Source organism: Periplaneta americana, chromosome 3 (assembly GCF_040183065.1).
Source record: "Periplaneta americana isolate PAMFEO1 chromosome 3, P.americana_PAMFEO1_priV1, whole genome shotgun sequence".
In the NCBI taxonomy this organism is placed as follows: Eukaryota; Metazoa; Arthropoda; class Insecta; order Blattodea; family Blattidae; genus Periplaneta; species Periplaneta americana.
The window spans coordinates 142,051,417-142,123,505 of NC_091119.1; the positions used below are offsets into that span (position 1 = coordinate 142,051,417).

At 35.9% G+C, this 72,089-nt stretch overlaps 3 protein-coding genes and 1 long non-coding RNA gene across 4 annotated transcripts in view; 1 reads left to right on the forward strand and 3 right to left on the reverse strand.

Moving 5' to 3' along the window:
* Positions 1-9,890: 9,890 nt before the first annotated feature.
* Positions 9,891-17,973, reverse strand: LOC138697150 (uncharacterized). The gene is made up of 5 exons (XR_011331542.1): positions 17,636-17,973; positions 14,406-14,542; positions 13,446-13,572; positions 12,590-12,729; positions 9,891-10,157 (listed from the first exon to the last, which is right to left on the reverse strand). It is a non-coding gene; the product is annotated as an uncharacterized lncRNA (long non-coding RNA).
* Positions 17,974-22,966: 4,993 nt separating this feature from the next.
* Positions 22,967-31,732, reverse strand: LOC138697151 (unextended protein-like). The gene is made up of 4 exons (XM_069822725.1): positions 31,461-31,732; positions 29,717-30,005; positions 24,305-24,678; positions 22,967-23,261 (listed from the first exon to the last, which is right to left on the reverse strand). Exons 1-4 carry the CDS (start codon positions 31,626-31,628, stop codon positions 23,028-23,030), a joined length of 1,065 nt encoding a protein of 354 aa, XP_069678826.1. The 5' UTR covers positions 31,629-31,732; the 3' UTR covers positions 22,967-23,027.
* Positions 31,733-34,904: 3,172 nt separating this feature from the next.
* On the reverse strand, positions 34,905-47,317 carry LOC138696575 (probable methyltransferase-like protein 25). Its single transcript, XM_069821706.1, has 5 exons — positions 46,345-47,317; positions 41,800-42,357; positions 38,844-39,002; positions 35,771-35,917; positions 34,905-35,163 (listed from the first exon to the last, which is right to left on the reverse strand). The coding sequence occupies exons 1-5, from the start codon at positions 46,948-46,950 to the stop codon at positions 35,035-35,037; spliced, it is 1,599 nt and encodes a 532-aa protein (XP_069677807.1). The 5' UTR covers positions 46,951-47,317; the 3' UTR covers positions 34,905-35,034.
* A 13,086-nt stretch (positions 47,318-60,403) lies between these two features.
* Positions 60,404-72,089, forward strand: part of Oat (Ornithine aminotransferase precursor) — a 23,624-nt gene continuing 11,938 nt past the window's right edge. Inside the window, exons 1-2 of the mRNA XM_069821707.1 lie at positions 60,404-60,568; positions 70,215-70,339. Coding sequence (XP_069677808.1) covers positions 70,240-70,339 — 100 coding nt within the window. The 5' untranslated portion in view covers positions 60,404-60,568; positions 70,215-70,239. The remainder of the gene's footprint in view (positions 60,569-70,214; positions 70,340-72,089) is intronic.

Genomic DNA, 72,089 nt, shown 5'->3' on the forward strand with positions numbered 1-72,089 from the left:
TTTCTCTTGGCCATAGACTTCCAAACTGCGGGCGAAAAGCTTGGAGCTAGCCCTCTTCAGTCTCTTGCTAGACGGTCTCTTGCATATGTTTTGCCAATGTATGCAACAAGATCTTGGACATCATCTTCACAACTGTCTGCTATTTGGTCTAAATTATCTTCTACATCTTTCAATGAAACAAGAGGAAGGATCAGAAGGCGACAAAAGCCAATGCGAATTATATTATTTATGAAATATTTTTGAAGTCTAAGATTTACTGCGTGACGCCAAATGTTTTAACGAAAAAGACATCCCTTTACCATACTATGTGGGAACGATCCTTGAGCGGCTTTTATTGCACTAATTTTGAATTCCACGAAGATTAATTGTAGCTTTAAATCCGAGTTTATTCCTTGTGCTGTAATTTTCAAATGCTGGAATAGACCTATACTTCTTTATATACTTTCGTCTTTTCTAAGGAAAGTGCATATAGGTCTACTGTATAACCGCAAAGATTTTCTTAAGCACAATTCCATTGACTATGTTTAACTGTAAAAATTGAGGAGATATTTTATTACTTACAGACATTAGACAGCTAATAAAATGGACGAAAGTCCTAATGTAGAGTGGACGTTGTATTTGTGAACAAAAAGTTGTGGTTAATTTGTTACTTATGGTAGTAACTATTTCTCCTCATCGTTGTCATCTTTTATTCTTATTGTCCTCCACATCAATATCACCCCAGCTCTGTCTTCTATTCCTTTACAAACGCTCAGTAAAGATACATTTTTTATGCAATAGTAATGTTGCTTTTTAACCTAGAATTGCATATTTTAAATTGCTTGAAAAGGAAATACAGAACATTAACATTAATTATAATTAATACAACTTGAAACTGAATTTTTATGTAGACACTTTTTTATTAGTGAATACAGTATTTCGTTCTAATAATAATTTAGCATACGTAATGTAAGTACCTTTCGCTCACTTTAAGTTACTGCGAAGGAAACTGTTTATGCGTTACTATCCGTACTACTGAATTTATACCAGAATTTACTGCTCTATATCGATAAGCTATACCTTTTAAATAAATGCAATGTGCTTTACTTTGCCCGCGGAGTAGGAGCTAAGGACGATACAAGCCTGCATGATATGTTGACATTAAACTCTGATGGCGTTGAATGATATGGAACGCAGAAGTACAAAAAAGTGGGTGCCAGAGATTTTGGCAGGTGAATTTTGTTAATCTGAACTCCAGAGCGAGTTACTCACCGCTGTTATTTCTGTCGCAAGTAACCTGCAGCTGGAATGGGTGGGATCAAAGAGTTTGTAATACTTACTAGAGACACGTACCCGTGAGTGGCAGGCAAGAAAAATGTCACAAATTGAATCGACTAGCTTCCGCCATTAAAGGAAGTGTTTGCGGCGCGAAATTCGAAAACAGTACCACAATACATTGATGTAGCCTGGTGATAGACAATGTTTTAAACATCTTCTACAAAGGATGAGTCGTGATGAAATAAACATGAATGGCAGAGGAGCGCTATATTTATTAAAGTATTATAATGATTCATCTTTGGCGATATTCTAAAAAATAAATTAAATCACCATATACTGTACGCTCGGGATAAGTATGTGAAATATTGAATAATGGCAATGTCAACATTAATTTTCAATATTACTATAATTGTTTTAAGGACATAATAATGGATATTTACTGTAATATTTAAAATGATCTATATTTCAGTCCTTTCATGCAAAGGAAGAGGAAGGTATATGGTGCTTAGAAAATATTTAGTGGTGAAATATGAGATCATAAAAATTCTGGAAACTGATTTAAAATATAATGAGAATAAATGTTATCATAAAACAGTCTATTCATTGTGTAGTTGATGACCACCAAGTTAGAGGTCAGTACAGACTTTTTAATACAATTAGTAGCAGTAATAGTAGGCCTAGGAGTAGTGGTAATAGTAGGCCTAGCAGTAGTGGCAATAGTACTCCTAGTAGTAGTGGTAATAATAGGCCTAGTAGTAGTGGTAATGATAGACCTAGTAGTAATGGTAATAATAGGTCTTGTAGTAGTGGTAATAGGCCTTGCAGTAATGGTAATAGGAAGGCTAGTTTTGGTAGTATTAGTAGGCCTAGTAGTAGTGGTAATAGGCCTAGTAGTAATGGTAATAGGAGAGCTAATTTTGGTAGTATTAGTAGGCCTAGTAGTAGTGTTAATAGTAGGCCTAGTAGTAGTGGTAATAATAGACCTAGTAGTAGTGGTAATAATAGGTCTAGCAGTAGCAGTAATAATAGACCTAGTAGTGGTCGTAATAATAGGCCTAGTAGTAGTGATAATAGTAGGCGTAGTAGTAATGGTAATAGTAGGCGTAGTAGTAATGGTAATAGTAGGCCTATTAGTAGTGGTAATAGTAGGCCTAGTAGTAGTGGTAATAGTAGGTGTACCGGTAGTAGTAGTGGTGGTAGTAATAGTAGTAGGCCTAGTAGTAGTGGCACTAGTAGGCCTAGTAGTAGTGGTAATAGTAGGCCTAGTATTAGTGGTAGTAGTAGGCTTATTTTTTGTGGTAATAGTAGGCCTAGTAGTAGTGGTAATAATAGGCCTAGTAGTAGTGGTAATAGTAGGCCTAGTATTAGTGGTAGTGGGCCTAGTTTTGTGGTAATAGTAGGCCTAGTAGTAGTGGTAATAATAGACCTAGTAGTAGTGGTAATAATAGGCCTAGTAGTAGTGGTAATAGTAGGCCTAGTATTAGTGATAGTAGTAGGCTTAATTTTTGTGGTAATAGTAGGCCTAGTAGTAGTGGTAATAGTAGGCCTAGTTTTGGTGGTATTAGTAGGCCTAGTAGTAGTGAGACCTAGTCAGTGTAGTGGTAATAACAGAACTAGTAGTAGTGGTAATAGTAGGCCTAGTAGTAGTGGTCATAGTAGACCGAGTAGCAGTGGTAATAATAGGCCTAGCTATGCCATCAGCTATATTTTCACTAATTTCTTTGCATTTAATACAACCAGAAACTAGAAGTACATGCTGTACAAAACGGAAATTATATGATTAATTAATTTATTGTGAAACAAAACAGTTTTAGACAGATATAGTCTGCGGATTTTCTTATGCACTCTGCTATTATAATCCACTGTAATGTGATGGCACCTAACCCTTACATACATTGTTGAAATCAACCTTATAAACCTGATTAATGTGTTTCTGGAAAAACTTTATCCAAGAAATATTCCGACATTCTGTAAACAGAAGCAAAGGAAGAACTGCATTTGGAACATTCTTCCAAATATTAAGATATGCATGCTTTCCTGGGCATCCTACAATAGTAGCTATGTTTGAACAAATATTTGCGGCGCAGTATTTCACCATTTTCTTATTATTTCCCTTCAAGTGTACTTATATTTATTCGTACTCCTCAATAAGCATGAAATGCTTGCACTCCCGCCGAAGCATCAACTCCCTTTAATGGCGGCCGAACAGCGGTTCAATTTTGTACGCGAAACTAGCGCCGTTGGTGTCTCTAGTTATATATTACAAACTCTTTGGGTGGGATATAAAAATAAGTATACAGGCCCGAGCACCAAAGACGTTTTATAGTTTAACCTAGACTCACTAGGAGCACTGTTCCTCGACCCAAAATTGAACACTTTTGCGCATCGCCATCTTGAGGTCAAGAGATATGTGACTGCTCACGGTCGACTTTAGTTTTACCCAAATTACAAGCTTGGGGGTAAAGGGTGTTTGCTACAGTTAGAGTTAGGGCCTACTTTCATTCTATATCTTATGATATAATAAATAGTTTTGCAATGTGTAGAGACTGGGAAAACAATTTAATAATATCAACCGAATCATACTCGTTCATTTTATAGGCAATCTTGCGGGTCGCATTTAAAAGAACCAAGGAATCAGTAGCGGTTCCTCCATGGAACAGAGGGAACAGGCTGTTCCCTTCCTCCCTGCCTCCTTAACTGAGATTGTGAGATGTACTTCATTCTAAAGGATAAGCCTACTTGCAGTTTTCGAAAAGCGAAAACAGCTATCGTTAGCAGATTTATTGCAGTGAAGTGAAAACGACTCGGGCCCTTCCCGTCTGCTGTGCGTGATGATGTGAGTGGGAGTCTCAAGCAATGTTTTCTCCGAAGCAGGCTCGAGCGGACACGAACTTACCCGAGTATCGCTGGAAGCTGTAGAAGTTACCTCTTCCCTCGCGGAGTATTGAGGAGTCTGAAATATACTGTTTCATCAAGCTAGTTTATTTATATAGTGATAATTCGGAAAACAATTAAGTTCGAAGAGTTTTCCATGTGACATAATATTGTGTGTGAAATTATACAATAATAGTTCTTAAAAATCCTTACGATTTACGCATTGGCGGCCTGAGTTAAATCTGACGAAACAATGGCAATGGAACAGGCGACTCCTGCCTCTTCCAACTTCAACGAGGCCGAGCGCGAGCGCCCTGATGCAAACCAAGACAGCGAGTGTTGTGTTATCGATCAGCTGAAGTGGAGAGCATTTAGTTCGATAAATTTTGCTGAGAAAAGCGCGGTTATTTTGAATGGCAAACCTACTCCTCTCCTTACATAACTTAAAACTAAAACAAAATCTTATACAAGACATTTTCAAAGTAGTTACTATAATTCTGTGAAATGATTAACTGGATGCTCGTCAAGCGGTAAATTGTAGGTTTAATTGAGGTTTATTTATTTTTAGTTAACGGTATTATATATTTAGGCCTAATAATAATAATAATAATAATAATAATAATAATAATAATAATAACAATAATACTATATCATTAATTTGTTTTATATTAACATATTATTTTTGTGATTAAGTTGTAAATGAAGTAAAAAGAATAGGAATTGGTAATATTGCTAAATCAAAATACAGATTATTATTATTATTATTATTATGTGTTATTTCTGACCTGTTCCCCATCGAGAAATAGCACCGCACGCCACTGCAAGGAATATTAATATTTTCTTCAGTATATTTGCTAGGCTTCTTGTCATACGTACATGACAATTTTGCTTAGGTTATTCCTTCTAGGAATAGCTCAAGTGTTTTGAATTTAGCGTACATAAGGTCTTTATTTTAGATTAAGTTTGACATATTTGACGAAATACTAGGTTTTTCCACTTCAGTTTAACTGATTTATGTAAACGAAATTTTGACAGCTGGCGATTGCAATTTAAGTTATCGCCACGCCCACTTTGTTTTGGTTAATGGCGGACGGTCGTTCAATTTTCTTCAAACATGGAGGCGCAATGGCCACTCTATATCTCTCTCTCTCTCTCTTTCTAACTCGTTGTTTCCTACACAACTCTTTTATTTTATCTGTGCCTCTGTGCAACGTCACAATTTGCGGTGTGTTCCCTTCCATCCCTTCAGAATAATAATAATAATAATAATAATAATAATAATAATAATAATAATAATAATAATAATAATAATAATAATAATAATAATCATTATTATTATTATTATTATTATTATTATTATTATTATTATTATTATTATTATTATTGTTGTTGTTGTTTACAAACGTCTATATCGAACAAAAGCCTATGCTGATTTTGTACTCCCAACTAAATTGTTTAGTACAGTAGTCTGGGCTAAGTTCGAGGTACATCGTGTGTACTTGTACAAGAGCGCGACTGTTCGGCTACCCAATCATTCACAGAAATCAGAATAGGAGTGGTAAGCACAATAAGCCTCAGGCTGCAGTGCAGCCTTTGGGTCCCTCCCTTCCCCGTACAAGAGGAAAAAAATAGTCTTTGATATAATTAATAGCCATTTCTCTTTATTCCCCATTTTGTTGGCCAATGAATTAGGCCTACTATTTTGTTACGGTAACTAAGGTATAAGACTGTGGTATAAGCCATACTACACATCCACCTTGTATTCGGGAGTCCCGGGGTTTGATTCCAGAGGTGGTCTCTGGACTTCAGTTTTTCCTGGTTTCCAAGTCTCTCTTTTCACCAGACCATAGGCTAGCGAATAGGGATTATAAAGAATGGACACTGAGCGAATTTTCCTGTGTTTTGTTTCTCTGTGCGCCAGCGTATAGTTCCACTTTCAAGCGCTAGAGGTTAGTGTAATCGAGCATACGCTAAGATAATAATTGAGAATAGAGTTGAGACACAGGATCCAAACATCGCCTACCTTATTGCATAATCCAGTAACGCTTTGCTTCAAATAAATTCAAGTTAACAGCTCTTCCTTATTTCTCAGTGACAAACTAGTTGTAATAATAATATTTTATATTTCAGGTATCATAAATTATATTATAAAATAATATAATACATTATATTATAAAATAATATAATACATTATATTATAAAATAATATAATACATTATAAAATTAAGTATCGAATTCGTTTAATATTTGTATATAATATAGGTATATGGTTTTACTTCTCGTAAGAGTTTTGTTTTTCCATTTTCAGCGCTATCAAATCATTACATATTTTAATTGTTGTTGGGGTCAACGTCTCAAATCTCATTATAAAGGAACTCTAGAGTCTAGACATTGCAGTTAATGACAGCTTTATTATTTTATGGATCCAATTTATTTTATTTGAGTACATAATGTACCTAGATGTATTAATTATATGTGTTATATTTCCGCTATGTCGACTGCTAGCTGGTGTGATGTCAGCGCCAACTCTAGGGAGAAAGCAGAATCTCACGCCTTATATGGCTTGAAGGTCATTGAAATCAGTCCGGCTACATCAAAGGTACCAACGCAAAGTGTCCATTCTTTATAATACCTATTCGCTGCATAGGCTAGGCATCTGTTCGAGAAGTGTCAAAGTACTGCAACTGTGCACTACTCTTAGGCAAGGATCCAAAGAGACCTGGGTACTTACAATACCAGTACATCTAAAAAATATATATAAAATAGAATGAATAAATAAAAACGCTCTTCTCTATCGAAAGTGCAGAGGAGAAAAAAATATTCGAGCCATATCAGGGATACACTGGCATGTAGAATATATCATGCACTGTTCTGGGGATGAAACAGCTACCTACATTTGTGTTGGTTTGAATGTTTTAATTTTTTTCGGTTTACGAATGGAGAGCATGGTCTATGGTAAGAGATGCAATTTTATTAATGAAGGGGATGCAATATATTTTCTCTTGATATGAAGCGATATTCTGAAGTAATTAGCCTCAGCTCACATTATAGTTCACTCAAAGTGTATCATGCGTGTCTATTATTAGTTTAATATTACAGAACTCGCGATTAAAATTCAAACTAGTAGCCGCACAGACCTGTAGCTACTTTCGGTGCCAAGATATTACTGAGAAAGGCCATGTGGCATTACTAATTTTATATGCAACTTTTATATGGTTGAAAATGAGAGTGTGCTACAATATGGGAAATTTACTTTCAAAAAGTCGTTAAAATTTGGTTGATCTACTCACTAGTGGAGCAGTATGAAGTTCATGCTGCAGAATCTGTAACTCAGTGTTCCCAACATATAAATTGTATTCCTGTCAATCTAACACCTGGAAATCCGTCAGAATCCGTTAAAATTAAAAAGAAATAAAACCCACTTAATATATCTATATAAAAATGAAAACAAATATTAACGCCACTTTCTTACCAATCTTAATTAAAATAATAATAATTCATCCACATCATCTGCCTCTAGTTCTGCAGTTGATGTGCTAGGTTGGTCGACATTCCCTCAAAAATTAAACAATTAAAAATGACAGCAGCTAAAAAAGTCAAAAGGCGATGTAAATCGTAATTTATGCCAGAAAATCCGTCACCCGTCAAAGCCATTCTTTCCCCATCCGCTACATTGAAATTCCAGACCAGCCTCATGGTCTAGTGGTCAGAGCTTCTGGCTATAGTTCATGAGATCCCAGGTTCGATTCCTAGTTAGAGCACAGGAATTTTTCCTTAAAGGGGATTATTCCTGTGTTCGTCCATGGTCTGGAATTTAGGTTAAGTTTAGATTTAAGACCACATTATCATAATCATCCTATCACATCATCGGGGTAATGTAACTCCGCCTTCCAGGCGCCCCAACCTCAGAAGTGGGTTACAATTAAGCCACAGCCAGGAGAGAAGACCAGAAATGTCGAAAAGACAACCTGGTGGCATTGGATTAAAAAAAAATATGCAACTTCAGTGTCCTCATGCCCCTAGCGAGGGGAAGGGGAAATGGTGTCATTGGGCATGGTCACACAAGTTACGTTAGTTCATGGCTTAACTACTAATAGCATTAGCATTCTGCTGTGGCTCATAGTGTTGTCACAGTAAGCATTTGAAATTCTGCCATATGTTGTTCCACTATGGATCTCAGAACAGATGCCCATAATCGGTGTGGGAAAAGACGTAGTATTCCCTTTTTCCAATCAATGCTGGATGTCCTTTATATCAAGGTGGCCAACATTGTCTTGCATCTTATGTGGCCTTCCTTGTAGAGCAGGCTGCTGTCGTGGCTCTCTACATCCTTGAACCAGCAAATCCCTCACCAACTGTAGACATCTCTGTGTGACAACTTGGTGCCACATAATGACTGCAGAATCCAGCTGTTTAGGATAGTTAGGTCCAAGAAGTGGTAGAAGAATTTTTTTGTCCATTTCCATGAACGTTGACTGACAGAATAACTATCTGCCATCCTGTCACTCTTACTGATGTACCCCATGTGTTTGTGAAGTCCTCAATAATGGTAGGCTTTATAGCATTACCACAGTCTAGTATATACAGTCACGAAGCTCAATACGTAGTAAATATGCATCCATAGATAGTTGCTAACCACTAGGATCGCTAATATCGTCTCATTACAGACAATGCAAAATAGTACCGGCACAGTATATTGTTCCTAGCACCCTCACAACTCAAGCTTCGTGACAGTATATACTAGACTGTGGCATTATCATGTTCATCACAAAAGTTACCTTCTGCTGGTGAATTGTGCATGTTGGTCAGCATGTGTACGTTTCGTTTGTCTCCTCAGATCATTGTTGTCATGCCATTCTTAGTCCTCGTTCGTATGTCACCTCGTTTCAGTTTCAAGTCTTTCTTTGGACATTCATTTCTGGTTTGGTTTAACAGTACCACAGCAACTGATTTTAGAAGTCATCAAGTCGTCATATAATTCAGGAGAAGAAAAAAGTTGTCCATAAACAATTTATGACCAATCCCTTTCATTTTCCTGGATGAACATTGATATACTGTTTCCCTCTTTCCTGCCTGCCATTATTTCACCAGTTACATGGCTTTCATCATAAACTCTGCATGAAAGCATTTTATCATGATCCAAATGAAAAGTGTGTGTGCAAACTGTGTAACGTGAAAGATATCATTTCTTTGTATGCACAAAGAGGACAAAGACTCTAAATGAATACAGCAAGGAACGATAGACCAAAACTTTATGCACGTTCATGTGCATTTATACTATTATTATTTCACCAATTTTGGATTGAAATTGCATATCACCATCCAGTAAAGAAACTACGTATACTTGTGTTGAATACAGATTAGCAAAGAAATATAAAATAGATGTTGTTGTTTTCTAATGCCAGGCGTTTGACAATAAAGTCATTTGACCTCTTGCACTCCAATATTTTTCAAAGATATTATCATGGTCAGCCACTGAAGCACAGATTTTGAGATGTACCGGTACCTATAATGTATACCTTAAAAAGATTTAAAGACTCTTTTATGTTATTCATTTATAAATGACTGATTAAACTATTAAGTTATTTCAATTAAATAAATAACAACTCCACTGTGTTAATATTTAAATTGTGATGTTCTTTTACCTGATTGACTAGATTCAGTCAATTTCCATCATCCTCTGAGTTCTAATCATTTATAAAGATAACATGTTTGTAAAATATGTACTATACTGTGCATGACATTAAATGAATTGTACAGTGTATAAAATATATTATCTGTTTTTATTAATTTAATTACAACTTTTAAATTTGGAATGAAATTTTTCCATTGTTAAGCATTAGTAAACAATATTGAAATATTTCCTTCTCTGTCTCACAGTTGAATCTCCTCATCTTTTAATGTTACTGTTTATTCTGCGCTGATTATGGAGAAGAAATGTACTATTAAATGATGATTAATTTGCTGAAATTGGTGTAAGGCTGTTTTTAAGATATGCTCAATCGTAATTTGCTGATATCCAGTCACTGAAAAATAAAGCAAAACTGCAGAATCATATGGTTTTCACGGTCCACATGAGGCGACAATTTTTAGTTTTTTGCGCAGATGTACAAACATAGAGAATAACTGTTGATAACGGATCCAACAGATAAATTTTCCCTTCTTTTTCTTTCTTAATGGTGAAGCTCATATGTAGCTACAAAGTACTGTTTATACATCTATATGACATAGTGCAAAATTCCAAGAATTTCATACCAGAAATACAGAAGAACTCTTCTCTCTCTCGCTCTCGCTCATATATATAATGTGTTAATGAACTAGGTTTTAAGTTACTGGTACCTTAGTTGACTAGTTTCGGCCTGGGGGCCATCTTCAGAACTGGCCTGGTCTTCGGGTTTTCTGTTGTTTTTATCTCATGTGGAGGCACGTTTTTGTGGTGTAGTGTGGAGTCGAATAATGTGTCTGTTCTGAAATTGAGTTGTGTGTTGAAAATTTGTTGTGGGTGTGTTTTTGTAAATCTGTATATTTCGTCTTGTTCTAGTGTGTTCAGTTTCTGGTTTTTCGGTTGGATATGTAGAATTTCCATGTCTGTGTCTATGTTGCTGTAGGTGTGGTTGGCGTTTGTGATGTGTTCTGAGTATGTGGAAGTGTTGTGTGATTTGGTTATGGCTGTGATATGTTCTTTGTAACGTGTTTTAAATGATTTGTCTGTCTGTCCGATGTAGAAGTTGTTGCAATTATTGCATGTGAGTTTATATACACCCGTGAGGTTGTATTTGTTTGTTTGTGTGCTGAGATGCTTTTGTAGAGTGTTTTGTGTTCTATATGCTATGTTGTAATTTAATTTTTTTAAAGAAGATGCGATCTTGTGTGTTTTTTTTGTTTTCGTATGTTAATGTGATGTATTTTTTGTGTTCTTATGTTTGTTTTGTGTTCCTATGTTTCTTGTAACTATGTTTTGTCTTTTTTATTATGTTGTCTATTATGTTGGGGTTGTATCCATTTTTTTGTGTTACCCGGTATGTATTTGATTGTGTTTAGCTCTTCTTTGTAGTCTTGCTGCTCATTGGTATGTTGAGTAGTTTTGTATCGTGGCTCGAAATCCAGCATGTTTGTGTTGTGTTAGGTGTTTGAATGTGTTATGTATGTATGTGGTTGTTGTGGGTTTTCTGTAGATTTTGAATGTGTGTTTGTTATCAACTTTTGTTATTATGATGTCTAGGAAGTTTATGGATTTGTTGTTTTCGATTTCTAATGTGTAATGTAGCTTTGGGTGTATTCTGCTTATGTGTTGATGTAGGTTTTGTATCTGTCTTTGTTTCCTTTGTATAGTATTAGTATGTCGTCTATGTCTCTGTGCCAACACATACCTGCTACAAAAAGTTTTTTTCCTTCTTTTCGCATTTTAAGAAATCATTTTAAGAGCTTTTAGTAGGAATTATCAATGAAATTCGAAGAAAAGACACCATGGCACAATAGGCTGTATAGCCGGTACTGTTGTGGCGGTGTCAGGAATTGGTGACCCGACAGTTGTCCATTAGCAGTGCCACAAACGCGCCATTAAAACAGTGGCGTGGCTGTGGCCCTGTCTGAAATCTACAATTTATCCATTTTGAATCTTGCCGATACGCTCATCATATAACCAATGCTAACCATACATACAATAACATAAATGCGGACATGGAAATCCTACACATACAACCCAAGAACCAAAAACTTAACACACTAGAACAATACGAAATATACAAACACACTAAAACACACCCTGATCAAATTCTCAACACACAGATCAATTTCAGTACACACACACTATTTGACTCCACTATTCAACACCTTTCAACAATCAAATGCACCCACATAACAGGCAGAGAAGTTCGAGATGACGCCGAGATCTAGTAGACTCTGAAGATGGTATGACGATGCACCGAAACAGCTGTAAGCCGCACAGACTTACATAATTAACACGAGTAAGTCCACTAGTTAATCAATTACTTATCTACAATTAATTCTATGTATTGCGAAGTGAAGCATCACTTTTAGTGGCCGCCACCAGTGGCAAAGCCAACCACTCAGACTGTCTGCAGAACCACTATTCTATGACTGTGGCTGCATCTGAAGGTCATCATTTATATCTATTATTCACAAGTGGCAGTAAAAGTGGCCTCGTCTGAATGAGCTCAGAATGTTAACTTTGAGGTTTTAGTTGGCTGGTAATATTTTTACGACACTAGTTTAATAATGTGGCATATTATGCACGAATTTGACTAACGATAACCTGTTTATAATGCTAATGTACAAAAAAGTTATTCACGAACTTTTTTTTACTAAATACGCAATTTTACGCTTATCGATTTACAATAAAAAGAAAATAAACTTATTTATAAGGTAAAGAAATAATGAAATGAACTCAAGTAGGTAGCCTACCTGTATGTTTAAATCGGAATTACATTTTTCTCACCTTACTTTCTTCCACTTCTGTTTGTGATTTTACAGCTTCAGAATACATTGAACTGATGATATATATGTATGTGAGATCCGTTAAGGCTCGTACAGTATAATCCGATATGTACCGGTACTTTCCTTCCATTTTAGAGTCCACTGTTAACATATGTAAGTCAGACTTAGAATTGCTAGTTGCATAGAAAACTATTTTGAGATTAGTCTTTGAGCTCGAAAATTACAATTCATATAATTTCAGCTTTATAAGAATCAATACACTGTACTGAATACATAGACCTAGCCCATATGTTCCTGAAAGTTAATATAATACAAAAGCAGTGGTGATTGACAGAACACTATCAAAATAAAATATTGACGGATCTACAAAGTTCAGTGGAGGAACCTTATGATTTTCAAATTTATGTAACTCTATGGAATTTTACTCCGCCTTATGAAGTGCCAGGAGAGGTCTTAACCTAAGCCTAACTAATTTCCAGACCATGGACGAACACAGGAACATTTTCCTTTAACGAAAAATTCCTGTGTTCTAACCGGAAATCGAATCTGGGACCTCATGAACTGTAGTCAGAAGCTCTGACCACTAGTCCATGAGGCTGGTCGTAGTGTAGAAATATCTAACACGCAATCTGGAAACTATCCAACATTATTACTTTGCTTAACGACATGTAACAAAAATAGTGGAAGCATATTCTAAAAACGTATAACTAAAATTCATGCCCTATCTTGTCAGCCTAGTCTTTGAAATTAATGACTGAAAGAATTAATAAGTTCACAAACTCGAGAAAGTATAGGCCTATAGACTGAATATTTTTTAATTATTTTATTTAACAATTTATAACAATGTTTTCAGTCACCTGACATCTTCAGTGCTTGTACGCCAAAGTAGCTGAAGGGTCCACTTTCAAAAGACATGTCCTCCTGGCCAACAGTTACCTCTACACGTCCTTCCAATATAAGAATGAAGTAGTCTGCCTGCTTGCCCTGATCAGAGATATAAACAAATCAATCACATCCTAACTTATTAAAAACATTGCAGGAACAACATCGATACGTGACATTTCAATCGTCCAGCTGGTTTTTAACATTCTGCTCCAGAATCACATTTCGATTATTTCCTTGCATTTCATTCCATACGAAATTTTTAATTAATGGTTCTCTTATTTAGATGTTTATGAGATCAGTACCTTTTTTTCTACTAATGAAGGCTTGTTTAATTTCGATTGCACTTTCATTAATATAATTTTGTAATGAAACTGCCTAGGTAACAGAACTGTCCTTGTATAAAGGACTTACAAAACGTTGCCATGACATCAGACCAGTAAGCCACGTGGCTAGCAAGCTGTCAGATGTCGAAAGAAATGTTAATTTTACTATTGTGGTTTGTTTAGTCAACTGTCTAAAGACAGGTTTGAACCTCATACGTGACACCAATAAGACATCACTCACGAGGCAACTAAGCCAAGAGATAATGAAGTGGCATGGCCAGTTCCTTTCCCTCTCCATTGCATACATCGCTGATTAGTAACATATTACACTAATCAGTCTTCAGAAATTTTACTACAATTAATATATAATTTTATGATTAGACACAGAAATCTAACTGGAAATCCCCCCCACAAAGATATCCTGCATACACCACTGTTTATTAATGTGACTCTTTCTTACAAAAACACAGAAATACATATATTTCTTTAATATAGTATCAGTACAATACCTGTATTTACAAATAAAGAATATTTAATTAAAAAAATTGCTGAGCATGCCTAGAATGCCAGGAGTATTCGCATTGGTTTTCTGAATTAAAAATTCTTTACCTTTGTATATAAGAAACATTCGGAATCTCTGTAACTATCTTTCTTGGATTTTAATGTAAATTTTTTTATTACATTTTGACTGAGAAGTTTATGTAGACAGGCTTCTGATAATCTCTCAGACTTGAATGGATCCACCACTGAAAAAGACATAGTTGTACATCTCAATCAAGTGATGTGTCTTATAATAAGTTATTTTTAAGATAAATATTGATATTATAAAGTCAAATGTGACGTAGTTTTTTTTTTCTTGCTGTCATAGACACTGCACTCGGTGCACTATCTTTGTCCACTACAAATTTCATTTGGACCTACTGGAATTTGAACTCGAGTTACCAGCATGAAAAATCAATGCTATTGCCACTGAGCCTTATGCAAAATAAGTAGGCCTACTGTACTGGGATATTTGGCCTACATGGGTTGCAGACTGAATATTTTGGAGAAACTAGTGCAGAGTTTGTTCTGATGATTTTGAAAGGAAAAATCCTCCATTACACTATATTATTACGGTACTGACAATATAAGAAAGCAAAAAAAAAAAAAAAGACACGTATATGCAAGGCATAATAGAAGCCCAAACTAATCTAACCTAACCTAACCTCTCACAGATTCGTATATGCAAGGCATAACAAAAGCCTAAACCAGGGGTCGTCAGCATAGAGCACGCTGGGGCTAGTCTCTCTTACCCGCGGAAAACGCAGTGCACTAGGGTGCACTCCGTAGCTGCTAGCGGGTATGCTCTCTATCTCTCCCTGTTGCACGACAGTGCACACGGGACAGCACCGCGTACCCTTTGCACATTTCATCGAGTGCTGACGACCACTGGGCTAAACTAACCTAACCTGTCACACATTTGTACATGCAAGGCACAGCGTGAGTGTACACTAGCGTGAAACTTTTGTAATGTCACCAAAGTTATGTTGGTATTAATGAGGAGACATCTGAAGATGTGGAAGTAGAGTACGAGGAACAACTCAGTGCTAGTTTAACCAATATTTTCATTTTTCATGCGCTTAAATGTCTTTTAGTATTACCACAATCTAGTATAAACAGTCACGAAGCTCAATACGTAGGAAATATGCATCCATAGACAGTTGCTAACCACTAGGATCGCTACTATCACCTCATCACAGACAATGCTAAATAGTACCTGCACAGTCTATTATTCCTAGTACCCTCATCAACTCAAGCTTCGTGACTGTATATACTAGACTGTGGTATTACCGTAAGTACATTATTTTTGGTCCTTTGATATTATTTTGAAATTTGAATGTAATAATGGGTTTCTCATGTACAATGCAACTCGCGGTCTCAGGCATTGCTAGGAAAGCATTAGCTTGGCAGGAAGGCAGCACTCACTGATTGCGCAGCTGGCGGCCTCTCCAGATTCTCTTAACAAGATTAGTCTTGCAGATGCCTTAGCTGTAAACAGTGTGTATTACTTAGCCTCGTTCAGTTTCATTTGCTGTGTGATTGAGTACCTACACATTTGTTCATTCTTATTGTGTGTAGTTTCGTTCATTATGTTATACACTACAAGCAACGAGTGCTTACTGTGTTAAACTATGTATGCAAGAACAGAGTTGTATGTGGAATGTTGGCTTGCTTTTATGCATACATTTCCTGAAATACATGTTCCCAATAAATCGACGATATACAGATACATTAAGAAGATTGATAACAGATTATTAGAAAAATTTGAAGAGACTAGATTTGTGTTAAACATAAAGAAAACTAGAAAACCAAGTGTTCTAACCAAGGAAAAGTTAGACGAGATAGGAGCGACCTTAGAAAGAAGTTCGAGAAAATCGTTGCCTCATTTAGCATTTTAGACTGCTTGTATCAGTAGCATCTGCCCACAGAGCTGTGCATAAACTCAGATTGAAACCTTATAAAATAACCCTAATGCACAGACTGACAAATTTGGATATTGTTGCTCGACGTCGATAATGCAACTGCCTATTGCAATCTGTGCATGATGGGGAGGTTGATTCTGGAATGGTTTTTTTTTTTTTTTTTTTTCCCCCTGATGAAGTTTGGCTGCATTTATAAGGTTACATGAATTCGCAGAACAATAGATATTGGAGTTCCGAAAATCAGTTACATCAACAGCCTCTACATGATGTGAAAACTGGAGTGTGGTGTGCAATTAGTGCAACACGAATTATTGGACCACTTTTTTTCCACGAAACCATAAATTCTAATAGGTATGTGAACAATATACTGCACCTTCGTGAATCACCCACTGTTAAGGGGAGGCAGAGGTGAATATTTCAAAATCCACAAAATTTATCCGATTTGTTTGAAATTGATCATGGATATTAAGTATGTTATTAGTAATGGACATACCAAGTTTCAACTTTCTAAGTACAATAGTTCTGTAAATATTAATAATTTTATAACACTTTATATCGTTTGATATAAAATGCTCCATGCACCATATTGTAAGAAATTTTCAATGTTTCTTTTTATTTATATGTTCAGAGAAGATATATAAATAATAAGTATTAATTTATTATTGGAATAATATAGTAATACAGTTATCTTGGTTTTAATTTCATACTTTAAAGGGAACGAAATCAAAAACTGACATCGGAATATGAAAATATAGTGTATAAAGATAATAAAAATGGAAAAAAACCAAATTTTCTTCAGTTTTGTTCAAAATTTCACCTCTGCCTCCCCTTAAACCTTAACAAAAACAACAAGGAAGAAAAGATATTACAGGGCTGTGTTATATAACAAAATTATTATAAAAATTAACATTTTACGACCACTCAGCACATAAATTATGTCTCTACCCTCTCGTAGCATGTTCCACTATAGGGACTCACCCACACTTCAGCCCAATGGCTTCTCAACACAAGATTCAGAGTTCAGTCCCTGGCACATTATCTAATAATCTAAGCAGACAAAGTGACTCTGGAGCAAATTTATTCTACTATTGTTTTCGAACAAATTCTGTAATATTAAAGAGACTTTAATAAGAAATGCAACAAATACGTCCTACAAAACCTACACTGTTGACTAACAGTGTTCAACATGTCTTTCCCATGAACATATTTAACTTGAAATAGTACCAGTAGTACTACGGTTGTTATAAAAGACCGTATATTTTTATGCTCTTTTCTATCAACCACTTACAAATATGATTTCGTTATTTATAAAGAAAAAGTAATAACTCAGTGAAAAATAGGCCTACTATTAAAACATTGATATGAATGATCACTTACATGTTCTCAAATACTGAAAAGCAGCCTGCTTTAATTGTGAAGATATTTGAATATCTTCATGTTGAGTTCCAAGTTGAGCAGGGAATCCATATTTCTTATACCGAGCATGTATAATACCTATAATGGAAAACAGTATTTAGTAATGACTATACTGATCATGATAACTTAAAATAATATGCCTGAATCTAATTTGCCTCCCTGGAATATAACCAAGTTACAATAACGACTCTGAAGATCATCCCAAGACCTGGTTGGGTTTTTCCCGAGGTTTTCCCCAATCGTAAGGTGAATGACAGATAATCTATGGCGAATCCTCGGCCTCATCTCACCAAATACTATCTCGCTATTACCAATTTCATCGACGCTACATAACCCAGTAGTTCATACAGCTTCATTAAATAACCAAGTAAAAAATTAAGGTACCAGTATCATAACCTAATATTTAACACTTGAAAGCAATAAATTATATATTCCGAAGTGATATAGTGTTAAAAGTTGTGTAATCAAGATGTATAAAAAATTAAATTATAATCTTATACAAAAGGGAAATATTAAATATTTCAAACTTATAATTTCTGTATGTAAAAAAAAAGCATAACAGTTTTACTAGCATATAAAGGATGAGAATTTATGAATACAAAATTCAGATTTAATACAAATTACTCAATAAATGTTATATACTGCTCCTCGTACAGTAAAAATAAAATAACGGTAATGCAGATTATGTATGTACTATAATGTACTATATGTACTATAATAAAAACAATTTATGAAGTTTAGTTTATTCAGTGAATTCTCCAATATTAAAATATTCCCAGCACAAATTATTAAATGCTCTCATTCCGTGCATAATCATACATATTTTTGTTTCTGCCTTTCAGCAATTTTATGTAAAAGCATGGATTTTCTGTGTATCAAACTCACCAGCTTCTGTTTCATCCATTATTTCTTCCTGAACTAGTTCTTCAAGGATATCTTCCAGTGTAATGATTCCTATTACTTCATGTTCTGATTCATGCGTCCCTGAAGTCACCTCGTCAGTTAGTTCTTCTGGTTGAGGTTTCAGACGTTTGACAAATGCCAAATGGCCTTTATCGCCTCAAACAACCATTTTGAAAACAATAGGTGATTAAAATATATCTAATAAAATTTTATTTTTTTGGATGACATGTAAGCATAGAGCAATTTCTGCATTGAAATTAATTATTACGATCAACAAGACAAAATTTGAGGCTGATAGTAATACATATACTGAAATAATTTACAACCCTACTTCTTTTGAGTACCAGTACCGGTACCTATATTCATTTCAATCATACGTATCTCAGTTGTAACTACCTTCTTCAAATGAGAAGAGGTAATAAAATTATGTACGATAACATTCTTAGAGTCCACACCTGTGGAGTAATGGTTAGTGCGTCTGACCGCGAAGCCTGGTGGTTCGGGTTCGAATCCCAGTCGAGGCAAGTTATCTGGTTGAGTTTCTTCCGGGGTTTTCCCTCAACCCAATATGAGAAAATTCTGAGTAATTATTGGTGCTGGACCCAGACTCATTTCACTGGCATTGTCACCTTCATTTCATTTAGATACTAAATAACCTGAGATATTGATACAGTGTCGTAAAATAACCCACTAAAAAAAACATCAATAGATTAATTATTTTGATGTGTTATTTTTCAAGAGACGTATTTATAAGCCATCATCATTGGTGCCCAAGATACATAATATGTTTAAATCTGGGCGAAGGGAGTGAGCTTTAAATGATACTGGACATTAATGATTAGGAGGTTATGTACTGGGAGGTTGTATTGGAGGTTTCGTGTTAAAGTTTTCATGTTCCTGAATAAATGACTCCAGGCTATTTGCATTTTAGGCTTAATAGATCCATTTTACTCTATGTCTTTATTGAATCTTCTACTTGTGCAATTGTACCTCTCCTCTAGTTCCCAAGAAGCTCTGATCTCATGGATTTCTTCATATGGGAATACGCAAAAAAAAAAAAAGTTTATATTTGGAAACACTTTATGAACCTCTCAATGTCTGCAGACCTATGAAAGGTGCTCAATTTGAGACTTACCAAGGTAAGAAAAATCTGGAGAATTTCTACATAGGTAGGCTTACTTTTAAAAGAAAAATCATTTATTTTGCTCAATTATTTTTCTAGTTATCCGAGTCTGAAATTTTATCTGATTGACCTGTATTAAGAACAAAGTAGATTTTCTTGACCAAATCTGACAATTTCTGCCAGATACAGATTTTAAATTCAACAAACTGGACAATAAAGCTCGAAACCAATTCAGATTCACCTTCAGCAAAATTAGGAGGAGTTCAATTAGTCTCTGCCAAAGAAGATGTAAACCAAACCAAGCCATTGCTGAAGGTGAGGGGGAAACATAAATCTGAAAATTTGAAGCACTTTTGATGAGGATGACAAGTTTGGTCAAAATTGGCTTACACAAAGTGAAATTACGAGAAATTCATCAATACATAATATAATTACCTTTCTCGGAAACCAGTCTCAAAATAGCATTTATAATTACGGATTCCTACGTATGGTTTTAAATGCTTACTGAAATTACACAATATGTTACATGAACAATACTGTACAGTATATTTGGCGACTCTTTACAACTGCGTTACCAAAGGGAGGCATTTATCTATCCATACCCATCTACTGACTAAAATGTATGTATGTATGGCATACCAAAAGCCTGAACTAACTAAACCTAAACTGTCACTACATTCAAGCTTATGAAAACTCGCTATCTGTATACCTCCCAAAAGCGTATGTGTAAGGCATGCAATTCCACGTCTCTGCCGGCCACCACTTTCACAGCAACTTTCCACCCTTATTCCGGTGAGAAATTGGCATCGCCACTCAATTTGTCTTTTGTTTACAGCACGCATGACTTGACTAGAAGCCAAGTAGGCCTATGTAAATACATCTTACCATTCTTTGGTAATGTAATTGTAAAGAAATGCCCAGTATTTGAATAAACATACCTTTTTTAAAGTGTTTGAACATTGCATCAAGTGTAACATTATCCATCACAAAATGACAAGGATTCTCATGGTACTTAATGAATACTGATACAGGCGTTTTATCATCAGTATCAATAAACGCAAGATCTTTACTAAAGAGGACAGATACGATATTTTGACGATTATCTTTATATACTGGAATTCGTGTAAAGCCTGCAAGGAATTAATAGACCATACATTTATTAGTTTAAGATAGCTTATAGTAATACCCCTTATCCGTGGAATCTATATTCGTGATTTCAGTTATCTGCTGTAAACCTCGGTGAATTTTTTTTTATATATTTTAGTGCCCAGCATCTTAATCTGAAGAGTTTTATAGCAAATATAGAATATAGTCGCATTCTGTATTATATTCATAGACTGTGGTATTATCAATTATCAACACTGTCCTTAGTAGCATTACACCCACTAAGCTTAAATTTACTTTTCACCATCTTGGCATGTGCTGCAGTAGCAACCTACCAATGGTAGGTTCGCTATTATTCATGGCTTCACATATGTACGGTAGATTTTGGAACGGTTATTTCCCACGGATATAGGAGGATTACTGTGAATGATTTACATGTTTTGAGTGGCAAATTAAATTTATACTGGTATCCTAATTTACTCCAGTTGCTAAGCCACTATTGATAATTACCGGTATCTTATGTTTCAGAATTTTCAGGTTTCAATTCCACCCACGTCGAAAACATGAACATACGGTACTTGAAACAAAGCAAGTAATTTGTGTCTTACTTACAAATGGCTTTTAAGGAACCCGGAGGTTCATTGCCACCCTCACATAAGCCCGCCATCGGTCCTATTCTAAGCAAGATTAATCCAGTCTCTACAATCATATCCCATCTCCCTCAAATCCATTTTAATATTATCCTCTCATCTATGCCTAGGCAAAGGTCTTATTCCCTCCGGCCTCCCAACTAACAACTATTATACCTGTCTAAAATAAATTTATTTTATAAATTTTATTGGGAGTCTTTTCAGTTTCTAAAACTAAAAACAGTAACAATGGAAAAAAAATTCCTTTTATTCATTCACTATCATAAACAATAATAGAAGTTTTAAAAGTATTTAGTACTGCCCCATAGAATCCAACTAATGTTTTTGTTCTCTCCATTTGCTTTTACGTCTTCTACGATCTTATCATATTAGGTCTATAATGAAGAGCCTAACTCTGACTGAGGTTCTAGCTGATATGTACATTTATTATTAGGCAGTATGGTATATCTCACTTGACGGTATGTGTCAGAGGAAGAGCAATTGTATACATCTGAAGTCTTATTAGTGTAATATGTATCTAGTCAGTGATGTATGCAATGGAGGGGGAAAGGAACTGGCCACCCTACCCCATTATCTCCTGGCCTAGTTGCCTCATGAGTGATGCCTTGTTGGTGTCACTTGTGGGTCCAGACCTGTCTTCGGACAGTTCACTAAACAACAACAATGAAGAGCCATTTTTGGGAGTCTATTATCATTCATCCACGATATGTTTAATTTTTTAAATTTTGCTCCTATGTTATTATTTCTTTGATAACCTAAACGTGTAAAACCTAAATCTGTTATGTTAAAAACTTTCAATATTATTGGTGTGTGGATAAGCTTCAGGGTTTCTACCGCGTTGTCTTGGTGTTATTGGCTGACGTTTCGACTGCTGTGTTGTGGCCATCTTCAGAGCAGTTGTTGGATAAGGAAATAGTCTAGACTAGAAATAGACTATTTCCTTATCCAACAACTGCTCTGAAGATGGCCACAACACAGCGGTCGAAACGTCAGCCAATAACACCAAGACAACACGGTAGAAGCCCTGAAGCTTATCCACACACAATTTACACCAGCCGTGGAAGCCTACGCGAACACTTTCAATATCATTGTTGGATTATTTTACTTCCTCATTATATGAAGAACAGGCAAACAATTGTAATGTTACAAAAATCGATTTCAAGATATTGAACCATCCTCCACAAACTGATCCAACTCTTCTTGGTTGTGAAAAGTGCCAGATTAACACTAGTGGCTAGTGGCAAAGGTAGCATATGCGATGGGCTCCACGCTTCATAGGGACCAGCGTTTTCGAGGGCCCTCAATAGAACATAAATAATTTAATAAATAAGACCTAATCTTTAAAAAATAATGCTTGTAAGCTGTCTGGAAGAAGGTAAACCAAGAAAATCGTGAGGGGTGAGAAGGAAGATGTAAAACAATATGAAAAAATCTCTCCATGAACATCAATGGAAAGAGAAAACTGATGAGTTATCAGGAATATGACAAGATGTTTATGGCATTAAAAACACACACACACACACACACAAATTCACTATATAATATGTTTTGTCTTATATCGGTATATTTATTGTTATTGTTGTACAAGTAAACTAATTAAAAATTTGTATGTAGTCGATGCCAATACATTACCTTCCTTTACAATTTCCATTACTGTATCAAAATCAAGTACATCATCATAGTTAAGCATATAAACTTTATCTATTGGTGTCATTATTTCACCCACTGTCTTTGTCTTCATATCAAACGCACCTGAGATGATATTAACTTCATTAGGGCTCACTTGTTCACCATTTTCTACAGCCACCTGAAGAAATCGACCAGCAGAATATAAAGAAAAAACATATCTTATTATAAAAAGGTTCATAATGACCGCCAATGTCTAACTCAAAAGTATGTGTTGCATGTGTTTTTAAGTTTAGTGTTTTTATGCAATATAAAATACATATTTAAGACCAAATTTGATAGTTTCCTTGATGTAATACAACTGTCCGTCCGAGTGGTTATGTCGCATCCTGGTTTCCCCCACCAGTTTCTGCTGTCCCCTGTGATTATATTCATCGGAACTGGAATCCAGTACGACTTAGTCGATAAAGCGTCAGCATGTGGAGCTGAAAACCCGGGTTCGAGTCCCGGTGCCAGAGAGAATTTTTCTCTGTTCTATCCATCCTTCATCACCCTCTGTAAAGGCTAGTGGCTGGAGTGGTAGGCTCTTTCCTGAAAATATTTGCTGTATGGGATTGGAAGTCTACGTAGTATTATACAACTATTTAAAATAATTTAAAGAAAAGGACCCCATTAAGTAAGTAAATCTCATGTGATTTCTCGTTTCGACGACCCTGCGACATAACTACTCTGACAGACATAATATAATGTATAGGCCTACAGGGTGTCCCAGAAGGAATATAAAATACTTCAGGATAATGTAGATTGGGTTAAACTACATCGATTTAACCTGATATACCTGTGTTGGAAATGTAAAGGTTGAGAGGTTACTGAGGAGCAAACTTTTAAACAGAGAGAGACATTATAGACATATTTTTACATTTTAGCACATTGTGATATGATAAATTATTGAAAATGCTGCTTCTTCTATTGTTCCAATAAGTTTATTAAATTCACATCATCTGCATAACTAAGCAACTGGACAGATTTGATAAATATGGTCCACTGTCTCTGCAATTCGGATTTTTAAATGTTACTTTAAGTACACTTATTTAATAATTAGAATGAACAAAGTGTACCTTGTTCCTGTTTAACTTTCTCAGCAAAGTTTTAACGTATTAAAACATAAAATATTTAAATCGTTAAACATTATTTTAATTACATTAAAGAAACAGGCATATTTACCTTGAGCATTGCCATAAAATGGTCTCGTGTATACACAACACCAACATCACCGCCTAAGAGCCACGTAAGAAGATGGCCAATTGGGTATGCCAGTGGGAACATAAGTATCATGAAAAATCTTGTAATGTAAATAGTCTTTGCTCCAATTAAGAGACCGTAATGTGTGCAAACTGCCTGTGGCAGAATCTCAGCAAGTACCACTATACTACACGTAGCAAGTACAATAGCAACAAGTCCATTTGTTAGCGAATCTAAGATCACAGTGTAAGTACTGTTACATAATACATTGGCCAGTACTAGTGTACAAAGAAGTTGATTGCCATTTTTTCGAATTGGAAGGATGGCGTCTACGTATCTTTTTTCATCAGCTGTACCTGCAGGAAAAAAAAATGAGTTTGTGTTAGGCTATTGGTTTTTCACTGTATATACGTAGTCAGCTAAAACTTCCCTGAATTCTCCTAGCCTATCTGGAGAATTCCGTTCAGAGATGGAATAACTTTTTAAGGTGGAATTTATTATTTCTTCTGACTATATGACAGAAGAGGATAAATTCTGATGCAGGCGAGATACAGCCAGTGACATTTTCTTTCACGTATTCTCATAAAAAGTAATCCAATGGGTAATGTCAGGTGAGCAGGTAAGCCATGTGACAGGTCCAGCACGTCCAATCCATCTATCCCGAATTTGTTTAACAATAATTACTGCTGCCTTTCTTTCCAGTTTCTTCTTCTACTTCACAAAGAGTATTAAGACAGTATTAAAACCCTGCTGTGGTTGAGCAGTCTAGAGCAGTGTTTTCTGTAAAATATATATCCCTTGAGGTTTCCTATACTTTTAAGCACCTTATAGTAAATATAAATACAGAGTGGAAGTGAAATAATCTGCAGATTTTCAGAGTAAATAGCTCATGTTGTATTTAACAAAAAGTATATTGCCATATTGGTGGAAAGTTCATAATTTTCTCAGAAAAAAATGTTTTTTCTTTTCCAAATATTTAACACCCTCTTATTCGGTAATTATTGCGAGTAAGATAGTGATTTTTGTCTATAACGATAGAAAATCGAATAAAGAATTATATTTTATCTCCCTGGCATATTTCAATAGCGTGGACGGTTTTCATGTAAATTTAATTTAAAAACTTCTAAATTTAAGTCACTGACCAATGTGACTAACTTACAACATTGTATTCAGAAAGGGAGATGAGAGGTAGTTCACTAAAGCGGACAGACATGAGTTCATTGAAGAAAGAGCAGAGTGTTAGCAGCAACATTGCCAGACTGCTGAAACCACAGTCTAGTATATACAGTCACGAAGCTTAATACGTAGTAAATATGCATCCATAGATAGTTGCTAACCGCTAGGATCGCTAATATCGCTTCATTACAGACAATGCGAAATAGTACCTGCACAGTCTATTGTTCCTAGTACTCTCATAAACTCAAGCTTCGTGACTGTATATACTAGATTGTGGCTGGAACTTCCAACTTAATTTTCTAATTAACCCTATATTTAATCACAAAACGTAATACCGGTATAGGTTTTCTGTTCACTTAAGTGTACCCTATCGTCCCTTTTAATCTGCATCGTATATAACAAGCTGAATTTAACTGATGTGTAATGACCATTATGAAAGTTACCATTATACAATCATTAACGCACTCATGTTATTTTTGTAGTAATGCAATGATAAATGCATCGAGCAGTAGTACAGAGAAAATCGAGCAGCTGTTACTCTCACTGTTACATGTATTTAAAGTGTGTATTCTAATTTAAAGTCCGGCCTAGTGTAAGATACAATTTCTTGTGGCAAAAACTGTAAACAGACGAAATTCATCGTGTTGAGTTTTTTTTTTTTTTTTTTTTTTGCATGACAGTGCCTGCCCTCATACTGCGCAGCATATTTTGTCAGAACTACAAAATTTCAACTGGGAAGTGCTTGATCATCCTCCATACAGCCCTAAGGTGCCATGCATATATGAAGAAGTGTCTTGCATCACCGTGCTTTGACGATGACAAATAGTTGCAGTTCAACATTGTAGGTTGGCTTCAGTCACAGGCAGGAGAGTTTTATAACTGCTTATTCCAAATCCCGTAAAACACTATGATAAGTGTCTCAATTTATCCGGAAACTATGTATAAAAATAAATCAAAATTTGTAGTTCTCGTATATATTAATTTAAATAATTTCGTACAATTGGTAGATCGTGAATTTCAATAATACATTTAAACCCATAGTGTCAGGTGCAACAAAAAAATTGAATTTTCTCTTTTATGGGAATATTCTTTTTTGCTTGATTATTTAACGACGCTGTATCAACTACGAGGTTATTTAGCGTCCATGGATTGGTTATAGCGAATGAGACCAAGGATACGCCATAGATTACCTGACATTTACCTTACAGTTGTGGAAAACTTGGGGGGAAAAAAACCCACCCAGGTAATCAGCCCAAGCGGGAATCGAACCCGCACCCAAGAGTAACTCCAGATCAGCAGGCAAGCGCCTTAGCCAATTGAGTTATGCCAGTGGCTGTAAGTATGTTGAAATCAGCTAATTCTTATATACCGTAATTGAAATACTTTATCGCTTTATAGTTTGAAGCCACATATTAATTTTTATAATAATATATTCAGTAGTAAAGAAAATACTGGGTCGGTTCATAAGTTCGTAGCATTTTTCGTTGTTATGGTAGCTGTGTCACTATAGTACTATTAAATGAATGAAAGTACAAACAAGCACTATGAACTTGTGCAATAATCCAATAGTTATTACACTCTTACCTTTAGGAAGATTGGTATTACCAGATTTACATAAAAATAAAAAGTCCTCCACAATATAATTATTTTAAACCTAATAAATTATTTTTGCTTTAATGCATGAGTATACATTAAAAACGAAAATTTTATGTCTATCCTTATGTTCAAGGGTGAATTTAATTATCCAGTTTTTTTAATTCAAAGTGTATATTCCTATGATTATTATGAATCCAGATACAAATTTTCATCCAAAATGAATAGAAGAGAGGTGATTAATTAATTCTGTCCTACTACATAGACTGGGAAAATTACAAACTGTGGACGACGATGACGGCAAGAATTAGTTATCTCTCTCTTTGATTTACTGGTATTTATTGATTTATAATACAGTGAGTCCCAGGCAATGTTCCCAGTGTTTCTGTTGGCAGACTAGTAGTAGGTTCCTCCCACTATACCACTATTGCTTGCATATGAAGGGTACACGGGAATAACGATCAAGGTCCATTTTAGAAAGTTTCGAGAAAAACGAATTTTAAAGTTTAAACACTTAATACTTTGTTATGTGTGTATTTAATAGAAATTGACGTAGTCGAATGTCAAGAACGATAATTTCTTATTACTAGCTAGACCACATGATAGTACTTTCTTTCCACTATAGGATAACATTATTAACTCAATTTCGATTTTTGATGGACCGTGATCATTTTTCCCGTGTACCCTTCATATGTGAACTCATGGCTCTTTGGTGGATTAAAATTTACGTACGTACTATGTTATACTAATAAATATAATAATTTTTCAAAATTGGAGATTCCTGTTTTATGATTAACCACTAAAGATGCCACCAAGACAACGCGGTATAAGCCCCGTAGTTTATCCACAGACCATGTACACCAGAGCTGGAAGCCTATGTGAACACTTAAAGAGAGATACAGTTCACCACATGTAAGCTGCACAGTTGATGAATCCTTGTCCTCGAAATTAGCTGTATCAGTCTACAGTCTACAGTCTGTCCTTGACAAACTGCAATAAACACACGGAGTGACTTAGCTAAGAATAAGTGCCGTTTATTACGTCGTGTTGTGTTCTGAATGGTTACCTATTCAGTGCGTGAAGGTGTATTCATTTTGAAAAGTACATAGGGAATAAGATATCATGTGGCAAAATAAGGGAAAACTTGCAAATATAGCTTTCAGGTACAGCTTCCTGTGAAGCAGACTTGAATATATTCAAGGAAAAATTGTTCTGGGGCCGGGTATCGATCCCAGGATCTTTTGCTTAGCGCACCAATGCTCTACTGATTGAGCTACCCAGGAACTTCACTCGACACCTTCTCAATTTTTTCCTTTTTATCCACATAACTTGAGTAGGCTGACAAGATGCCAGACACCAACATCGAGTGCACACAAACTCTGTGTGACTTGAAATAATTGTGGTTTCTGTTAACGTACCTACACTAATGTATATACTGTACTATGCAAATCTAGCTTTCAGGTAAAGCTCCCTGTGAAGCAGACTTTAATATATTTAAGGGAAAAATTGTTCTGGGGCCGGGTATCGATCCTGCGGATCAACAGAGCGTTGGTGCATTAAGCCAAAGATCCTGGGATCAATATCCGGCCCTGGAACAATTTTCCCCTTGAATATATTCAAGGGAAAACTTAAGACATAAATTTCCTGGCTGCCCAGTTCCATGTAGAAAAATAATACTAAATTTAATGAGTAGGTTTAATTAAATATTTTCTATGAATGTAAATTATCATCAAGGATATATTTCAGGGTCGAGGTATTATTTTTCGAGGTCGGGTGGCACAGGGCACTTTTCTGATTTTCATATTATCGTCAAATTTTGCAATTATAAGTCATATTTTATTCATATTTGAATAATTTAATAGTGAGGTCTACTACCTCTTTATCTAGATCCGAACCCATGTATTCTCGTCTGATATTCCACAAGTATTCCTATGAGAAAGGTGGTGGTGGTGATAACGATGGTGACGACGAAGACAACTATTGCCAGTACTACCGAAATCCCAGAGCCAAGATGCATCTTGTTTAGAAATACACCACTGATTATCATACAAGATGGGTAACCAGTCGGCATGTGGAAAAAGTAGGTCCAGGTTCAAATCCTGATTGAGAGAAGTTACCTGCTTAAGATTTTTTCCGGGCTTTTCCCTCAACCCATTAAAAGCAAATGTTGAGTAACTTTCGGCATTGGATCCTGGACTCATTTCGCTGACATTTTCATTCCACTCAGAAGCTAGATAACCATCGCAGTTGATAAAGCGTCATAAAGAAATTAAAAACATTTAAAAAGGTGGGTAACAATTCCAGTAACTACTGTGTTGAGATTGAGTACCGAATGTTGTTAATACAGAACAGGTACCAGTACTTAAGTTTTAACCTGATAAAGCACCTTGAGTACACGGGTGCAATCGGCATCGGTAGCGTGAGAGGCTCTTCCACAGGTCGACCAACAGAAACACTGAGAACGTTTGCTGGGACACATTGTATTTTCATCCATTTTTGTCAAAGTGTCAAAACAAATCTTAGTTGATACAAGAGTTCAGAATTGTAGTTACTATTGCTGATACCCATTTGAAGAAAAGAGAATTTCTTAGTTTTGTATAAGTAATTAAAAAGGGATGTACTTACCTATTCTGCTTAAAACTCTGAGTTCATTTACATCAAGAGCCAGAAGACCCAAAGTGAGCCCAGAAACCAAGGATGACAACAGCATGCTTATGCACATAATTATGATAAGAGCCCACAAAGGCAGCAATAAAGCATATGTTTGAAACGTAAGCCAATGATCTGAACCTTGGTGTAGCCATGAATTTGTAGTTGCGTCCTTCAGACATAAATAAAATGTATGAATCCGTTTATCAGTGTAAGATGGAGTCCGAATTTCAACCACAGCTGAATGGTCTGACACGCTACTAATCTGAAAATATAAAAATTAATTACAATGAAATTTTTCACAAGTGTTTCATTTAAAATAAGTAAACTTGTGAAACAGAAAGAGGAAACCTTTCCTCAAACTGTGCATATTGTTAGATTTCCAAAGCCGATAAACAAACAACAAATACAAACAATATCTACTAATACTAATTACAAGACTGCGAAATTAAAACTTTAATAAAGGTAATCGAAAAACTGAGCAGCCCCTTGCCTGGAGTAGATAGTGTTCATTCAGCTGTATTTAGCTGACAAAACACGTTGAGTGCAAGTCTCTATAACACAGGTGTTGCTACATGATTTTACAAACAGCTGCTGCTTTCATCCTCATGTTAAACTTTAAGTACAGTAGGTCAAGTATCACAATGAGGTGTTCCATCCTTGCATGAATTACTTGGTGGATAGGTAGGCCATTGTCCGCCATCTGGTTCCCATATATTTCCTGCCATGGTCGGGGAGGGGCAGCGCGAAAACAAATGACAATATACTTTTTACCCGCAAAAACGTGACGTCACTAACCTGGGACGCACAGAACTAAGAAAAATATTTCCCTCTCACTTGGCTATGACCCCCGAGACGACTATGTTGTTATTTGCTAATGCTCTGGATTTGGATTTTTCTCCCATTTTTTTTTATTTTAGTTGCTTATTTAACGATGCTGTATCAACTACTAGGTTATTTAGCGTCGATGAGATTGGTGATAATGAGATGAGGCCGGGGATTCACCATAAATTACCTTGCATTCACATTACGGTTGGGGAAAACCTCGGAAAAAACCCAACCAGGTAATCAGCCCAAGCAGGGATCGAACCTGTGCCCGAACGCAACTTCAGACCGGCAGGCAAGCGCCTTAACCGACTGAGCCACAGTGGTGGCCTTCTTCCATTTTCTATCAAGTGTTCCAATACCGGGATGAGTAGACGACTATAAAAGAACAACTCAGACAGCAAATGAGAGAAAGAAGCTGAGTCACTTGACTTCACCATGTTAGCTCCAGCATTCAAATAAATGCAACTTTTCGTTTTGAAAAGGAATTTTTCAATATTACATTTATTCAGATGAAATTTCTACATATTTACAGGTCAAAACTAAAATTCTTTCAATAATTTATTATCATAATACACTGCGCTCTTAAATTGACTGAGCATATTGCGAATTAAATCAATGGCTTTCCCAAAACTCGCTATGAAATATTTCATATAAAACTATTTTTATCTCAGAAAGGAAGCAAAAACGAGCAAAATTGTATTAAACTTTTTAGTTTGAAATATCTCAAAGAATAATTCCCTAAAGTAATGACATTACTTACGGTTCACTCTGTATATGCAGTTTCAAGGTTATTGCAATGTCTGCAATTTTAAATAACAGGCGTTTAGTTGTACTGTTTTATTCATTTAGCTTATTTCGTGTAATGCTCTTTTTTGAATATATGCACACTCACCTCGGCTTCACGTTTATTAGGATATTCACATATTTCACCAGACTTTTCTTCCTGTTCCGTGTATGTCACCTCCATGCCAACAATTAATCCACTGCCAAAAATTCTAAAAGTAATAGAACTATCGAGAGGTAACTGGGGAATGCCTTGATCATTGAGATTTGTTTCCATCTCTACTCGAAAACTATATATTTGTGCAGCTGATATATTATGCTGATTTCTTTTATTAAATATGTGGTGAACACCATTTCCATCTTCGTCACTGCTGATCCCAGAACAAGAAGTATATTAATTTCCTGATACTTCTTGCAACTTTTATCAGTTAACATAAACCAGCAGTTTACCTTAAACACGAGTATTGAAAATCATGTGATTAGGTACAATCTACAGTTTGTGTTATTAAACTACTGCTAGCCAATAACTAACATTAATAGAACCGAGATACTTCGACTTCAGTAACTAAATATTCAAACTAAGTATAATACAGATTCATTATATAGCCTACTGAGTAAGTGTAAAATAATTTACATTTTTGCCAAAATGTTTATTAATATAACCATAACTATGCATAGAAATGAATACCTTTTAATCCTTTCAATAAATAATGCATCTTCATTTTCATGTGAAAATATATTTGTTTTTAACGGTAATGAGTCTGAGGAAGGCTGAACTGGCTCCATTTGCACTTCAATCGCATACAAAACAATAACCAATATCACAAGTAACATTTTTTTTTTTTTTTTTTTTTTTTACAGGATTCACTTATAAACTGTGTGAAAGTAAATCACAGTACTCTCTGAATTCCATGTCATTGCAAGCATGTTTTTGTTTTTATTTATTTGCAGTCAAGGGAATCTCAAAACAAAAAAATTACCTACGGTACTGAAGAAATGTATGTAGATTAGAATAGAATTAAGACTCATACCACTGGGTTCAAAAAGTTCTCGGAATTTTACTACCATTTTTCGTATTAATATATAACAAGGGATATTATACATTTCTTTTGTTGGTAACATTCATGATGTCATTTCCTTGAAGTTTGTTGATAATGGCGATTGTTGGTTTTGAGTTGTAGGCAATTGTTTATCATAGTGTTTTGTTTGTTCGTTGCATTTTGTGATTATGTCCACAGAGCAACATACAAACATCAAGTTCTGTGTTTTGTTACACAAAACTCCTGCAGAGACATTAAGATTGTTGGAAGAAGCATATGGCGAAGCAGCAATGAAAAAACTCAAGTGTATGCCTGGCATAAACGCTTTTCTGGTGGCCGCGATAGCATCAAAGATGACGTACGCAGCGGCCGACCAACAACTGCAACAAATGAAGCAATCGCTCAGCGTGTGCGTGATGTTGTGAGGGACGACCGACGTAAACCATAAAAGAGATAGCAGCAGAGGTCGGAATATCAGTCGGAAGTGTACACAATGTTCTTCACAAGCATCTCAACATGCATTACGTGTCTCAGAAGTTAGTTCCGAAAATGTTGTCGGCAGAACAGAAAGAAACAAGAATGACTCTTGCTGGGGACATGATCAGTATGGCTGATAAAGATGGTGATTTCTTAAACAAAATTATTGCTGGTGATGAAACTTGGTGCTACTTGTACGACCCAGTCCCTAAACGACAGTCATCTGAGTGGAAATCGAAAACATCTCCTCGGAAGCAAAAATTTCCTAGGGACACTTCCAAAGGCAAAGTTATGTTGGAAGTTTTCTTCGACTCTCAGGGTCTCATCCACCATGAGTTCATTCCAGAAGGTCGTACTGTAACGAAAGAATTGTAAGTAGAAATCCTCCGTTGCCTCCGGGACGCAGTGAGAAGGAAACGTCCAGAAAAGTGGGTAGAAAACAACTGGTTCCTTATGCATGACAATGTACCTGCTCATCGCGCATCTTGCCAGGCACAACATAACTGCTTTGGATCACCCACCATACTCTCCTGATCTCTCACCACCTGATTACTTTCTATTTCCCCGTCTGAAAAGTCATCTGAAAGGACGGAGGTTCAATGCTGAAGAGGTTATCGCAAGCGCGACGAGAGCACCAAGACGGGTTTCACAAAATGGCTTCCAGGCCTGCTTCCAGGAACTCTACACGCGTTGGCAAAAGTGTGTTGTTGCGGAAGGCAACTATTTTGAAGGGAATGCTGTAGAATAGTGTTTAAGGTACGTTGTTTCTATGATACTAGCAAATTCCGGAAACTTTTTGAACCTAGTATGTATATAGATAGAATGAATAAAATAGAAGATCAGCATTTTGAACCAACATAATAAAATATTTGGTAAATATGGACAAACCTAGGAAATAATTTACTTAATAATGTATACATATATAAAACAAGAGGTAATTTAAATAAAAAATAACATAATAAATCAAGAATTGAAATAAAGGAGGTGATTCAAAATGTTTAAGGAGTCTTTGATGATGGCTAAGATATTTTTCACAGTTTGGTGGTAAATTTCAAGAGATTTTAGTTCACCCCATATAAATTTTTAAACACTACTTCTATTGCCAAAAAGTAAACCCATAACAGTACAGTTGTTGAGGGACATACCGTAACAGTAACTTAAGTCACAAATACATGGTGCATAAATTCTTCTTTTTTCCAAATCAATTTCCTTAGCCTGATCGATATTTATTTCGAAACAAACTGTAGGACCTAAAACAACAGCCTGATTTCTCTTGTGATTGATGGCTATAATATCAACTCTTCTGATAGATTCAGTTGAAGACGTGCATTGTTACTTCTTTGTTGCCATTTCAGATCTCCAAAGCAGATACCAATGCTGAATGCACTCTATGGTAGCAAATGTTTTTCATCAGTTCTTCTTTACGGCAGTAGCCTAACATGTGACCAAGAGTTTCAATCTCGTCACAGCATGTAGGCTTTCACGGCCGGTGTCTAATTGATATGGAGTTTCTGGGCTAAGATGCTGTGGTCTACTGGTTAAGACATTACCAGACGTTTCATCTGCTACTGCAGCAGATATCTTCAGTGGTGAGGTATCCTAGGTCTAAGTCTACTGCTAGGGGTATCTGTGGCAAGTGATACTCTGTTTGCCTGTCCTTATTTATGGAGCTGGGGATTGGCCTTGGTGTTCCATTGTCACGGCGGTCCGTACCCGTTGGATCTCGGTGCCCTTGGACTAGTCGTGGCATTCCGTATTCTTTTGATGAAATGAGGAGAAAGGTAGGTTGAAATGAAGTGTGTTGGTGAAATGATATTTGTAAGGTTGATACAAAAAAAGAGAGAATACTCAACCTACAATCTTGTCCAACACAAATATCTCAGTAGTCGATGCCAGGGATTGAATCCAAGTTGATACAGATAAGTCCGTGCCCCAATAATGACATAACACAAGTACAACTACAAATTTTGTATGATGTGACAATGCTTACCTTTCTTATATCTTATACACTGAACATAAATTCCATTAAAAATACATTGTATGTACTGCAATATGTTTTATTTATTTTCTCTGCTATTACAATTTATTACGAATACAATAAATTTCTTTTCTCTTCTATGTGGGTTTTGATTGCAGGTGTATGTCAAACAACATTAAGTGTAATTTTCAACAGGGAACATTCTCTTCTTTCTCAATTACTGTCTTTTCAGGAGGATTTTTCAATGAAATGATACAGTAACATCTAGGAGAGATGACAGGGTCAAACAACTGTACCAAGTATGATTCTTGGATACCCTGAAAAAGAGAAACATAATTTCAAGTTGTGGTAGTAACTATTAACATTTTTTTCAATATTAAATTATAAGTTTTTAAATCTTTGCAAATGGCTATGGTAGTACTGCTGCGGTATATGTCTCATCTGTTCACTAACAATGGCAAATGTACTCATACAAAAATTGTCCTCATGAAGACAAGATTATTTTACTGATTATTAGTTCTGGACGTAAAAGCCAAAAAGAACAATAAAAATTGAATGTCAGTTTTTACTTATACATATATGCAATCAGTCTTCAATCATGAAGCCTCGCAATTCAGATGTTATGTTTTATCTTCAGATAAAATCTGAATTTTTTAAAATGTCAATAATAACCTGCTAGGAGAAAAAGGATTATTGTGAGAAATCTGAACAAGCATTATCTCTTGCCATCATAAATTCCACTTTAAACTTGTTGGAATTCTAATCCAGGTGTCCAACAATGAAAGCTGATGCTCAACATGAATCAAATGCTATTGGTAGTCTAGGAGTTACCTTACTTGTCACTGTATCTGAGGTTTGTGGGTTCAAATCCCAGTACAAATGCATTTTTTAAGAGACGACAAAAATCATAAACATACTTATTACCTTTTCGTGTAAATATAGCAGACGGTCTAACAGAATAACTGTTTCAATAACTGGAGCCAGAGAAAGTCTCAGAAGGAAAAATACATGTAACTGCTGCTGTTCATTCAAATAGTTCCTGTGAAGGGCCTCAATTTCATCTTCACTAACCTGTAATTAACACGACATCAAAAGACATTATTGTAAAAAGGTAGCTTAAGGGTACTGGGACGTGACGAGTGCCTATTTTAGCTCTTGAACTAGCAAATAACATATAGGCTCTACTGAAGCATTCCTATGTCACAGGTTTATGAGATTTATACCATGCATTAAACAATGTTTATATTATCTTTTCATGAAAAATTAAATCACTTATCTCCAATAGAATATTTATAGGATGTCCCCAAATAAGGTAATTAGAAAATAAATTCTTATGCATGGTTCATCAGTTAGGTACACATATCTCATAGAATTTTAGTCAGACCTCTCTAATTTTTTTGTGGTACAATAAGAACATATCAAATGACAAAATGAATGCACTACTTTCTTGACTAAACATCACATGTGTAAAAAATTAAAAAAAAATTATTAACATAATTTTTTTCCAAAATTTTCCTTAGATTTGAATTTTTAAAAATTCAATGATGAAGTTTAAAAGAAAACCACTCCATTCATTTTAAAGAGTTAATTAATATGTACCTGCCACAAAAATTTCAAGACTCTATCTTCATTAGTTTATGAGATAAGTGTACCTAAGTTTTGAAAAATCAAGTTTACGGGAAAATGCAAAAAACTGAAAACGTGTATTTTGTACTTCACTCACCAATCTAGAACATTCCAGCCCCATACTCATCCTGCTCCTGTGTTTCTTGGTCCTCTCTCCTCCTTTTGGCATTCCTCTTTCTTGTTCTGACCTCTTTAGTCATTTGCAAAGCAAACTTTTCACCGTCTTCGAAGCGCTTCTTGTCAATGGTGTAAAGTGCAGTTTTTGTATTTGAGCCCACTTCAATGCCCAAACTCTCCAACACATTTAGTCTACTTGCACAACCATCATTAAAACAGATGACTGCATCTAATACACCCAGTTTTAAGGTTTTTAAACCCACAAAAACTGTTTTTGGGATGCGCTCCCATATACAATGATTAAAGCTTTCATTAGGGTTTTGTGTATTCCCATGTAAGCATTTTTTCAATAGCTCCTGGTTGCTCAGGTCCCTAAAGATGGGTTTTATTTCATCCATCACAGCTGGAGGCAGTGAATGCTGATGGGAATACTTATTTCCAGTGACTGAAGCTTTATTGTACCCACACCAGCAGTCTTCATCCGTACCTGGAGGACATAACGTGTGATATGGCTCCTCATCTGTGCTATACTTGTGGAAGTATATTGCCCACACTGCTCTTCTCATTTTTTCTACATCTTTTCCAGCATTCCTCCTTATGGCCAGTCCATAATAGGTTTGCAACTGATCTATTGCACTATCTGTTAGCCGCCCTGTCCCTGTTAGCGGTTTACCATCAGAACATTTTTTACCTTTCATGTCTTTACATAATTTTCTTAGTCTTGTTCCCATTCTCTTTTGCACATGTCCACAGCACTCCAGCTTACTTACTTCCACATTCCCATAAACATTTAATTCTTCAACTTTCTTATATACCTTTGAGTCCCCATCTCCTAAGTAATTCACATACCTGACCTGATATAAATTCTCAGACCTCTGAAAAATTTTTACTACTCCATCGCTCTCCATCCCACCACTGAAGCCATCATAATTTTTCATGCAAACATGTCCCGGCTGGTCTGATTTACAATTATGGCAGAATTTTGTCAAACATTCAACATCAATTACTTTCCTATTGTCTAGTGAAGTTGCAGTGATGACACCATTGAGGGAAGTGTGGCCTCGCTTCTGCCAGGACCCATTGAAAGCAGCAGTTATGTCCCTACTGTTTTCATTTAGAGCCACTGCTTCTTCTATAGCATTTGTCATAGATTTTTTTGCTACTTCTTCCAGACATTTCAACAGTTGGGAAGTGCAGAAATTAAATTTGGCAGTTGGTGGTGGGAGATCCATTATACCACACAGAGTTTGTGCTGGCTTCCTGCCTCTGCCAATACTTCTCATTCCATATACAAATCTTAAATTTACTTCATAACATTTTGTTTTCCCTACCTTATTGGATGTCATACTTGAAGCAGACTCTTTACACTTATTACAAACAACAGACAGTTTAGTTGCAAGCCCTCGCCTACTATTTTTATTTTCTGTAAGTTCAACACAGTCGACGCCACTACAATACTTACACTGTACAGTTTTCTTCACCAAATTAGATAATAATTGAATGTCCACAATGATAAAACCCTTTGAATATCCCTCATCACTAAAATAAAAGTTGTCATCACACTCTGGTTTTATGTGAGACAATTTTCTTGCAGAAACTGAATGCACTTCTCTACTGCAGCTAGGCTCTGACAGGTTATGTTCACTTATATCATGTTTGCTTTTACTTACATTACCATTAAACACTGGTTTTCTTTTGCCAAACTTCTTTAATCTGCCCATTTTTACTACACACACACACACACTAATAATGCTGAATAAAACTGATGCAAATAACACCACAAAGATTCTTTTTGCAACAAAATTTACACGAGGTTATTCAAAACAAAACAGGAGTGCTTTCCACTGGGCTGTGTTATGCTCTTTGCAGTTTCAGAGTATCCAGAAGCACCAACAACAGCAAAGGAATTTACCCGGTCAAAATATTCCAATAAATAGCCCAGAAATTATAACATATTTAATAAGTTGAATTGGGCATTTAAAAAAAGGGGCGTGCAACTACGACGCCATTTTTAAATTCCCTATTTTAGGGCATTTAAACCCAGAAACCCCTACAATATATATATTTTTGGATAGAGAATTTATTCAAGAATTCGAAAACAATGAAAACAAAAAATGACATTTTTGGCCGATTTTCACGTCCTAGTACCCTTAACAATCGATATGGTGCCCTCAATTTACAATCCATAAATAATTAAATAACTTATATCTGCAGGATAATAAATACAAGTAACTACTTTTCACTTGAAACTTACTTCAATACTGAGATGAAGTTTCTGCACGGCTTTCTGTACATAGTCAACAAAGTTCTGGTATTTAAGCCGACCAACCTGACCCCAAGGAATATGCTCACCACACTTTCTGATAAGCAGAACTTGAAGCAAGGCTCGAAAGAAGAGTGGTTCGCTGGTCAACTGTGCAAAACAATTACATTTAATTAGCATTACATTATACACTTGGCTCTAATGTGTCAAAGAGAAACATAGGTGGTTTATCTGTTATCTGTCTCCCTCTCATGGGTACTCACCTTGTCGTGGTGAGGGGGCTTAAACTTGTTGTTTAAGCTAACAAGTAACAAAGAGGTACCCACATGAGCTGCATTAACACCAACGCAGTCCCACTATATTTTTCACTGCTTATGATTCATGGAGTCCCTCAGTGTAAAATTCTCCGGAGGTAAAATAGTACCTCAATCGGATCTCCGGGTAGGGACTGCACTGAGAGATGCCAAAAATCGTACTAAAGTACTTATCTGTTATCTGTATTATTCTACAAAGAATGGAATGCTACAGAATACTTACAGAAATTCTTTACTATAAATATCTTAGGGCCATATTCATAGATATTCTTAGCCCGGACTTCCGGTGGATGATCAGCGAACTAACGTTTTTCGTATTCATAAACCAGTGTTAGCGAAATATGGTATGATATAAATCCTGTACAAGTAACCAGTCGATAGCCAGGCCTAGTTTAGCATGCTCGTAGTGCGGGCTAGCGAAATGTCTATGAATAGCACCCTGAGAGTCGTTTTTAAATCATAAATCTCACAAGGTCTACCAGAATTGACGTCTCATTTATGAAAAACCATCTACTCTAAAGTATATCGTAGTTTCCCCTAACTATGGTCCACATTTGTCACATTTTTCTTTGTATATTCAATACTATTCATCCAGATTAAGTGAAATTTTGGCTTCGGACTCTTGTAAGTGTATATTAAATAAATACTGACATATGTGTTTGAAATTATTTAATTACAAGTTTTAAAAAAATAATAAGCATTGGTACATAGTTGTATTCTGAGTTGCCCAACTATGGTCCACTCATATATTCATTCTTGAAAGCATGAATGGATTATAGCTGGAGTTGTAATTATTCGTAAATCAATACATTGAGTTTCTAATTTAAGGGTAGAAACATAATCTAGCACAGAAATATTAAAAATAAATGAAAAGTACATGGATTCTTTTTATTAGTACACATTGCATAAACACACAATAAACAAGTGAAATCTGAAAGTCATTTTCCTGCAATAATGAACAACTACACTCACCGGCAAAAATACCTAAAGTTTCTCAATTTTTTTATGAGGTGAGAATCAGAAAACCCATTATGAAATGAAGAAAACATTGCTTCCCAGAGAAAAAAAAAAAGCTCTTTTTTACTATCACTTGCGCTATTATTTTCAACGCCAAACAATGGATATAATTAAAAGGTGTATTTACCATACTGACAACTATATTCAGTAGGCTTATTTCTATCCTTTGAATCTCCACTTCTCTTGTAATTCTGAAATTGAAAATAGATCTTTTTCGAGACGCATTTGGGGTTTTCAATTTGTTTTATTAGGTTTTCCTTTCTATAGAATAAAATGTCTTCCATTTCTCGCCACCTCAGTAATTGCCACTTCTTACTATACATGAAACAACAGCTCCATTGTTCTTCAATTACAAAACTTTCTCTGGCCACAATTCCTCCTCATAAGCAACTACCATATAACTATGTGCCTTTAGCATTATTTTAAGAGATTTCGTCTTCTTTTCCACATCTAACTCACTGTCTGTAAATATGGAGAGTACACCGGAAACATCATAATCTGTATCCAATTCAATTTCATCGCTCTCATAGTCACTTACAGGGACGGTTGTGATCCTTCTACCCTGAAGTTTTCGTTTTACCGGACCATTATTCGTGCTAGTACCACTGATGCTGGAACATCCTGCTTCTTTATTTACTGGACCATGATGTTAAATGGTGTTTTATAATATCCTGAGATACCGTATTTGCAGAAGTAAATATTCAGATTGTTCACATTTCATTAAAACAAATATTTCAAAATGAAATACAACTATGGTCCACGAAAAATTGTGGTACATAGTTGAGGACCGACTTCTAGCCTTGAGGTTAAACATTTTTCACGCAGAGTCCTTAACTTCTGCCAGTGTAATAATTACGTGAAAGTAAACACTATATAGCAAGGATTAATTGTACAAACAATCATATATCTATAACGTACCAGTTCTACAGAGGAGAGCTTAATAAAACAGACAAACACAAACTGAATGATTTTGTGTCTTCACACATTCAATAGAACAATGCACACTGACTTTGTTAAGCATCCATATCATTGCCACGTGTAATGATGAATAGAAGCATCTATGGGGAACATAATTCCACCACAGTGGCGCCTTAAATGGCAAACACCGAACCCTTGGGGGACTAAGTAGTACATAATGCGATTTGGACCATAGTTGGGTGCCTGGACCATAGTTATGGGAAATTACGGTACTAACACAATTATTAGAACTGTAGACCTACATTAGAGTGCAGTAGTCCACAATGTTACAGCAAAAATTGAAGTTATTCCAAACTCAACTCCACATACTTCCTTTTTGACCACTAAGATAATACTTAGAGGTCGCCCCATTCTACACATTTACATACATTTAAAATTTCAGGTAAATACTTATGTCATCTAATTTGAGATCTGTGCTTGCAAACTGGCTTCTTGGGAAGCCAATCTCTCAATTGTCGATAACAGTGGACTAGATGTGCTCCAATATGTACAGCTCTGCAAAATTCTGTCATTTAGCAATCCTTCAAGTTCAAATTCTGTGACTAAGTTGCCATTCACAATGCAATTTCCAAACATGAAAGCTTGGGAATACGTCATGAAATGGGTAATAGATTTTTACATTTATCCACATAGCATACCTGATGATTCTCTCCTATTCTGTCTAAAGCCTGAGCTGATAGCATTCTTGCATTACGGCCAAGAGAGAATTCTTGTCGATTCAAGAACTCGCTCATTGGAAATCCAAACTGCACTCCAGCAGGTAATGGAGGTTCCACATCAGTCCAAAAAGGGCTGCGAACATATTCCTCTTCCAGGAGATGATAACAGCATCCAACATTACAAAGAGAACTAAACTCTTCTCTATTAACAAATATTCGTAAACATGTGGCAGCAAGATCTCCGCAGGTATGAAGACCAGCAAGAGCAAGATTCTCGCAGTCTTCACACTCGAACTGTTCTTTGACTAAGTTTCGCAAGTCAGTCAGCTGTGTAACAAAAGCAGTCACTTGTTTGTACAGAGTTCCGTTTGTAGTTTGGTTCTTTGATGCAGTTTCACCATCATCCTCAGTAGTTTCACATTTACAGTCATCAGAACTTTCCAAATTACTCCGCGATTTCCAGTGTTTTCCCCTTTTAGGTGGAATATTGCCTTGCTTAAGAATATCTGCTCGTCTGCACAACCCACTCCATTGTTTCTGAAACAAAACACATTAGCTAGACTAAAACTGAGTATCAGTCTACAATACAAAATATTTCTAGATTCTCCAAAAAGGAAAAAAAAAAGTATTTGCAATGTTTCATTTCAATATCAACATATATACATTTTTCGTCTTCAAGTCTGAGTTCGAAGATGAAATGAGGCTCTAATTATCCCCTTTTCCTATAGCTTTTATTAAGTTTGGTTTTCCCTATTTAAATCGCGTTCTGGAAGGATTTTCTACTGCACACTTCAGAACTGAAGTTATGCTTCACGTAAGGCATTTTCTACAAGATGGTAGATTTATCCCCATAGAAAATTAAATTATGGTTTATTTAACGACGCTCGCAACTGCAGAGGTTATATCAGTGTCACTGGTGTGCCAGAATTTTGTCCTGCAGGAGTTCTTTTACATGCCAGTAAATCTACTGACATGAGCCTGTCACATTTAAGCACACTTAAATGCCATCGACCTGGGCCAGGATCGAACCTGCAACCTCGAGTGCAGAAGGCCAACGCTATATCCACTATGCTACCGAGGAACAGGAATTAGCAATACACTGAATTTTTATAAAATATGATTTATGGGATTTCTCAAAAAACCGATTCAATTGTCTTCAATTTCTTTGAATGCCTTTCTAGTCTACCTTCAGAGAAATTACAAAAAACCTAGAATCGATGGAAATTTTTCAGAAAAAACATCCATCTCAAATTTTATGTACCTAATGTCTGTATGAACATAGAGCATTGTGGGCAATAAAAGAAAAACAAAGATAATCGTTTATGAGTATTTCATCTCTTGCAATAGACTGTTTATTGTAAACTTTCATATGTTTATGTATTCTGGATCCTTGGGGTCAGCCGAAGATGTCGGTTAAATGTTCTTCATTTTGGAAATTTGTTGTTGCTGAGAGAAGTTAAATGTTGCATTTTGAAGAAGAAATTAAAGAATATTAAATGTACAGCCTAATCCATTAATAATATTAATTGAAAAGCAAAATTTAAAGACCACATAGAAAGAATCAATCCTGATGCCCCAAAATAGCATTTCACTTGTAACTTACATGAGGAAATATCATGGGAAAATCGAAAGACAAATGAACTTTGAAATTGGAACAGATTACCTCCAACAGAATACGTGTCTGAGAATTCTACATTCCAAAGAACTGACATTCTGTGCAGGCTATATATATAGCAGTCTGCTCTTAATTAATTTTTAAACTTCCCCTAAAATAGGGTTGCCCTGAAGGACAAAGTATACCACATATACAAATATTGTCGGACCATCAGATCTATGCCCCTTCAGCGCTGTCATCGTTCTTGGAGAAGTTAACGCCTCTACTCAACCCATTCCACCCGTTTCTCTCCCACTACGTCAAACAGCAGCCCATGAACCTTGTCGAATAGGGATGTTACTAAACTTCCGTCAAACAGTGTCATGTCTCTTGAATATTGCTTATAATACTGTAAGGTTAATTATTACTTATTCATAATTTAATTTAAGTAGGTCTAATGACGCTGATTGACTTATGCAAAATGCTATTACTTGCTTAATAATATTTCTTTCACCACTCCGTGCTACAGTATTCATGTTGAGTTGACAACACTGGACTGCAAGTGCAAATAAACTGTCCCGCAAGAAGGCTCGAAATTGTGAGTAGTGGGGGAGAGAAAGAGAGAGGGATAGAAAAGAGATAAATAGGAATACAGAGAGAGAAATGAATTGCCGAGGCTGAAAAGGAATTAAGGTTCAGTTCGCATATCTTATGGGGGCACAGGTCCGATGGTCGGACTATATTAGTAAATAGGCCTACTGGTATGTACAATTTTATGAAAATGTTTTCGGTAGAAATGTAATTATTATTATTGTGTTATTAATTTACTTTATATATGTGATTTCTCAGAAGATAGAATGAATATTTTAGAGCTATCAAAGAAACAGTCTTGGCCAAAGAGGATTCAAGACTGAACTCTTTGCAAAAATTAATAATTTTTTTTTTGTAATCATGCCTCTAGCACCCTCTAATAACCTAATAATTTCAATACTGCTTCAGAATACATTTTTCTATCAAAAAGTGTTTTAAAATATGTAATAAATTAAATTGGACCACATGGTTTGAAGAAGGAAGTATTGGAGATTATGTTAAGTTAGAAAATACATTTCAGAAACGAAATTTGTATGCTATATTGAATGTAAACTCGTTTTACAGTTGACCATGTTCTTTTCTTAATTTCTTTTTTTTTTTCTTTTTTTTTTTTAGTAGGTTATTTTACGGCATTTTATCAACATCTTAGGTTATTTAGCATCTGAATGAGTTGGTGATAATGCCGGTGAAGTGAGTCTGGGGTCCAGCACCGAAAGTTACCCAGCATTTGCTCATATTGGGTTGAGGAAAAAAACCAGGTAAATTGCCCCGACCGGGAATCGAACCCAGGCCACCTGGTTTCGCAGCCAGATGCGCTAACCGTTACTCCACAGGTGTGAACTCTTAATTTCTCCAAGACAGAGTGAAAACTTAAAAAAATCTCACATCACAATCATTATAGAAATTTCGGTAATTTCATAGAAGACGGTCACTTGGTTGAATATAGTAAGTATTACCAACTTTTTTTATTTCAGAGTTAAATGTTAGTGATCTTTTAGTGACTTTTACATGTTAGTTCTAGGTTTTTTATACTAGGTGTCGCCATAATTTTCTTTTAATTTGATTGGTTATAGTTGTCATTTGTTCTAAAATTTTCGTTAATTTTGAATGGATAATGACATTATCACTTGTTCTTGGTTGTTTGACGTGAGTGGTGTTATGTTGTGTCTGATGGCTAAAGCTACCGGTATTGAAAGTTTGTCATTTTATGATTTTTGTGATTTTCTTCCGATTTGATTGGTTATAGTTGTAATTTATTCTAGAATTTTCATTAATTTTGAATGGATAATGACGTTGTCAGTTGATCTTGGCTGTTTGACGTGAGTGATGTTACATTGTAGATTTGTCTTAAATTTGTCGAATACGCATAATCATCCTTACGAAAAGGCACTTTCCAGTGCCAATAATTTATTTTGTGTGCACAAGGTTGGAATTTTGAAGTAAGAGGGAAAGGAAGGAAACCGTTTCTGAAATTATTGATTAAATTTTGTGTCGATTTTGGTTTAGTTCTTTCGCTGGTGAATAAGGATTGTGTTGAATGTTGAGGAGAAAACTGTTTTTCTGTGGTTTAAAGGAATTATTTACTGAATTTTCTGTAGATGTTAAGGTGTAATAAGTGTTCAAAGAGAATTTAATTTAGTGTAAAGACGTGGTTTATTTATGCAAAGTTGACTGTATGACAAAGTGTTGGTTTAGTTCTTTGTAGCTTGCATGGTTTAAGTTTAGATTGCCTTAAAGCCTGTGTCATTTATACTGGAAGTGAAGTGGTTGTCGATGAAGACGTCAATGAGAATTGAATTTTATTTGATAAGGTGATAAATTATTATGTTTTGTTTTGTGTTTTAGTGATTTTTGGGGGTAAAGTGCGGACGAAAACTGCCAGAAAAGTACTACCAACTATGAAGTTCGAATGCCACGAAACGCCAAAAAAATTAAACATATTTTCATTTTTTTTGGAGGGCTTGTTCTTTAAAAATATGAATATATATTTGATTTTTCATCTTTGATTTTGCGATGTTTGGTGACATTTGGACTTCATAGTTGGCAGAACGTTTTTGGTAGTTTTCATCAGCCATGTTGGATTTTGCCCGTCTTCTAGGAAATTACCGAAATTTCAAACAGTATAACTAATAACAGCTTGATTAAAAATAATATGGAATTACATTCAAACCTAATTTCGAAATATTTTAAATGACATATCTCTTAACCTTCCCAACCTATGACATAACCAATAACACCATTACTCACATCCCGAGCTCCAACATCCCACAATGGCTGAAATTTCCCCAACTGTGAATGACCTCCTATGGTAACAAAGTACTAACTGACATTAGCTTTACCTCGAGTTTTTTCGACCTCTTGGCTGCACCATGAGTATTCACTTGTGAAGAGTCAACTCCCAGCACTCTCAGTCCATGATGTAAGGCTAATATGGAGCTAAGATAACCTTTGCCTCCTCCCACATCTACTACATACGATGCTCCAGAAACATCAGCCAATGCAGCCACCATCTGACTCATAACCTCAACTTCATGCATCTTCTTACGAGTCATGAACTGTTCTACATGTAAGCTCTCCTGGTTGTCGTGATATGCCCATTCTGCCAATTTCTTCTGGAATTCTGATCGTGTTATAATAACTCTCCTTCCTGGTGATCCACGAAGACATGCATTTCTTGCACTGTTCAGAAAATGTATAAAGTTGGGACAACTACTTCCCAATTCTCCATTCAATTCATTTACGGGTACACCACTTGCATGATCCACAAAGATTTGATCCAGAATTTCTACTTTAACAGAAGCAATCTCTCTCCTGATAGCATCTGGAACATGAGTTTTCCACACGTCTTGTGTGATGAAATTCACCATGTGACAATTAGCAAGGGGTAGGAATGGTTTCAGGTATCTTGTAATTTCTTCAAGCTTAGCAGTTATTTCAGCCTGCATTCTGCAAAAGTTGGTATACCTATAATTTTCACTTAAAATGAAAACTTGTCTGACTCTGGAAAAGTGCCATCTATTTTAAGCAAAGCACAAGCTTTCTTGTATTTTGCTCTCACATTGCTAAGAGCAGCAATTATATCAATATCTTCTGTGTTTGTTGTTGGAAACTGATTTATAAGTTCTAAAACTTTCTGAAGAGCAGTAACTGCTTTATCTGGCATATGTTTTTTCCTTTCAATAATGAGAAGGAAAGTTTCTGCTACTCCCTTGTAATAACCAATCTCTGCACCAACTTCAGCACCTCGATGGTAGCCCAAATGAAATCCTTCCACTTCTCCTTCCAAAATTCCCTTCTCGAAGCCTTCTTCGAAACCTTTTTTAGAGAAGTGTTCCTCACTCAGTGCTATAGAATTGAACACATCATTGATATCAGCATCTTCATGTTCAATTTCATTGTTTTCACATACTGCAGCTGCCATTGCAAACTTCCATCCATTTATTACAGCACTGTGTAACTCTATAAAAATAGACAAAAATTAATTAATGAAAGCAATGCAATGTAATTCGAATTGAAAAACAGATGTAATATTATATAACATAATATAACTGGTGATGGTTCTGTATATGCTGCTAACTACGTAATGTATATATACTTGAGCTACACTAAACATAATCTACCTATTCTGTTCTACTCCACTCCACCATTCTCTGTTCTGCTATACCCTAACCTCGATGGGCAACATAATTATATTGAAATATTCAATGGTGATGTGGAGATCCCCATGCCACTTGCAACTATGCAATCCTAGTACTGCAGCACAGCATTCTGATGACCATATATGTATACAAAACTTGATAAGCATGCACCCTTATCGAAGTCAAGGTGCCCTGTATATATTCTGTACATTTTATGTTTCTTTTCATTTCATTTCATTTCATTTATTATATTTCATAGATCTTAGATGAGAAATGAAGCCTTAAGATATGGAACAAGTCAAAATTTTACAAAATTACAATTACAATTTTTGAAAAAAAATTTTTTAGTTTTTATAATATTTTACAATTTTGCAATTTTCTATAACTTTTTACAATTTTGTACAATATTTTGGCGAGATGTAGTGAGATGAGGTGAGGCCCGAGGATTCGCCAAAAGATTACCCGGCATTTGCCTTTTGGTTGGGGAAAACCTCGGAAAAAAAAAACCAACCAGGTAATCAGACCAAAGGGGGTGAAATGAAGTGAGGCTGAGGACTCGCCATAGACCATCCGGCATCAATCTCACAGCTGAGGAAAATCTCGGAAGAAACTAATCAATTAAAATAACGTATATCTAGCAGAAGAGGGTAAGGTATGTTTGGTTAATTTAAATATATACTGTCTTCCTCCGACGAGTTTAGTGCTGGGACCTGAGGTATTCTTGCCATCGGTGCGGGGGGATTGCAGGTAGATTCTTTTGTTGCTACAGCTAAGCCGAGCCGAGCGGAGTGGGAAGTATTAATCGTCCAAAAATATACAGTCTTCAGTTTGTAGTAGTGTGTGAATATTTCATATACATATTGTTTACCTAGGTCTATATGGTTTTGTTATCAATATATTAAATATATTGTTCCAATTTTTGCTCAAATGTCTCCCTGATGTTAGCTATGTTAATATTATATGAAATAGCTACTTATGTTAAATATTTCACTGTTACAAGTCATTTTTAAGGAAACATGCCGCGGAAAAGTTTTTGGTTTTATTCTATTGGAATTTTAGAATATGTGTGATTGGTATCATGAAAAACAATTCCTATAATGTCATGCGAAAATCATTTGATGGTAATATCTTAAAATACAAATCAAGTAGTTTTACTTCTCAAGTGAGTTCAGCAGTACAGTATATTTAAATTGATTACTTTACTAATTCAATTCAATTCTACTAATCACTAAATTTTATAGTATGATTCTTCTTTTCATTTATATTATTGTAGTTGTATTATGATTTTTCTTTTTATTTACTTTATTGTATTTGTATTTCTGATGGTGTGATGGCCTTAACTTCACCAGAATAAATAAATAATAAAATTTTCTACAATTCTCTCTCTCGCCAAAAATACGTTAGAAAACTAATAGGCATACTGCTCTCGTAAATTGGGCGAATGTTTTCAGTATGACTGTACTTCCTTCCAGACTGCCGCTGTCACTGTTCCCTCCTACTCCAGTACCACGCTAGACTAGTCGGAAGTCGGAACCGCATTCCTCTCAGCACTAAACTCCTCAGAGGATAACAGTATTTAATGTAAATTATTTATTGTTATATGTGGCAAGTTTAATAATATTCAGAATCACTTTCATTGCTGCTACTGGGCCACAGATTTAAATGATACAGCAAATAATAAGACCCAATCTATTAATACCAGTATCACCCTCCTTTCACACGTATAGATTAATGTTAGATACTAAATATCGGTACTAATATTAGGAACAGAACGCGAACGTCGTTTACTATAGCAAACATTGCTTAATTTTAGTACTAATAGGCTAGTATGCAGTTCTTGTCCATTTGTCTTACTTCATGCAGAAAAATATATCTTTTTATTGTAGACAAGAGAAGAAACTGAAAAGTAATAATCACATCATGAAACCTAATCCCGACAAAAATAGACAAAACTACTGTGAATTACTGTACTGTGTAGGTTATGTCAAACTACTGTGAATTACAGTACTGTGTAGGTTATGTCATATGTAGGAACGACATACGGTATATGAACAATCACTATCACATGCTTCCTCTAAGACTTTTCTAGCAATATTGGAAGACCATAATGATTGCACCTGTTATATTTATCAAATAATTAACTACTAAACGTCTGAAAATATAATCCGTAAATCAATTTTACTCTCAACATCAACACTCACCAGACGACACCAACAAACTGTTTCAGCCAGTGTCGCCAACTAAAGTGTACGGAAAGTCGCCAACAGTAGTTCAAAAGTCGCTAGATATATTTTTTCCATTTATTTATTTATTTATTTATTTATTTATTTATTGTCGCTTTAACTTATAACAAGAGTCATATCGCGACTAGATTCCATATTATCAATATCATATCCTTGGTTATAGAGCCTAGATCATATATCTGAATTAAAAAGAGTAATTCAGATCTTACTCACAAATGGCTTTTAAGGAACTCACAGGTTCATTGTCGTCCTCACATAAGCCCGCCATCGGTCCCTATTCTGTGCAAGATAAATCCATTCTCTATCATCATATCCCACCTCCCTCAAATCCATTTTACTATTATCCTCCCATCTACGTCTCGGCCTCCCCAAAGGTCTTTTTCCCTCCGGTCTTCCAATTAACACTCTATATGCATTTCTGGATTCGCCCATACGTGCTATATGCCCTGCCCATCTCAAACGTCTGGATTTGATGTTCCTAATTATGTCAAGTGAAGAATACAATGCGTGCAGTTCTGCATTGTGTAACTTTCTCCATTCTCCTGTAACTTCATCCCTCTTAGCCCCAAATAGGCAATTTTCCTAAGAATCTTATTCTCCACCCTTAATTCTGTTCCTCTCTCAAAGTGAGAGTCCAAGTTTCACAACCACATAGAACAATCCGTAATATAACTGTTTTTATAAATTTTAACTTTCAAATTTTTTGACAGCAGACTAGATGACAAAAGCTTCTCAACCGTATAATAACACGCATTTCCCATATTTATTCTGCGTTTAATTTCCTCTCGAGTGTCATTTATATTTGTTACTGTTGCTCCAAGATATTTGAATTTTTCCACCTCTTCGAAGGATAAATCTCCAATTTTTATGTTTCCATTTCGTACAATATTCTGGTCACGAAATAATCATATACTTTGTCTTTTCGGGAGTTACTTCCAAACCTATCGCTTTACTTGCGTCAAGTAAAATTTCCGTGTTTTCCCTAATCGTTTGTGAATTTTCTCCTAACATATTCACGTCATCCGCATAGATAAGAAGCTGATGTAACCCGTTCAATTCCAAACCCTGTCTGTTATCCTGAACTTTCCTACTGGCATATTCTAGAGCGAAGTTAAAAAGTAAAGGTGATAGTGCAACTCCTTGCTTTAGCCCGCAGTGAATTGGAAAAGCATCAGATAAAAACTGGTCTATATGGCTCTGCTCTCTGAGTAATTCAGATCTAGTTTGTGCGAAAACTAGGGAGGTCTATCTCTATTAATAAAGTAGGCCTCTTTAAAATTTACTGGATTATGTTAAGGGAATGAACTTTCCAGCTGTTCCTTTACAGTACATTCCTTTACTGTGAATATATTTCCTCCAAAATGAGAAACGTGAAGTTTAGGTTAAGGAAGAGGCTTATTGAAGTTCACTTGGAGAACTTCTTGAGAATTTCATAGTACCGGTACTAAAGCTAATATTGACAGGGTAATGAAAAATAAATAGTGTCAGACGTCTAACTGAATGATAAAATTACAATTAAATAAGCGTGACTCAAGCTCTACACTCGCTTACATTTATTTTATGCCTATTGCTGTACAGTACATAAATTTACTGTTAGGATATAAGATATCGTATGTACGTCTTTTGTAGATATTTTAACAGGCGTTTATCATTACATAACATTTTAGTGAGAAGAATGTTTTTATCTCAGCTACAATATTTACAATATACCAATTTTATTGTGACTCATGTTACACTTTCATGTGACCTTTGGAAATCATAATTTCCTCATGTACAAAGTTCAGTGGAGGAAATATTCAGGAATAGGGCCACAATATCTTGGCATACAGTGTGGCCAACATAGCAGAATTCAATAAAATTGATAAAAATCAGTAATGTTGAGGGGCAAATTTCAATTAAACTAACTTTTACAATGGACTGTTTCATGGATTGACTCGTCTCTTTTTGTCACAACATAAGAGTCGTCAACAATGATGGAAATAATCTACAAGAAAATATTTCTTAAGTTTAAATACAGTAGACAACGGCAGTTAAGTTTGTGTAATTTTTCATAATATTCTACTTACTTACAAATGGCTTTTAAGGAACCCGCAGGTTCATTGTCGCCCTCACATAAACCCGCTATTAGTCTCTATCCTGTGCAAGATTAATCCAGTCTCTATAACCATATCCCGCCTCCTTCAAATCCATTTTAATATTATCCTCCCATCTACGTCTCGGCCTCCCCAAAGGTCTTTTTCCCTCCGGCCTTCCAATTAACACTCTATATGCATTTCTGGATTCGTCCATACGTACTACATAATATTCTACTATAGGTGTGGAAATTAAAATTCATATTTTTAATGAGTTATTTAATTATGCTGCATCAACTGCGAGGTTATCTGGCGTCGATGAAATTTGTGATAGTGAAATGTTATTTTGGCGACATGAGACCGACGCGATGATTCGCCATCGATTACCTGACATTCACTCACAGTTGGGGTTGGGGAAAACCTCGGAAAAAAACTAGGGAATCATCCCATGCAGGATTCGAACACATGACCAAGGACACCTCGAATCATAAGTCCAACTTAATACCTGTGAGCTACGCTGGTTATTAAAATGTATATTACAAGGTTGGATAAAAAGTAATGGCAACAGTTCGATATTTCTGACATAGATTTATTCACAGGGGTACAACATTTACGTACTTTCAATATAGTTTCCCCCTTTATTTATCACCTTTTTCCAAATGTTTGGAAGGCGGCGTACACAATCAGCGCGTCCATCTTTGTTGATGTTCTGTATTGACCGCCCTATAGCATAGATAAGTTCATCTCTGGTATTGTACCGGGTCCCTCGCAGTGGTTCTTTCATTTTGACGAAGAGATCGTAATCGCATGGACTCATATCGGGTGAGTACGGTAGATGTTCCAGAATCTCCCATTGCCAGCGGCACAAGAGATCCTTGACAGCAGCAGCGGTGTGACTCCTTGCATTATCATGAAGAATGATGGGGTTCTGTACCATCAAGTGTCGTTGTTTTCTCCTGAGGGTTGGACGAAGGTGGTGCTGCAGGAACCTGCAGTAGTAGTCCGCGTTTGCCGTCTGCCTTGGAGGTACAGCGTGGTGCAGTATTACCCCATCAATGTCATACGCCACAATGAACATCACCTTCACAGCACTTTGTGTAGGGCGAACTTTCTTTGGACGAGGAGAACCAGGATGCTTCCATTCATCTGATTGGTGTTTCAAGTTTGGTTCATACCAGCGAGTCCAGGTTTCGTCCATAGTGACGATTCGTTCAAGAAAGTCGTCATCTTCCCTTTGGTACGGGTCCAACAAGGCCTTCCCGGAACGCTTTAACCCATCGTGCTACTGTGCGATATGGCAACGCTGCATCGCAACATGCTTCACGCAGTCCCTGAAAACATTCTTGTGCACTACGACCTCGTGCCACTTCAATTTTTATCCAAGAACGTTGCTCTAGTTTTGTAAACATGGTCTTAGGGCGCTCGCACTATCCCTATGAAAGTCAACGTTCTACACACTGCAGTAGATTGACAGAGTACTGTCGCCGCTAACTGCACTAACTCATCTAACAGTCCTTGTTCATGTCCACACAGCTGGCAGCTCTCGAACGCACCATCGTCATGTGACAGCAGTGTTGCCAACCCTTGTATTATCGCCCATTTGTTCGTACTCTACATCATTCTGATGAGGCCGTATAAATCCTTCCGCATATTCCGTAAGCTAGTGACTGCTCAGAGGTATAATCACTTACCAGGATCAATAAAATTGTTAACTGATCTGGAATCGACTCCAGCGTGTTTCAAATTATAATAGAGATAAGTTAACAATAACTAGCAACACCATTAATACATAGGCCTACAACAACTGATTCACTAACATTAGCATTATCTCCAACTTAGTTGAACAGTTCGTCCTGCAAATTCACTGGTGACTGTCATTCGACTTCGATACTTTTTAAATTTGAATAGGTATCTGCTCATTTATGAGTAACTTTTGACTTTGTCTTTCTGATTCTCCTTTTTTATTATTACTAATGTCAATATCTAACGCATTTTTTTATTTACATTTTTAACAATAAGCCGCATCTGTGGCTCAAGTGCTAATGCGCTGATCATCCATTCAGGCGGCCCGGGTTCATCCCTGGTCAGGCCGTGACTGAATTTGTGGTGGACAAAACAGGCATTACAGAGGGTTTTTATTACCTCCGTGTCCCTCTTACCATGCCATTCTCCACACCTCCCTTGTTTAACGTATCATCTGCAATAGTTAAAAATAGGCCGGGATGAAGTCGTAGGAATAGTAAGAATTTCTGATTCCGATATAGGAAGGACTTGGAGGGGCCTGGAGCTTATCAGGGCTGAGACAGGATGGCTTATATGTCAGCATCGGATTCCCGAATGCCACTCGGATCATCTTCGGACTTGGACAATCATCGCATAGATAGGGCGCACAATGGGGCGAAGCAAGCCTGCGAGGTTGTCGAAACGTCAAACCAAGACAACGCTAAAAACCTTCGGCCAGACGCGATCGGGTTCGAGTGAGTCCCAGTTAAGCCTGGAATTTTTCATTGAAAAATGCATAGTAATACTTGTGACAAGATTGCAGTTGCGGTCTTTTCCCGCTTCCCCACGTTACGCATTAGGCCTAACATCATTCCTCTTCTATCTCCATTATCATTCCATAGCATTCCCAGATTATCGACTGACGAGGCAGGAAGGGGACTAATTTAGGGACAAGTGGAGTTTCCTGCTCTAAATCTGGATACTCAGTGAAACTTAGCGTAGTCAGCTGGTGTGGTTTGGAATAGGCATAACTGGGGGTGAGCGTAAAAGCTACATTTTACCCTCCTCCTTCAGGATAACATATTATAGCTGAGATAGTTAATCGGCTACTGTAGGCTAATAATTAGTGAAATCGGTCGTGGTAGCAGATTTGACAATACGGGAAGGCTATGATCGTGAGTTGAAATCCCGCTTAGGGCATGGATGTTTGTACATTGTTAATGTGGTGTTCTGTGTTGTATTAGGCGTAGGCGCGGTTTCGTGCAAACCTCACGTCACAGGAGTTCAATTAATTCTAACTACAAATAAATGAATGAATGAATGAATGAATAAATAAATAAATAAATAAATAAATAAATAAATAAATAAATAAATAAATAAATAAATAATCAATCCAGAAATGCATAGACTATAGAATGTTAGTTTGGAGGCCGGAGGGTAAAAGACCTTTGGGGAGGCCGAGACGTAGATGAGAAGATAATAATAAAATGGATTTGAGGGAGGTGGGATATGATGGTAGAGACTGGATTAATCTTGCTCAGGATAGGGACCAATGGCGGGCTTTTGTGAGGGCGAGTAAATAAATAAACAAATAAATAAATAAATAAATAAATAAATAAATAAATAAATAAATAAATAAATAAATAAATAAATAAATAAATAAATAAATAAATAAATAAATAATCAATCCAGAAATGCATAGACTATAGAATGTTAGTTTGGAGGCCGGAGGGTAAAAGACCTTTGGGGAGGCCGAGACGTAGATGAGAAGATAATAATAAAATGGATTTGAGGGAGGTGGGATATGATGGTAGAGACTGGATTAATCTTGCTCAGGATAGGGACCAATGGCGGGCTTTTGTGAGGGCGAGTAAATAAATAAACAAATAAATAAATAAGTAAATAAATAAATAAATAAATAAATAAATAAATAAATAAAGACTATGCTATAAATAACGTCTACGATAAGCATAGTTAAGCGAAAGTAAACCTAACTTAGGCTACAAGTATTTCTAATAAACCCAATCATTGTCAACTTAAGTAATTATGTCACCTTAATTACGTATCAATTTAATTAATTACATGACAACTTAGATAATTACACTGCACCTACAATTAAATTCTCAGCCTAATCTTTTCAACCTTTCCTTAAATTTATTGATTTTGAGAGGACCACCCTGAAAGATTGCCTCAGGTAAGCTGTTCCAGTCTACTATTGTGCGCTTAACAAAGGTAAATTTTGCCACTTCTCTTCTTTGTTTTCTGCATTTAAACTTCATAATATCCTAATCAGCCCTGACTAAGTACGATGGTATCATTAATCTAGTATTGATCTCGGTCCATGCTTTGTGTCCCATTTGTGCCTTACACAAAGCGCCAAGTCTGGCTTTTCGTCGCCTTGATTAGAGCAATTCCCACCTTAAGTATTTTATTAACTCTTCACCATGTCGCTTCCACATGTTGACATATTTTGCTGCCCTGCGTTGGACCTTTTCTATTGAATCAATTTGTTTGTTTTTTTTTTCTGTACGGATCCCAATCTGCCGCTCCATATTCCATTCTTGGGCGAACAAGGGTTTTGTACGCTAATTCTTTTAACCTTCGGTTAGCTTTCTTAAGAATACGCATAGAGGAATGTAGTTGTGAAAGATTCTTCTTAAGAGTTCAAGTCGACAAGGACGTTTAATGCCATTAATTAACGAATTAGCAATTAGTCAAGTTCATAAGCAAATGCGGTTTCTGTGAATATAATGTAGTACCTATTAGCAACGATCCATTCCTTTCAAATGAGCAGATCGTCAAAATTTTGTTTATGTAGATATCACAATTAATTATTTTTCATACGTTTGTTAATATATTCTTCCTTTAAATCATAATATTGATCTATGACTTCGAACTATTTTTAATTCATACATAGTCTTTACACATTTAAAAATAGCACAGTTTTATGGATGTTACGTAAGACTATCAAATCTTGGTGATACTGATTTATCTGTTTACTGCGTCTTGGGATCCTGCCAGCATGGTATGCTTCTTCGTAATACTCGCCATCATACTGTAAGGCAGCTTCTTGCTAAGAGTCTGGCACAATACTTTGAAGTCCACCAAGAGGTATTCAAATAGTAGTACACGACGTGTCGATATAATTACCTACTATTGACAGAAAATATGATCATTCCGTAATAATTGATCCAACGGTTCGATTAGAGACTAATGTTGAACAAGTAAACTCAGAAAAGAAACATATTTATGAGCCAGTTCATGAAAACTTTAAGCAGAAGTATAAAATTAACGTTAACATTGAAGTGATAGGCTTGTTTTTAGATTCGGTTCTCGTGGAACTGTCTTAAACTTTTTTCTTGAATTTTGTAAGTGATGTAATGTTCCAACCAGTATATTAAAAACTCTAGCCTTTATTGCTGTTAGCCTAAATATTAAGTACGAGTTCTCAGAAACCATTTATATGGACAATGATCTCTCAAGAATTATTGGTATGAACAGTGAGTGAAGTGACAGAAATTATAATATTATGCATATTTTCTTTGGCTTATATTGAAAACTTTTATATCGATGGCTAAAAAGTGATACTTCGTATCTGTGAATTTGCAGGTGAATCAGAAACCTGATTTAAAAATTAATTTCTCTCGCAATAGACAGACTTTTGTGTGTGTTTCTGCTTTGCTAGATCTTCTACTCGACGACAAAATATTAGTTAACTGTCGAATATTTAAATAATAATGTAGTTAAACTTATTACCATTTTTGTAGATACGAGGTATCACTTCTTAGCCAACGATATTATTATGTTAATAGTCAGAAAGTACCGGAACTTCGGGTAGAACTTCGGTTGTAGATGACACATAATTATTTACACAACACCGCCTTCAAAGTACACTCCCTGGACAGTGACACACTTCTGCCAGCGTCCATACCACTTCTCGAAATATTACTGCAGCCCATCTTTGGTCACTTTCCGCAGAGCGCTTGTCGCATGAATTTTTACCTCTTCGGCTGGCGCAAACCGCCGTCCCTTGAGTAGGGATTTTACCTTTGGAAATAAGTATAAATCTGCTGGAGCAAGATCTGGAGAATAATGGTGGCTGTGGAAGGACAGGTATTTTGTGTTATGCGAGGAATTCTCTCACCAAAATCGATCGATGTGCTGGGGTATTGTAATGATGGAGAACTCAGTTCTGTCCTTGCCACAAGTTGGGCCTTCTTCGTCGAATTGCATCACGAAGACGCCAAAGAATTGCAACATACGCCTCCTTACTGATAGTTCGATCTTCAGGAATAAACTCGAAATGTACGAGACCCTGGATATCGAAGAACGGTTCAAGCATTGCTTTCTCCTTTGATCGGTCGGCGCGGAATCTCTTTGCCGTGGTGAGCCGGGAGATTTTCACGTTGAAGATCACCGCTCTGGCTGCGGGTCGTAAAGGAAACACCATGTCTCGTCGGTACCTGTGATCACTCTGTGCAAGAGAGTTGGATCCTGGTCCACCCTGTCAATCAGGTCTTCACTAACCAGTTGCCGCTCTTCCCGCTGCTCATCTGTTAGACTTCTTGGAACAACGTGCTCACACACACGTTACATTTTCAAATCATTGTAGAGAATGGACTGCACAGAACCATGCGAAATGCCTAACAAAGTAGCCACATCATCTATTGGCTGCCTGCGGTCTCGTCTGATTTTTTGTGCAACTCGAGCTATCATTTCTTCCCTTCTTGCCGATCTGGGTATTCCTGAACGTGGATCATCATCCGTTGAAAGACGGCCACTAGTGAAGCGCTTGTGCCACTCATACACTCGGGTCCGAGACATTGCTTCTTCTGCATGCGCTTGGCGCATGAGTGCCAAAGTCGCAGTAAATGTTTTACCGAGTTTAACACAAAATTTAATGTTACTACTCTGCTCTTCCAAGCTCATTTTATCACATATACCTACACGTCTTTACTAAATGAAGCGGAAAGCTGCACTGTATTTCGATTGGTTTCCAGCTAGAGGAAGCGCAAAGAAAGCTTGCCCATTTGACTGATGCGCAGAGAACGATATTCGGTCCTCGTGCCGCCATGCTCGTTACAGGGCTGCTATGAATCACGTAATGCTGATTACAGGGCGCATTCGAAAGCGCGGTCTTTAGCTGTTCGTATCTTGAAATGTATTGTGCAGAGCGGGTAGAAGCCAGCGTATGCGTTACATATTCTGCGTTTTATTCCTCATATCAGGATTTTTATAGAGTTCAAAGTGTGTTTGTAAAATAACAGAGTTCTGTATAACATTCTATGTACTTAACAATGCCCCCCGTTGGCTCTAAATTAGGAAGTGCTAATGAAACGTTACACAGTCAAACTAGGGAATTATTTATAACGTTTATAAATGTATGAAAAATGAAACAGGCTCCGCTCGTAACGTGAGGAATATATACAGATTAAAATAAACCGACCATAATACCACGCTAGTTATCGGAACATTTTAATAAAATCACATAGTATTATTAGTATTTTATTACAATGTCAAATATCAATTATTACACGATCACATATTTCTTATAACATCTTTGTAATTTCATTCAGTGATTTTATATGTAAAAGAATTCGTGCTTCTGTATTTTCAACAATGTTAAGTTACTAGTTATTCTGCAACAAGGTTTAGGTTACGTTACATGCCCTGTGATAAATCTCACTCGAAACATCAAGCCAGAACTGCCAATCGAATCGAAGCGAGGTCGAGTGCACCCGAACGTTTCCGAAAGTTCGCGCAGCTTACCGTGACAAGCTCTTCTTGCGTTTACTCTACGTTAGTCTTCCCCATTCTCATGCGCAGCCGCTCTGAGTCTATACGCCTGGAGAGTAGGTCGCATACCACACGAACAAGACAGAGAAGTTGCCTATAGAGCATGGCGTTGCCACCCGAAGTTCCAGTACTTTTTGACTCTATTAGTATAAAGGAATTGTTTCTCTATTCAGAGTATGCTATGTCCTTTGGACAATACTTTTCTTAAGGGCAGCTCCTTATGGTTAATGTATGTATGATTTTTTACTTGTTCCACATGTCAAAGCAGTGATGCTGAACTATGGAATACAATACAAGAAATGATTTTTTTAACTAATGGCGGGTATTTAACTGTTCGTCATTCATCCATATGAAGCCAATTTACAGAATTGTTGGCCAAGTTGCGCTACAACAGGAGGCTGGTCTATACGCTACACCCGCGATGAAATGAGATATGAGGATGATGATGATGATGGAGATTTATTGGGATATCACAGGAAAACCGTAGCTCCCGGAGAAAACTCCTGTGTTTCCTGAACCACGGACGTGCTCAACATAAATTATAAGTCGGGGATACGCCTGAGATCGAATGAAAAGAAAATTAAGCGCTTAAAATACTTATGTCGTGCTTATTATACCGTGGAACGAGTTTTATAAAACATATATTTATACGAAAATTATTTTAAAAAATATTTTCAATTGGTTTACTGCTTAAAATTCTTTGTAAACTTATTTCAGTTTGATAAAGTAGCATATTATTAATTTCGTACCCTTACGATTTTCCTCCCCACTTCTCCCATTCCTTGCGAACACTTCTATTTAAAAGATTATCCTATGAAGCTTAACACTTGTTTGTTTATTTATTTATTTTATTTACATTTTAATGAAGTCAATGAAACTGGAAAGAGACGCATATAAATCATGTAATTCTTGACGTTGAAGACAGAGCGCGCTTTAATTTTGGTTGAAGATCAGTACCGACGTATGTACAAAGAAAACAGCTTCCGACGCGACCTTGAATCATAATCTGCGGTGTTAGTCTGGCTACAGTAGTTGAACGAATTCAGTCGCCCAGTTGGAATACTTTAGCGCTGAGGTTGGAATTTACAAGAGGTAATGATTTGAATTCTGTAATTTTCTAATATGATGTATAGTCTACGTGATATTTCTATTGCTAACGGATTACATTAATGATTTTAAAATTCTTTTATGAAAGGTGATTTTTTTATTTATCTTGTTTTGACAATATAGTTCTTGTAATAGATTAAATTAGCTAAATAACAATACATTTCTTATGTGTTAGTAGTTAAGAACGTTTTTTATTTTGCTAAACTTGCAACAGTGTTATGTCGAGTGAGTGGGTGGGTGGGTGAATGAATGAGTGAAAGAAGTTGATTTGAACTACTAGTTTAGCATTTTGAGTGAGTCAATAATAGCTGTAAGTTTCAGAAAAAATGATTTTTTTTACTTATTTTTAAGCGTAATTATCCCACCGATATATCTAACTAATAAAAGATGAAAAAATATATAAATTAAGCTGGGACGAGGTGAAAAGAGACGAAGACTTAATTGTCAAATGCTTAGCATAAAACCAGTGAAGTAATATCTTTACATTCAATTAACTTTGCTACTTTAATTTTCGTTATTATTTCGTATGTGTGAACATTGTTTTAATTAAATTCTGAAAATACTTTCAACTACACACCATGCACGAACAAGCTAAATAGGCCTACAGCGGAGTCCCAAAATGCAGAACACACAAAAACGTAAAGTGACAATTCCTATATGCTTTCTCGATCGTGTGGAATCTACTTAAAACTAATTACACACAGTTAATGTAGGCGTGACATTAAGAGTACATATAAATAATAATAATAATAATAATAATAATAATAATAATAATAATAATAATAATGGTTTTATTTAACCTGGCAGACTTAAGACCATAGGACCTTAGCACATAAAACTATGATACAAAAAACATTACAAATACAGCAAATGTATGTAGTACACAACAAATTGAAAGAGAGAAGAAATTGAAAGAGATAAGGGGGTTAGGGATGAAATGTTCAACTCCTATATTTCTGAAGCAATATTTTTTTTTTAATTTTTATCATAATACTCACACAATTAACATATGTTAGCACAGGGCTGGGCAGCAAGAGCGGATTGTACTCTCTCACGGGGAGCCATATGATTTCTCTTCATCCCCTTTCTTCCCCGCCGAACACCGCGCAGCGTTGATTCAGAACGGATGAATATTAAGCGTCCCCGTTTAGAGTCTAGTTCCGCTCCCGACGCCCAGCCCTGTGTTAGCATATCAAATTTTAACTTCATAATTCGCTCATATATGAATATAATGTTCCTTGCGTTCCAATTTTATGACTATTTTTAAACTAAAATTTGGCCAATAGTTACTACAAAAGTTAAACAATTAAGAATTGCTATGAGTTTTGTTGTGTGATTAATATATTTATAGCAATCATTTTTTTAACTTTTTAATTTTTTTAATTTCTTTATTTAACGACGCAGTATCAATTACTGGGTTATTTAGCGCAGATGGAATTTGTGATAGCGAGATAATATTTGGCGAGATGTGGCCGAGGATTCGCCATAGATTACCTGACATTCGCCTTACGGTTGAGAAAATCTCAGAAAAAAACCCAAACAGGTAATCAGCCCATGCGAGAATCGAACTCATTCCCGAGTGCAACTCCAGATCAGGAGGCAAGCGCGCTACCGCCTGAGCTACGGCGGTGGCTACCATTTTTGTTTCTTTTTGTAATTTTAACATGTAAAAATTTCACCAATATATAATATTCATTCACACTATGACCCAGAGTAAGATTGACTATTCATATGCTTATGAGCATATCCTGAAAATTTCGAAATGATAAGATATGCATTTTGTACATATGAAAATGTACAAAAAAACTGAAAGCGAGAAAATAACATGTAAATATAGCACCATGTACTGACCTTAGAATTGCTCTGCATTATATATCTACCCTGCGTGGACTTTAAATATGGCCGCAGAACAAAATTCATTATATTTCATGAACGAAGAAAACATAGTCTATGAGTTTTTTTAAACATTAAAGTGAAATATTGATCATTTTGACCAATGTCGAAATTTCAGCCCTGAACTCCCTTAAATAATGGGTGGATAAATTCTGTACATACCGAATGATTTAAAAACGACAATATTCTTAAGCAGAAGTCAAGTTAAGATTCTTCGGTTCGTTAGGTTCACGACGGATGGACAATCTCTACATTTTACAGAATAGTGAGTTTAAGAAGCTTGTCCAACAGATTACCGATCTGAAATGTATGCAAACCTTGAAAGTAGGCTGTATGATCGCGGTGAAGACCTAAAAAGTAAGCATTCTTAATTACATTTCGCCTTCTTTTTTACGCAAATTAAGTTTTATAACAGCGCAGAAAAGATATAAAATACTATGATACTGTAAAAACATTGTTTCGAGATTCTGAACAAAATACATGTTTTTACTATCAATGTAGGAGTTATAAGCTTATAGGCCATATACTGAAGTAGCTTAGTTTTGTCGTCATCTATCTTAATGCTATTTTTTTGTACACACAGTTTTCGTCTGGACAAATTTTGTTCTTATTTAATCGTCACAAAGTAATAATAAGAGGTGGTTCAGTGCTACAGCGCTGAACTTATAAAGTCAGGGAGTCCGGGTTCAAATCCTGGTCGATTCACTCTGAATTTATAACTTGCGTTGGGCAAGCCCGTGGTCCAGGTAACACAGGGTTTTTCTTCAGGAGCTCCAGTTGTCTGTGGCATCCGAGAAATCAAGTGCTCGTTATTAGAAATGAAACTGTATGTGGTAGTGGGTAATTGTGACGGAGTAACCAGGTAGGTCGAGATAAATCACACTGTATCTTTTGGAATGTTTCTTAATGTTCAAAATTTCACTGTAACTTTATAATTATTTACTTATTCATTATTTTCAACGAATTTTAACTGGAATATCTAGAAAACTCACTTGTTAAAACATTGGTAACATTGAATTTCTACCACGAAACGTTTCATAAAAAGTGTTTCATGCTATAAAATGCTGAATTATAATATTGAAAGCGCAATAAATTGCTAAATTTGATTTTTAAAGTGCTGAATTTTTTATTTTAATTTGATAAAATCTATCATCTCTAACAATAAGTTCTAAATTGCAATCATTTAGCGAATGGTCAAGAGGTGTGCAATTGCAGAGTGTGATTCCAAAACGCGTGCAGTCCATTTTTATGAAAGGACTGGACTATTTTTTTTATTCACCGACCTACGGACTGAGCGAGTTGTGAAGTGACACAAACTTTTAGATAAGGGTTGGGGTTATTTTGGAAGAAAAGAAGCTTAAACTATGATAGAGGCCTAAAACAACATCATATACAGGGTGTAAAAAATATATGTTAAAAGACTCGGGCCCGGTTTCTTCAACCTTTGTTAAATTATAACAGTGTATTATTCCATTTTAACTGTAAACTTAACAGTTGAAGCATTTCTTCAACTACTGTTAGTACTAACAGGCTGTTAAAACCTATGTTAATTTAACTGCCCAATTTCATGCAGTTAAATCATTTAACTCTCGTTAGCATAGAAGTATCCAATATGGCTGGTGCGTTAGATGCTGAACTTATATATATCTGCATTATTTAGAAAATGATATCCATGAATACATAAACAGAGCGGATGATTTTTGTGATTTGACAGACCAGAAGTTCATATAAAGGTATAGGCTATTTTCTGCCAAGCCTCACTTTTCGCTTTCAACTTAGATCCGTTTGTTTGTTTATCCTCATTAATTGGTTTATACTGGGAAATAATTGCCAGCAGAAGGTTTCTTTCGAACGAAGAGAAATTAGTCCCAAGATTTCTTTTTGTTCCAGTGTTTTCCATTTCATAATAGCAATGCCATTACGCCACTCCATGCTATTGTGATACAGACGAGGAAAAAAGCAGAAATCAAACCTGAGAGAATAGAAAGACTTCTATTCTCTCTGAATCAAACAACGGAAACAAGCGAGAATTGCAATTGTCAGAGTTCAGAAAACAGAAGTGAGCCTATACTTGGTTATAGGTTATGGTTAAACTCTAGGATCTCTGGTCCTAACAGAGAGTTAACAAACAGAATGTTAAAATGTGAAATGTAAAGTCGAAGAGACGCAATATTTTTAACAACAATTCATACTTTTAACTTACAGTTAATTAACGCTATGTTAGGTGCATTATAACAAAGGTTGAAGAAACCGGGCCTCGGTGGTAGGTAGATGGGTACCATGTGATCATATTTTGTTAATAAGCCCATGCCCAGAAACGCTTTTTTTACGTGCTAGCGCCTCTGAAATGTGGAGGAGGATGTAGGCAGTACGGATCACAAAAGCTAGGAAAGAAGTAAAAAAGACAATTGAAATACTGTAAGTAAACAGCACTTTAATCAACTACAGAAGGTGCTCCAAATGGCTGTCACCAACTTCGATACATTCTGTGCATCGCCTTTTGTCATGTCGTACTTTTGGAAAGATTCCCGGCATATCTCGGATGACTCCAGCTGCTACTTGAATTCATGACACAAGACTTTGTTGTGTCTCCACGGGAGTCTCGTACACCAGAGTTTTCATGTATCCCCAGAAAAAGAAATCCAATGGTATCAGGTCAGGTGAGCGAGGGGGCCAGACTACTGGGCCTTCACGTCCAATCCATCTACGTACCTCATGATCGAAGTGTGCCTACGTCCTCCTCGACATTTCAGAGATGCTAGCACATAAACAAAGCGTTTCTAGACATGGATTTATTAACAAAATATGATCACATGGTAGCCACCTACCTATCACCGGGCCTTGTAACATATTTTTTTACGCACTGAATATGTATAAATAATAAAAATGGTCAAATGGCCTGAGCGAGTTTTGAGATGAGTTGGTTAATTAGTTAATTTAAAATATTTTCAAATCCGATACCAATTAATTCTAAATTGCAATCATCAAAGTTGGTAAAATAGTATAATAAATAATACATTCTGTTTGGTAGATGGAGTCCGTGCAAGCGTCAGCTTCTGCCTCGCTCCACTCATGATTTGCTGCTGAGACACTTTGTGTACGCATAGTAATTAGGTTATAATGTATTATAATTGGACATCACAAAGACGATTTTAACGTCAACAAGAAGCCAAGAACCCGCAGGCGCCTCTGACGTCGTAATGTACCAACTCAGATGATACTCTGGGGATTATGACTTGAGATAACCTCTTATAAAAGTCTGGTAACGACCAGAATAGACTAGCACCTATTGGAGCCGTGTGAAGACTGTTCTCAAAGTTTAGTAATCATATAAATATAACTATGCCCAGCGAAAAAATAAAGTTATGTGAACCATGAAACACCAATCAGGAATTGAAAGTGCATAATTCGTTCCTAATAAACACCAATCAGGTATCTCAAGACCATTTGTATGTGTTTACATCACTTATTCTTTCGTTAGTCAGCCTGTCTTATCTGACAAAAATGTCTTGTCCTAAACAGTGGAACTGTTGCAAATGAAATTACGAAACCATTTGCAATAATAAACGCGTTTGGGGGCGCTTGGTCCCTTTAGTTTCTGTGCCACTTTCACTTGATAACGCACGTAGAGGAGAGTCGGGTAGTATCGGACATCGGGTAATATCGGACAGTGAGTTTCTTTCATCTACCACACGATGATAGTACCTGATTGACATGGTTACGTTTGTGTGATGTCGCATAGAGAAACGTAACCATGTCATTCAGGTACTACCATATGGAGGTAAGAAACGCACTGTCCGATACTACCCGATATCCGATACTACCCGACTCTCCCCTAATTCTACAAGGTTCGTAGATTTATGCACTGATCCAAGTGACGCTCCAACTTCTGTAACAAACGTCATAACATTTTCATAGCTATTTAACAGTCGCTGAACATTTAGAATAATTAATTTTGGCTCCTACTTCTCAGCTTATCTTCAACGATTCCATGTTACGAAATAGGCATACCAACCGATACAGCTTGACCCTTTTTGGTGTTGAAATGTGAGGATATTTGCAGTGGCATATCTTTAGATTATTTACACTGGAAATATGCGTTACAGTCGCAACTATGCAAAATACGACGAATAAATGCATACTCAACAACAGCAATGGATATACAGTCGACATGATGCGATGAAAATAGAATGATTGTGAACATCGAACAAAACCTACCGGCTGTTTACACTTTCTACCACTGTAAAAAACAGCATGAATGTTAAATACGAAGACCAAATAATGATAGAGGGGAACGAGAGTATCCCGAGAAAAATTTCTTCTTTGTGCAGCACAAATTGCATCACGACGTGGTTGAGGATTGAACCTGGATCCAGCGGGTTAGCGCGACACGACAGGAGACGTAATATTAAGAAAAGACTTTCTTGTCATGAAACGAAAAATACAAAAATACGAGCTATAGACTATGAAGTCATTAATCCACAGATGCACTTATACGAACAAAATGGAGATTATTATTATCTCATTTTTTTGGAGAAATCCTATTAACTTAGTAGCGACAGTTCTCGACAAGTTTGTTTGTTTCTGTTTCTGTTGGATGTGCAATTCTACGCTCTAATGTTCTGTAGACTCAAGCAATAGGCCTACTACCAGTTCTGGGACAGGCTACAGTTCATGTCGACAAATACAAACTTTGTTCATCACATATTCAAATTGATGTGTAATACTTTCTTATCGGTTTACAACAAGGGATTCCGTGAACTTTGTGCCCTTTTTATCTGGCAGATGTTATTCAGACAAACACTAGATTATCGTTACTGTGAGAAAAATACCAACACATGAATGGAGATTTCGTCACTTTGAACTTGATGAGTGGAAATATACGCAAATGATTATGACACCGAACACGAAACAAATGCATTTATAAAATGTTCAAGCCTTATTCTTATGGAGTTGATAAGCAAATCGAAATCTTTTCTACTATCAGTATATAATGGCAAACCCAATAAATACATGCGTTCGTGATTGCTATCATTTACATTAAAATTAATAAAGAGAAATTTGATCATCATGTGCGTTTTCAGTATGCATTTTTAGCATGGGTTAATTTAAGAAATAAATGTTTAGTTTTAGATTTTTGATTTGACAAGACGCTACACTTTTGTTAATACGGAACTACTGAAAGAGATAATTACAAACTTTAGATTCGACTTCATTATGATATTCTAGTTTTGTTGATGTAAGACAATTATAAGAAAGATAATAATTATTCTTGATTCTAGGCTTCGAATTTTTAAAAATACTCCAGTATTGTTACTATGGGATTTCAGATTTTTAATTTCAGTTTCGTAAGGTACTACAGGCTTTGTGTTTGGCTAGCATGCTGCTCTTCCATTCAGGCGGCCCGGGTTCGATCCCAGACCTGGTCGTGAAGGAATTTGTGATGAAGGAAGCAGACGTTGTGGAGGGTGTCTCTTGGAGTATTCCAAGTTCTTATTTTACCCAAAAAAACACTGCAGTACTTAAAAATAGGCTGGTATGAATCTTGATAGCGTACTCTCCGATACTGATATGTGATTTAAGGACTATAGGCCCGAGGTTCATCAGATACTCGCCTGGACCTCGCTGTCAAGACAAGCAGAATCGCCTGTCAGTATCGGATTCACTATTGCCACCCAGGTCATTCGTCGGAGTTGTAGATACAATTATGGTACAATGACCCTATGAGTGTCTAGATGCATGTCTGGCACTCGAAAAGCCAAGCTAGATGAGAAATGTGCCTACCTTCGGGGTTAGCGTCATATATCAACGTAGGCAGGCATCCTCGCAAGATAAAGCTCACCCAATTTAGTTTCGGATCTGCTGGACACCGAATAAGCATTTCTAACAGATAGAAAAACACAAAAAAAAAAAACAAACAAACATAGAGTGAATCGGGGGGAGATGACTATCGGGGGAAGATGCTTATTTCTTTGTAATTTCACATACCGGTACTTCAAAGAGAGAACGCCACGCGCATGTCTTCATGATCACTGAGACAGTTGAATATCTGTAGAGTGGAAGCTAACTCATTTTGCCACGTGTTCTTGTTGTGAGAAGAAGAAAAGCAAGAAAACAGCTCATTTTTCTGCTATAAAATAATTGCAAAGTTATGTTACAATTTTAATACGTCATTGAATTCGTAATAACTGTCAAACATTTGTAATGGATATTGTAGTAAAGGTTCTAAAGTTTGTATTGTTAACAACCAACGACCTTGTTCCGCCATCTTAGGTTGCATCACAGCACTAGGTATCTTACACCGATTTGGGGAAGATGCTCAATTTCTTGCGGGGTAAGATGGCAAATTCTTACAAGAGTTCTGTTTTTTGTTGTCTTGCAGGTAATGCGTAAAAATTACTTAAGGTCCTCTGATAGAAGTCAGTGGATTGAGGACAGTCTTCAACTTGCGATGGAACAAGTTAGACCAGAGGATATGAACTGTTTTAGAGCATTGCTACATACGGGATTCTTTACCGTACCCTTAAACGCCGCCTAAAAAGAATGATGACAAAAAATGTACTGTATTGAATTCATTGTGTGCAAGAAGTGATTTCACGAGTCTTGTACACGGCAATAAAATATGTACAATGACTGTGTTGCTAAGTATTGATAAACGAGTGAGAAAGTGTCAATGAACTTCAGATTAAGTCATTTTTGTTATATACATGTATCAAATCAAGTTCAGATAAAATACACTTATCAGTAGGCCTAACTGTGTTAATTGTATTTGCCATCTTACCCGACTATCGGAGAAAGATGCCTACAGTGCAGGTAAGAAGAAAATCTGTATCTATAAACAAGGTAATTAATGTTTTCTGTTTTGTACTAAAAATATAGTTTCAATATACCTTCCAGACTTTGATATTTCAATATAAAATTCAAAACTAAATTAAAAGCTTCTTAAATTTCAATAAAAAGCAGTGAGGCATCTTCCCCCGATTCACTCTACAGAGAAGACTGACGTCATACAGTTGTAACGGTCTGTAGGGTTGCAGCATAACAATAAAAAATAAAGCTTTGTATGGATATCTGAACTTCATGTAAAGTAATCTTTCAGTGCCCGCATCGGTAAATTAACTTACAATTATTACCGGTAGGCCTACCTGACATAATCCTGTATCGTTTTTTAACTCTTTCTAAGAGTTGTAAGTTGTTTAATTTTAATAGTAATATTTAAAAAAAATCGTTTCTCGACAGAGGAATTCTGCCATTTTACCAAAGCTTCAACATGAGCTTTAGGTAACTATAAATGCACTAAAAGTATTGGAATTTTAACTAAAAAGCTTCAATAAAGACACATAAAATAAGTTATTAATATAAAATTATCAACCGCTATAATTCTGAAGTGAAGCTATAAATTACTAATTCACATAAAATCCCTATAACAATGTTATTATATACAAGTAGGCCTATAGCCTATCTTTATGTGTATATGAGTGTGTATGAAACAGAAGTGGATTGTGTAATCACTTCGGAAATCCGATAGTACTACGGCAATCCTTATCTTAGGATTTTGATCAAGTGTTATATCTAGATCACAGTTATTGTTCAAGATATGCCAATTTTTCCTACTGTTGTTGGGTGCTGTTACCAGTCAAGTTCAATAACATGTAGAATTACATCACATGATTATCTTTGGGTATATATACCTGATAGTGATTAAAAATATATGTCATTAGACTAATTTTCTTTTCAGCTGATAGATCAAGATCTGTAGCAGAATGTTGAGCTTCCGACTACCATGGCTTGGAGTACGTGCGGTGGCTGCTAATAGTCAATCTCATTTCCGTTCCCAACTGCCTTGTCTGCATTTCTGCGATGGTAACAAGATTTGGCTCCGAAATTTTTTTATATTAATATTGTATTTAAAAATTTAGAAAGTATTCACAATTGCGCATGCTCTGAATAAGTGTGCGTTTTATTACGTGTTTTCAGACTGAGAATATTTCTACATGCATGAAAAGTGTTAATATTGATATCAACAAAGTGTAAATTTTGTCATTCCTTGTCCCAACATTTTTTAGGTACAAAATTTCTTTTTTTGATATTTTTGTTAATATTTCGTTTAGTCAGTTTCGTTATTTATTCTTTAATGTGACAGTACGTACCAAGCTGTGCTTACAAATAAGACAGGTTAATACAATTATTTAATTCAATATACATTTGAAAATTTATAATCAACATTTTTATGTTTCAGACGTTTTCATTTTCAATAATTACATTTAATGACATAATCAGAGGTGGAGTTTAAGCATAGCTATATAACGAATGCTGCCCTTTTCTTGAAGAAATTACATATTTTAAATTGAGAGCGTCAAATAAAATCACTCAATATCATAAACATAGTGCAGAGTATGTCGGCTTTCTGCATGTTGCTGTGGTCTGAATTATACATTGAGCACAATTTTCATTAAATTTACCTTTGTCTACATTTCTCTTTCTGACTGTAGCTTGGAACTTTTAGACATCTATACACGGTATTTGACTGCTCCACGGTTATGACAGAATTAGTGAATTTTAAGAAGTTATTTATATAGAGAAGATTAAATTACTTTCACATTGTCCCATTCAATGTTTCAATTTTCAAACCTCTTTTAAGTAACAAGGATAACTTAAATTCCTGCAGATAACACGGGAAAGACATTTTGTATATTTTGCATGATAACTGTGATTTCATTATTACATTAGTAGCTAGTTTTTATTGCATTTAAAGATAAATTAACAATGCAAACTATAACTTTGAAATACAATATTAATTTCCAGGCTACTTATATTTCATAAATCGACAGCCTGCGGTCTTACTAAAGTTGATTTTTTTGCAATGAAATATTTGGTCTTACAGCTCAAATATGTATGTGAATAATGTTGAACTGTAACATTAGACAATTATCCATCCATTCATCCATATATGTATTTTGCCCAAGAACAGGTCTTTCACTGCAAACTCAGCATTCTCCAATCTTTCATATTTTCTGCCTTCCTCTCAGTCTCCGAATACGAACAATGTATCTTAATGTTGTCTATCATCTGATATTTTCTTCTGCCTCGAACTTTCCTCCCATTCATCATTCCCTCCAGTGCATCCTTCAATAGACAGTTACTTCTGAGCCAATGACCCAGCCAATTCATTTTCATTTTCCTGATAATTTTCAGCATTATTCTTTCTTCACCCACTCTTTCTAGCACAGCTTCATTTCCTATTACGTCTGTCCATTTCACACGTTCCATTTTTCTCCATATCCACATTTCAAATGCTTCTAGTCGTTTCTCTTCACGTCATCGTAATGTCCATGTTTATCAGCCATAAAATGCCACACTCCACACAAAGCACTTCATTAGTCTCTTCCTTAGTTCCTTTTCTAGAGATCAGAGACGATGCTCCTTTTTCTATTAAAAGCTTCCTTGGTCATTGCTATTCTCCTTTTGACTTCCTGGCAGCAACTCATGTTACTTCTTATAGTACACCCAAGTATTTGAAGGTGTCCACTTGCTCTGCTGCCTCATATAGAATTTGCACGTTTACCTTCTTTATTTTTCTTCCGATAACCATAGTCTTCGACTTGTTTGTATT

Coding starts and splice junctions, on each gene's coding strand:
- LOC138696575 (XM_069821706.1), bottom strand. CDS start 46,950: ATGCAGGCTGAAATAACTGCTAAGCTTGAAGAAATTACAAGATACCTG. Junction 42,358..46,344: donor AGAGGTCGAAAAAACTCGAG/GTAAAGCTAATG, acceptor GTTTTGTTTCAG/AAACAATGGAGTGGGTTGTG. Junction 35,164..35,770: donor TGCTATATTTACACGAAAAG/GTAATAAGTATG, acceptor TCTCTTTTTCAG/GGTATCCAAGAATCATACTT.
- LOC138697151 (XM_069822725.1), bottom strand. CDS start 31,628: ATGGAAACAAATCTCAATGATCAAGGCATTCCCCAGTTACCTCTCGAT. Junction 30,006..31,460: donor CTAATAAACGTGAAGCCGAG/GTGAGTGTGCAT, acceptor TTATATTTTCAG/ATTAGTAGCGTGTCAGACCA. Junction 23,262..24,304: donor ATTTTATGGCAATGCTCAAG/GTAAATATGCCT, acceptor CGATTTCTTCAG/GTGGCTGTAGAAAATGGTGA.